This window comes from Panicum virgatum, chromosome 3N, assembly GCF_016808335.1.
Source record: "Panicum virgatum strain AP13 chromosome 3N, P.virgatum_v5, whole genome shotgun sequence".
NCBI lineage: Eukaryota > Viridiplantae > Streptophyta > Magnoliopsida > Poales > Poaceae > Panicum > Panicum virgatum.
Window position 1 is genome coordinate 33,073,246 of NC_053147.1, and position 72,089 is coordinate 33,145,334.

Below are 72,089 nucleotides of genomic sequence, written 5' to 3' on the forward strand. Positions count from 1 at the left end.
CCCATCACGTTGTAGGTAGCCACGCCACGTTCTCATCCAGTTTACTTTTTTTGTGGGCCACATTCTATCCCATTAAAACCGTGGTGGCTATGCATCGCTCGCGCTGCAGATTTCCAATCCATCATCTGAAGCAACACAGAGTTTGCTGGTGGACTATATGTTAGATTATTTGGGCCAATTGCAGCACCACATGAGAGGCCCAATATTATATTGTTCTTTGCATATGGTGGGTTTCCATAGTGTGGTGCATTAACCATCAGCAAGTAATTAGATTGCTGAGATTAGCTGCTACGGCTACTTAAAAAATATTACACACTGCATTTTTCTTCTTCAATGATAGTCCTAATGTTTTTCTAAGTGGGCGTTTTCTAATATCTTTTTTCATTTTTAGCTTTTCTTCATGATATGGGGTCTTTTCCTTTTTAATTTTATTTTCTTTCCTTTTTTATTTCCTCTCGCTCTCTCTCCTCCTTTCCAATATATATTTATTGATTCATAGATTCCTTTCTATTCCAAATAAACTAGAATTCTTTTTCTTTTTTTCCTTCCATGTTTTGTAGAAGGCCACACTTTTTTTACGATATAGATGCATTTTCTTTAATGTAAATTATTTTTCTACATGTAACTAAATTGTTCGCAATACCAAATTATTTATTCATTAAACGTTGTAAGGATTACCGGGGTGTCCGACCCTAGAGGGGAAGGGGGTGAATAGGGTCGCTAATTGCTTTTTAACCTAGGGCTCAATCTACTTGCATAAGATAACCTAACACGTCCTATGCATGCTAGTTATGACTAAGGTTTATCTTTGCTACTCTCTACTTACCCCAAAAACTTGCAACCTATAGTCAATCCTAATCAAACTAATTATGAAAGTAAAGGCACGCAAGAAGAGTAAATGCGGAAACGTAATACGGTAAGTAAAGAGGTAAGTGCAAGAGGGATGCAAACTCCCGAGTAGACACGGTCATGTAACGTGGTTCGGCACTAACGCCTACGTCCACGGGACACCGAGGCTCTTCCGATCACCATCTTGCACTACGCCACCAAGGCGATGCCGGCAAGCTAAGGCAAGTGCCCACAAGACACCGAGTCTCGTGCACCGCCACCGTCTCTCTCGGTCACCCGGCCGAAATCCACTACGGAGCTTCTCCACCAAGGAGGGGGTCTCCTCTCTCCCCCGCACAAAGTGTCATTGCCACTCCACACCAAGTCGGAGGGTCACACGACGGATCACAAGGATTGCTTGCCGCAGCAAAACTTCTCTCAAGGGAGCTCTCGCAAGAACTAATCCCTATTACAAGCACTAAGCACTCTCACAAGTGTGCTTAAGTCTATATGATGTACAATGAAGCTCTATGGTGGTTGGAGATGATCTTGAACTCTTGTATGCTTCCTTAGTCTCCAGCAACATCAAATGAGCCGTGGGGTGGCATATATATAGCCCAACCCTCCAAACTAGCCGTTGGGAAAAAGGCTGACGAAATCCCTTAGCGCCGGTTAAACCGACGCTCCAGTTTTTGTCATCACCGGTTTAACCGGTAAGTGTATTTTCCCAGCAACTAGCCGTTACTGCTCCAACGGCTATTTGATCAATCGACCGACGCTCTCAAAACTATCGTCGGTTTAACCGGTGTATGTAATCTCAGAAACCCCCGAAAATGGAGTCTCTGGACAACTCCACCGACGCTCACTTTGCCTTGATCGTCGGTTTAACCGGCGCCTGTAAAACTTCTGTTGTTTCTTCTGCCTCCAAGTCAATGCACCGATGAGTGTAAAACACCCAACGCCGGTTAATCCGGTGCCAAACCCTAACCCGCAGGCCTTCTCTGTGATTGCACCGGTGAGTTCATTTTGCCCTACGTCGGTTTAACCGATGATAGCAAAATGCCTCTGTTTTGATTTCTTTGACTTGGATTTCTTCACGGTCTCTTCAATTCTTGTCCCTTGGACCGAAGAGCTTTCAGGGCCCCGTAGGGGCGGCCCTTCGGGCCTAGCTACGCCTATCTTCTCTTTGTCATCACTTGAACCTAAAAGCCTGAGAATGGTCATCTTAACAATCATATTAGTCCAAGTGTTGTGTGTGTCAACAATCGCCAAAACATTATATTGAAATATGACATGAGAGGCCATTTTCGCTACAAATGTTCATGATGTGTAATATTTTGTTCGCTGTACATTATTATTTGTTTGTTATGTTTAACTTTTTGTTCGTCAAAAATAATAATTTGTTTGTGTTCTTAAAATATTTATTCCTACCTTTTCAAATTAAGTATTTAGTATTATAAAAAAATATTTTTAAAAAATATTGTGCAAATATAGGCAAGTTATCTTGTTTTGAAGATCTTGGCATAAAAAAGATAATGGTCCAATCTAAATTTAATATGGGTGCTTGGTTTAATAGTTATAATTTTTTTATTTTTTGGATTTGAATGCATGTTAGTGATGTTAACACTTTTTGCCTCTTCGGCATGCATGCAAAAATTTTATCCTATTTAGCAGGCAACATGTGCAACAATTGAATATAAATGGACTGGCTCAATATAATATACTGTAAGAATCCATGTGCTTGGGACGATGGTTTGTGGAACTATCACCTGAAATGATGGGTAACCGTGTCCCACTAAAACTGGGCAAGCAGGGTTTCATGTTTTTTGTGACAATTTAAAATGACGATTTAAGATTTTATATGGCAACTGTGACAGTCCCATATACATTCAACATATTCTTAAACTTAGATTCAATAATATATAAAAGCTAATTCAACATCTTGAGTAGGCTAATTCAACATTTACTTGTAAATGTTGAATTAGTATATTAAAGATGTTAAACTAGTTCATTTAAGGCTATGTCTAGTTCCCAAAATTTTTCTATGCTACCGTAACTTCGAACATTTGATCAATAATTATGATCAATAATTAGAGTAATAAATGTGGATAACTGGCAAAATCTATTTCATAACCCTTAGGCAAAATCGCGAGACGAATCTAATGAAATAATTATACAATGATTGGACAATATCGTGCTACAGTAAACAATCTCTAATGATGGATTAATTAGACTTAATAGATTCGCCTCGCGATTTCTCGTCCATCCGTGTAATTTGTTTTAGTGTTGTAAAAGAGGTTAAAAAATTTTAGGAACTAAAGGCGCCCTAAAATGTTGGTTTTCTAAAAATAGAAAATATATCCTTATCGGATCTTATTATTTATGATTAATTCTCAACAACACGGTGGTTAAAATAGAATCAGAAAATAATTCTGGTTGGAGAGAAAAATGTTTTAAGCTCCAAATCCATGGGCTGTTTTGGGCACCCGCAACAATATAGAGAGCACACTCTATGATACAATCCATGTCATCTATAGAGAGCATTATAGACGGAGTCTCCCAACAACCTTGCTATAACATTTATTTCTAATTTTAGTGGGCCTCATATGTCATAATTTTTTAATCCCATTTTCCCCCTCCCTCCCATCTTCCCCGAGCATTCCAGACCCAGCGGCCGACCCCCTCCCTCCTCCCCTCGCCGCGACCTCCTCCCCGTCGCGCGCCGGCGGTGACGCCCCGCCCTCCTCCCCTCGTCATGCGCCACGGCCGCCTCCTTTTTGAGCATCACCGGCCACGCTCCACCCTCCTCCCCTCGCTGCGCGCTGTGGCCGCCTCCTTGTCGAGCATCGACGGACGAGCACCGCCCTCCTCTCCTCGCGTGCGCGCCTTGCTCCACTCCAGCTACGGCCCTGCTCCGCTCAGGAGGAGTCGCCCCGCGGGCCGCGGCCGCGGCCGCGACCGCCTCCTCGTCGAGCATCGACGGACGAGCTCCACCCTCCTTCCCTCGGACGTGTTGACGCGAAACGATCACACACCAAAGTACGAGAGCCCCGTACGCCAAACTCGGACTGCACTCAATTCAAACCAAGGCGTGCCAGTCAATTTGACTTGTAAATTGACAAGGAAACCGCAAACAGTCAAATTCAAAAGTGTATCAGCTGGATTTTCGAATCACTTTCACACAGCGTATCGGCGAGGCTCAGCCGATACAGAAAACGACAGCGGATCGGGTATAAAGAGCGTGTAATAAAAGCGATCTACAGGGAATCGGCAAAGGCTGCCGATACCGATATGCAACAAGACGGCTAGATCTAGAGCCGACACGTGCCAAATAACAATATACAAACCCACAAATGTATGGATCTGAACAAAGCTAAGCTTGTAACCAATCTAATCAGCTTTACAAGGTTTATCTTGATAAACAAGGAGCTTATAGCAGATTAAACAGATTATCAAGCCGGGTAGTTTGTGAATAGATCTAAACGAGAAAACAGCGATACGTCCGAGATCAAAGCTTAGATAAATTTGGTAAATTTTGAATGGATCTGAACGAAGCCACAACGATATGCCCGGAAGCTAAAGCTCAGATTTACTCGGTAAACGAAGACTTACCAGCAAACCAAGTCGCTCGAATATGAGGCGTCCTTGATCGGCTTGAAAGAACTCGTAGAAAAAAGAAAAAAGATGGCAAAGTCGCCAACGAGAAAGTAAATTGCAAGTAGTAAAGTTTGTTTGTTTGGATGTGTATCAATCTTCTACAATATCTGGGGGCTCATATTTATATCCCACACTAACACAGTCCAAGCCGATTACGGTAAAGTACAATCTAAGAAACTTATTTTAATAAACAAAAACACCACCTTCTAAACCGAGGCCGTCTCGAACCAAATCTGTCCATTAATACCGAGACACCTAATCGGCACCAAATCGCAACCGATTTTCTTCTCCCGGACACCATTGCCGTTCCTTAAATTGACATTTCCTTTCTTCATCATCTTTTTGACGCGTGCCAAAAAAAATAGCGTCAACACATGCCCTCCAGTTTCTGAGTGAAATATCTTTTTGCTCCGAAATTATCTCTCAATCACATTTATTTCCTTCAAACGGTTGCCTAAAAAGCGCTTCATATCGTTTCTCGTATCCGGCTCAAGCAGCTCATTAATCCGGCGTCTTTATCCTAGGGGAATCACTTTATAAATACGTTAGCATACTACTTTCTTCCCCTCTTTATGGACTCTGCACCCAAACCATTTCCCCTTCTGCTCAAGAACTCATCTGCTCCGCCGCTTTCGGATCCACAACTGCGTCCTCCTCAAGCACCGAAAGTTCCTCAAAGATTCCACCAATGGCTTCCATCTCCGAGATCCCCTAGGTACAGCGACCTACCTTTATTCTGCGCTGTCATTTCAATCCGCGGGTTATGATTGTTCTTGATTCTTTTTCCGATATAATTTCTAGGCCATTAGGAACTCAACCAGCATCCCTCTGTCCGAGCAACCCAGCATGATTTGCCTAGGCCCCATGAGTAACCTAGATCCGACTAGCATAATCAACTTGGAAGCTGGCAGAATCCCCCTCAAGGCTTCAAACATGACCGCAGATTGGTCCCTCGCCTTTAGATCTTAGCCAAACATCATTCCAGGGTGGATGAATTGGTTCCGCAGAGTAGCAGGCGTTTATCGGGCAGATTGGGAACAATATGACATTAGCCAATGTCTCAATCTGTCTTTATTTATCGTCAACAATGAGCCGATGCTCATATCGGCTTCTTTCTTCTGGTCTGATGCTATCAATGCTTTTCTGTTCGGCAATGGCCCAATGACTCCGACTCTGCTAGATGTCATGATGCTGATTGGCCTGAATATCACTACCCCTGATCGGTCCTTTGATTTTTTTTGGATAAAGCTTCCATCAAAATAGAGACTAGGACATCGGTGGGTGGAAAAGATATATCACTAAGAACATGAGAACTGGTTCTGTATCACTCAGGGAACACACTGCCTTTCTCAATATGTGGCTAGAAAAATTCATCTTTAGTGGCAAAACAGCGGGCCCAACGAACAACACCCTCAAGATGGCCGAAACTCTAGCCAGTGGAAACCCAATCCCTCTTGGCAAACACTTGCTTGGATCAGTTTATCATCTACTTCACCAAGTATCGGCCAAACTCAGGGCCGATCAACCAATCTCCAATCTTGGAGGTCCCTGGTGGTTCATCCAGTTATGGTTGAACATGCATATGCACAAGACCATGGGGATCAAGCTATCAGAAATGTCCTTCCCATCAGAAGAATTTAATGAGGGAGAAGACCCAACGACCCACCGATGTACCTCCTTTGGCGAAGCAGCTATAATGATTGCCAATGACCCCAATGTCTTTGGCAAAACTGACTTCTTTAGATGTTTCTACAATGGTTTTACTGAGGATCCCACCATCTGGTTCGCATACCATGATGATAACAAGGAGTATGAGAACCCTTTCAAGTTCAATCTTAATTCCTGGAGGAATGACGAAGAAGCCACAAATATTATGAGGGAGGCCATATCTCCAAGAATCATGCCTGCTAATTTCACTTCTGGAAAAAGCGCCATTGGCTACGAGTTCTGCTATCCATCAGTAGTAGCGACAAGTGGGATTTGTTGCTATCCATCAGTAGTAGCCAGACAAGTGGGATTTGTTCAAGTACCACCTTTCCCTTACTTTGCCGATAAAGTTCAGGCCAGGAACCCAAGTGGCAATGCTCTTGCATACAATCGGCTGAAAAGCTTGGAACCCATCATTGACATGACGCAGCTAGCCGATTGGCAAGTAGCACCTCTCACCACCATACCATTCGCACAATGGTGGTCAGAATGGCAAGAACATCTTTTCTATGGATCAATAAGGATCTACTGCATCGCTTTGGATGAAAACTATCAAGGCACTGATGATGAGGTATGCACAAAAATCTCTTTGTTGTATTCCAATCTTATACTACTTTTTTGTATTCTAACAATTGCTTTTAACAGGCTGAGGGTACTTCACCTCCAACCATCAGTAGAAGCGGGCAGCCGATTAAATATTCTCCACCAACAAATTATCCCCTTATCGGCTATGATGCACCATCCCTTGCCGATGTTGCTGCTGGCAGGAAACGCAAGATGACTACCACCAATAGAATAGCCCAGAAGACTAAAAGCTCCTCCAGTCATGCTCTAACCATTGCATCGGCACCAGATGTCGATGTTCCAACAGATACTGTATCTTCTTCATCGGAAGGTAACAAACAATCTTTATCCTTCCTTCTGATTATGATTTCTATCTTATTGATTACATCATCAATCGGGATTTAAAACATAGCTGCCGAAGATATGGATGAAGAGGATATTCCAGAGATTACTTCTCAAACATCTCCAACGGTTCAGGTAACTTACTTGTCTGTCTACCATTCTTCCAACATTACCTAACATTTGCATCTTCAAACCGGATCCAATGCCTGCCCTCCAAAAAGGCTAGAATAACTTCCTCATCCACTCAGGTAAGGCAGTCACCTCCTTTCCTTGATTCTAGCTCACTTCTGATTCAATTCAATTATTTAGCAGGCAACAATCGGCACGCAAGATCTGTCGATCATTTCTCAAGGTGCACCTCTTGATTCTGGTGTTCCAGCACTGCTACCTGCATCTCCCTCCGCGCCGGCTGCTAATGAAACTCTTCTGAAACAAGTAGGATACTCTTTCATCTTTTAGGAATCAAAAGGCAACAATCAGCTGACATTCCTATATTCTTTATCAGGCGCAAGACAGTCCAGACAATAGTCTATTCTCCTTCCAACTGGGAACAATTAGTGCAGAAGATGAAGCCATATCATCGGCAGAATTGGTTCCATTATCAGAAGAGACCAAGGTTAAGCTTCAGGAAATCCTGCAACTTCCGAATCAAGATATTAGTCAGCTGGTCTGAGATGCCGAGCCAATCCGTATCATTTTGAAGTCTTTGAAAGGCGATCTTTTTGAATCTCTTGAAGAAGCACTGCATCCTGCTACATACATTGAGAGTCGCCAGATCCCATCCTCATAGCTCAGAAACGTCTCTCTGATCGGCTTCACCAAGAGCAAACGATCAAACAGAGAGATGATCAGAAAAATCTTGTGAAAGTGACTCGAGGAAAGATCATCTCCTTAACCCAGTCTAAGGCAGACATGGAACAAACCAAAAGAGACTTGGAAGCCAAGCGAGAGCGCCTCACCAAAGAACTGTAGCAAGTAAATCAAGAGATTGCCGATGTGGATGCCAGATTAACCCAACTTCCATCAGCACTTCAGCAACTTGAGGTAGAAAAACAAGAACAAGCTCGTCAGACCTACCAACTCCACAAAAGTCTCAAGCCAATACCAGGTTCTGCTGAAGCTGATAACAAGGAGATCCAAGAACCTGATGACATTCGCCTGCTTGTGATTTTTGTGATCCAAGACGCTCTCGGATCACTTGTTGATGCTGTTTTTTGGCACGCGTCAAAAGGATGATGAAGGAAAGAAGTACCAAGTTGAAAATGGCGATGGTGTACGAAGGAAAGAGATCGATAATAATTTGGTACCGATCAGGTGTCTCAGAGTTTATGGGCAAGTTTTGGTACGAGACGGTGTCGGTTTGGAAGGTGGTGTTTTTTGTTTATTGAAATAGGTTTCTTAATATAGGATCGTGCTTTGCCGTAATCGGCTAGGATTGTGTTAGCGTGGGGGTATGAATATGAGCCTCCCGGCTATTGTAAAGATTGATACACATCCAATGAACACAACTTTACTACTTGCAATTTACTTTCTCATCGGCGACTTCGCCACTTTTTTTTCTTTCTCCAGCGAGTTCTTTCAAGCTGATCAAGGACGCCTCACATTCGAGCGACTTGGTTTGCTGGTAAGTCTTCATTTTCCGAGTAAATCTGAGCTTTAGCTTCCGGGTGTATCGCTGTGGCTTCATTCAGATCTATTCAAAATTTATCGAATTTATCTAAACTTTGATTTCGTGCGCTGTTTTCTCGTTTAGATCTATTCACAAACTATTCGGCTTAGTGATCTGTTTAATCGACTGTAAGCTTCTTGTTTATCACGATAAATCTTGTAAAGCTAATTAGAACAGTTGTAAGTTTAGCTTTGTCCAAATCCACACATTCGTGGGTTTGTACATTATTACCTAGCACGTGTCGGCTCGAGATCTAGCCGTCTAATTGCTTATCGGTATCGGCAGCTCATTGCCGATTCCCTATAGATCGCCTTTATTACACGCTTTTTATACCCGATTTGTTGTCGTTTTCTGTATCGACAGAGCTTTGCCGATACGTTGCGTAAGGGTGATTTGGAAATCTAGCCAATACACTCTCGAATTTGAATGTTTGTTGTTTCCTTGTCAATTTACAGGTCAAATTGACTGGCACGCCTTGGTTTGAATCAAGTGTAGTCCGAGCTTGGCGTACGGGGCTCTCGGGCTTGGTGTGTGATCGTTTCGCGTCAACATCATTGTAAAATGCTACTTGTTCTGCCGTAGTGGAATTAAAACTTCAACTTGATGTATTGTAAACAATGCTAACCATTAACTCCACAACATTTGTCTTCTGCAAACACATCTCTTCCCTTTGTATATTTGAATTTTATTGCCCTAAGGTCGATACAAAACTATATCGGCCATGCAGTAACCAATGCTGCCAAAACACCTTTGGCTTTCTTTTATATTTTTTGCTCTAAAGGTGACATCTAACATGCCGGCAATACCAAACCCAGCCGATGCTTAATTCATCAGTTTTTTACATCATCACTCAAGACTCATCCATAGATCCAATTGTCTGACTCAATGATATTTTATAATCAGCAATCTTCAAAAACTCTGTCTCCCATGCTTGACTAGAAAAACAGCTTATCCTTTCATAGCTCTCTTCACAAGCTTATGCTGATGCAATACTAAATGACGAATCGGCAGCAACGACTTCAACAACATCGCCGATCCATTATATAAGACATTGATGCATAGTAGATGGTATGCAACAATTGGTATGAATCCAATATCTCTCCAACAGCAAACTGTACGAACCCTTTTCATTAATAACAAAGAAAGTAGTGGGAAGAGTCTTACTGCTGATGGTCAGATCAACACATGGTGCTCCAACTGTTGGAGATACGATTCCCTCAAAATCTTTGAGCATCATATCTATCTTAGTCAGATCTTCACTGCCTTTACCAAGCTTGCGCAACATGGCATACGACATTATGTTAACCGCTGCTCCTCTATCTACTAACATCTTCGTGATAGGTTTGCCATCAACAAATCCTTTCAAAAATAAAGTCTTGAGATGTTTACGCTTTTCATCTTCCGGCTTCTCAAAAGTAGCCAGTATAGGTTCCAAATTCAGTTGAGCCACAGCTTCTTCCAAACTTTGCTTTTCATCATCATTATCTGGTGCCATGAACTTGCTGGGCAACATGAAAACCATATTAACCAGTGCAGCTGATGATCTTGATTCTTGCCTATCGTCGGCCCTTTGCTTGACATGCCAAACCTCTGACTTGACTCCTCTTCTGGGAGCCTCCTTCCTCTCTTCTTCCAGCGCCTCTGCCTAACGCAGCCTCTGAACTCGTCTCTTTTGTGATCTGGTCAAATCTGTTGGACACCACCAAGGCCGATCAATATTATCATGAACAGGCTCTCTTCTGGATCCCTACGATGTGGGTACTCATCTGACACCCGGGCATCAGCAGTCTGTTCAACCCGCTCATTGGCAAAAATCCTTCCTCCTGCAGGATCACGTAGCGTGGTCCTGGCCCCCAGTTGATCATGCACTGAAACCCTGCCCCCAGTCGATCGTGTACAGAGATGCATCTGTCATCACCTCTTTCTCTGATGATCGGCCTACGAGGCCTCTGGTCGAACCGTGGATTCTTGTGCGATCGGTCTTCACGGTAGAAACCGTTGCACTCTGGACAATTATCTACTATCGGCAGAGTCAAACCTTCCTCCCAGCAGTACACAAAGAAAGGTCATCTCCAATGCCCCTCATGAAGTCGCGCAGTTTCCTCCCTGTACTGTCGCCTTTCCTGATCACGCTGGAACTTTTTCAGCAACATTCGGGATGTGACCTTCTTCTTTGGTGCCGCAGATTCTTCTTTCTCCTGTGGCTCCTTATCTTTAGCCTCATCTTCCGTTATCTGAGCTTTAGGATCAACAGCTCCAGATTCCTTGGCCGATTGTGACGTGAGCACCTTTGTCTGCAATGCATTCCTCTTCCCTCCAACGTCTACCATGTTAGCAGGGAACATGTGCCCATCAATCTTCATCGGCTTTTTGGGTGTCTCAAACTTGAGCCTCCCTTGTTCTATAGCCGATTGTATCTGTTGATGAAACACTTTGCACTCATTTGTGTCGTGAGATGTTGCATTGTGCCACTTGCAGTACTTGATATTCTTCAACTCTTGATCTGTTGGGATTTTATGATACGGTTTCAGCTTAATCTGACCCTCTGACAGCAATAGATCAAAGATCTTTTCAGCCTTGGTAATATCGAACCCGTACTTCTCGGGTTCTTTGTTGCCAAACGGACATGAGATCGGCTTCTTGTTGTTCTGAACCCACTCAGTCGATCCCACCATCTGGTCATCATCGGAATCGGAAGCATCTGAACAGTCGACAAAATTGACTTTCTTCTGAAAGTTACTTCTCTTCTGCTCATAAGGCTTGACTTCCCTCGTCATCCTGTGGGCTATCTGACTGATGTTGTAGAACTCTTGGGAAGCGTATTTCTCTCTGATGTGTTGCAAGAGTCCTTGGAAAGCAACTTCCGCAAGCTGCTGATCAGACAGAACCAAACTGAAGCACCGGTTCTCTGAACCTCTGAATAAAAGCAGCGACCGATTCATCATTCCTTTGCCTTAAGTTGGTCAAATCAGTCAGCTTCATCTCTTCTATACCAGAGTAGAAGCACTGGTGGAACTGCTTCTCTAAATCGGCCCAGAATATTATAGAGTTGGCTAGCAACGTCGTGAACCATGTAAAGGCCGATCCAGAGAGAGACATGGAGAACAAACGCACTTTCAACGCATCATTCTATGCTGCTTCTCCACACTGCATGATAAATCTGTTGATGTGCTCTACTATGAAGACCTCCCCTGTCCAGAAAACATAGTGAAATCTGGAAACTTGTACTTGTGGGGCAACGGTAGTTGATCATACGCAGCTGGATATGGCCTTAAACCAAACTGATGCCTCATGACCTCAGCAACCTTAGACGCCCAGTCAATCTGTTGACCATCTGTTGATGCTGACTGCGACGTTGGTGAGGCTATCGGCAGGGCTGCCGATGCTGGTTGTGCACTGGGTGTAGCCATCGGCTGAGCAGCCGATGCATTTCGCGCAACTTGCTGAGTGACTTGATTGGATAGCGACTGGTAGAGGACCATCTCATTGCTATGATTAGCTTGTGCTGACCCTTGATTAACTTGCTGCTGTGCCACAGGAGGCACATCGGGCACATTCACGTGACGAACAAAACCAGAGACAGGGTCATGGAATACCCAAGTAACTCCATTAGCATGAGGGAGTCTAGTTACCAGGACTTATGTAGGAGACTTGGGCTGTATCATCATCGCCAGATTTTGTTGTTGAGATGTCGGCCCAGAAGCCGACACATTGTTTGGACTTGTTGGCAATGGTGCTGATGCGGTTGTAACCGACGGCTGTGGAGCCGGTGCGGTGTCTTGAGACTGGGTCGGCTGTGGAGCCGATGCATTAACTTGCTAGTTCATCAGCTACGAGGCCGATGAGCTTGGTTGCCCTGCTGAAGATGACACCGTGTACTCTGGGGGCATACCAAATCCAGTAGCAGGATTCCATCCAACTGGGAACCATGTCATGTAGTTTCCCTGTGCATGTGTAGCCATTGGTGTGGAACTGGTATACACAGGAGGAAACTGAGGACGTTGTAGTACTAATCGGCTATGTATTCCCAACATCCACATCTGCCTGAGCTTGAGGGTCAATCGGTGACGTTTCAATAGCCAATCCAGTAGGGGCGAAGACCATCTGACTAGCCTGCTGATAGGCCGGTCCCACAAAGCCAAGCATTCCCCTATCTTGCAGTTTCTTGAGCACAGCATTGTGAACATAATTTGCCATGATCAGAGCATGATTCATGAAAGCTTGCCCGATTGCTTGATTCATCATATGCACCATCCTGTCCTCCTTCTGTGACTCATCATAGGGTGAAAGAGTGGGAAAATATACTTCTTGATTATCTCTCCACTCCTATTGGTACTGAAGGATAGAAGGCACCGCTGCTCATAAGCTTCAGTGGCTGCCTTGAGTTCTGCTTTTTGCTCTTCCTCCAGTTTGTCCTTGTCGATCGGGATCTGGTTTCCGGTAGAAACCTTATCCTTCCCTTCAGTTGTCATCTTGATGCTTCTTATCCCAATAGGCGTGCCAAAAGATGTGTTGACGTGAAATGATCACACACCAAAGCCCGAGAGCCCCGTACGCCAAGCTCGGACTGCACTTGATTCAAACCAAGGCATGCCAATCAATTTGACCTGTAAATTGACAAGGAAACAGCAAAAATTCAAATTCAAGAGTGTATCGACTGGATTTCCAAATCACTCCCACGCAGCGTATCGGCAAGGCTCTGCCGATACAGAAAACGACAGCAGATCGGATATAAAGAGCGTGTAATAAAAGCGATCTACAGAGAATCGGCAAAGGCTGCCGATACCGATATGCAACAAGACGGCTAGATCTAGAGCCGACACGTGCCAAGTAATAATGTATAAACCCACAAATGTATGGATCTGAACAAAACTAAGCTTGTAACCAATCTAATCAGCTTTATAAGGTTTATCTTGATAAATAAGGAGCTTACAGCCGATTAAACAGATCACCAAGCCGGGTAGTTTGTGAATAGATCTAAACGAGAAAACAGCGATACGCCCGAGATTAAAGCTTAGATAAATTCGGTAAATTTTGAATAGATATGAACGAAGCCACAGTAATGCGCCCGGAAGCTAAAGCTCAGATTTACTCGATAAACGAAGACTTACCAGCAAACCAAGTCGCTCGAATGTGAGGCATCTTTGATCGGCTTGAAAGTACTCGAAGAAAAAAGAAAAAAGATGGCGAAGTCGCCGACGAGAAAGTAAATTGCAAGTAGTAAAGTTTGTTTGTTTGGATGTGTATCAATCTTCTACAATATCCGGGAGCTCATATTTATACCCCACACTAACACAGTCCTAGCCGATTACGGCAAAGTACAATCTAAGAAACTTATTTTAATAAACAACAACACCACCTTCTATACCGATGCCGTCTCGAACCAAATCTGTCCATTAATACCGAGACACCTAATCGGCACCATATCTCGACCGATTTTCTTCTGCCGGACACCATTGCCATTCCTTAAACAGACATTTCCTTTCTTCATCATCTTTTTGATGCATGCCAAAAAAACGGCGTCAACAGCACGCGCGCCTTGCTCCACCCCAGTTGCGGCCCTGCTCCGCCCAGGCGGCGTCGCCCTGCTCTGCCCTGGCAACGTCGCCCTCCGGCGGTGACGTGCGGGCGAGCTCCGCCTCGCCAGGCCCGACTGCCTGCCGCGCCGCGCGGTCTCGCTCGGTGCCGCCGCCAAGGCGCGCGGACCACTGAGCATCGGTGATGGCAGCTCCGTGCGGCCTCGCCCAGCGACGATGCACCCGCCTTGCCATACGCGAGCGGCAGTGGCGGTGGAAGCCCTGCGCGGCGTCGCCCGCCCGGCTGCACGCCTTGCCGCTCCGCCGTGTGTGTCTCCTCTCCCGACTCCCGACGCCAGCCCCGCTCGGCCTTGTGCCTCCTCCGCCGCTGACGAGCCTCCTCTGGGCTGTTGCAGCATGCCATCAGATCGATATGAGCTGCAACGTAGCCACTGCTCACGCGTGCTGGCCGTTGCCGGTTGTGCCCTCCGCCCGCGCGCTAGCCGTTGCCGGTTGTGCCCTCCGCCCGCGCGTCGTTGCTCGACGGCCACAACCACATCCCCGGACCCCAGCAAGTTTTGACAGCCGTAGCGGCAACCATTTCTCTCTCCTTGTTTCTCTTTCCTACGTGGAAGTCTTATAGAGAGTCTGTCGACCCCATTGCGGCTGCCCTTAGAACCTGGCATCAGAATGGCCAACCCATGTGCGACACACCGACACACGTCAATACTCTCGCTGATCCCCAGCAGCAGCGCATGGCGTCCAATCATGGACTAATTTAGCTCAAAAAATTTATCTCATCATTTACAGCTAAACTGTGCAATTAATTATTTTTTAAATTATATTTAATGCTCTATATATGTGTCCAAAAATTTGATGTGACGAGAAATCTTGAAATTTTTTTGGGAACTACTCCCTCCTTCCCCGTTTATAAGGCATGGTGGAATATGACACGGTCTTCTAAACAACACTTTGACCATTTATTTATCATATATTATATCACTTTTGATTATAAGCTTATAATCATTGTAAACTATATTTGATTATGAATCCAATCATATGAAATTTGCATTATAAAAACAAAAATTTAATAGTCAAATTATTGGTCAAAGATGAGAAGGTTTGAATCTTGATATACGTGTATGCCTTATAAACGGGGAAGGAGGGAGTAAACATGAGCTCAGTTGCTGCTCTCATCCAGCCAATAAGATGGTAGCTCGTGTCGGTGCGATATGTAAGTACAAAGCCCGTGTCGGATTGAGGCATCTCTCTAGGAAATGCAGGCCGTAGCCCATTGGCTTTTCCATAGGCTAAGCCCAAAGCCCCAAACACACAACTGAGCGCCTTTTTCATTTTTATATTAAAAAAAACAAAATTTCAAAAATATATATCGAATAGGGAAATTTTCAAAAATGGGTGTCTGTCGGAGCAGAGAAGACCAAATGAATTATTTCAAATTTTTCTAGGTACAAGAACTATTTTTCTTGATTTAGTGTATTTACCTTAGTCATAATTCATTTGGTCTAGTTGTGCTTATCTAAAATTTACCAAACTTTTTTTATAACTCTTAGGAAATAAAATAATGGTACTGTAAAATTTATGGCTTCTAAAACTTAGTATAGCGGCATGGATAAATAACCCATTTAAACTAGACATATTGCAAGATTTAATTTAAAAACTTATTCTAGAAATATTTTCTGGATCTACCAATTTTGTACAATCCTATGCTCACCATATGCAACACTCTAGCCAAAGGTGACCTGCATCCAAAGGATGGATCTTGAGATTTAAATAAAAGTGCATTAAACTAGTATTTAAAATAGAGCAAGATAAATTGATCAAATGAAAAACTTTATATAACAAAAGTTGTAGATCTTGTTTCATAGAATCCAGAACAGTTGAGTTTGTATTTTTCTGATTTTTCTACGATTTTATATCGATTTTAAAAGTTCGCTGTTTAATGCGTCCCGAGTGCCAGGACCTAAATATAAATTTTTTTTACATTTAGGTCCTGTCGCCCAGCCAGAGGGCGACAGGCCCCCTGTCGCCCAGACAAGGGGCGACAGGGATATAGTTTTGAAATTTTTCGAAACCGCCATATATTTTTAAAATTTTAATTTTTTTTTAAATATAAAAATGAAAAAAATCCCCGGTCGTCCGGGGTAAAAAGGCCTGTGAAAAGTGGGGGGTAAAAAGGCCTGTGAAAAGTGGGCCGGAAAGAGACGCCGCTGCCATTGACGAGGAGCGCTCACGGGGACCGCGAGTGGGGTGGGATGTGGGAGCAGCCGAGCAGGAGCACTTGCTGGCTTGCAGCTGCAACGGTCACTTCGCTCGCTGTGTGTAGGGGTGGTAATGGGCCATGGCCCTAATGGCATCTTCACAGCCCAATAAAGCTCTTAAAATTTTTAGTTCAAAAATACATATGTTTAGAGTCCGGCCCTTTTAGAACCCGATCCTTAGATTTTCTAGTTCAAAATGTTAGGCCCTTTACCACCCCTAGCTGTGTGTGGCCGGTGCCGCCTCTGCCCGCGCCCCCGCCCACCACAATCTCTCGCCCATCGAGCTAGCTAGCTTGCCCGGCTCCCCAGGCACGATAAGAACTCCGATCGCGGCGAGTCCTTCCAAGGGAGCGTGCAGCGAGATCGCAGCTTCGGCTGCCTTCTTATATTCGTTTCCCAAATCCCAGTGACACAGAGCCCGTGCAGTTCCTTGTTTTCTACCCTTCTCGTCCCCCCGGGCTCTCGTCCATTTCTCAGTTTCCCTTGGCGACAGAACGCAGACGCCGTCGTGGCTGTGCGCGGAGAGGAAACGGCCGGGGAGGTGTCGCGATGGGGAAGAAGCGGGGGGCGGCCGTGACCGCCGCCGCGGCGCCCGTCTTCCCGTTCCCGGCCGCCGCCGCCGCTGCCGGCGAGCAGGACCACTTCAGCGACTACGGATTCGACCCGCAGCTCGTCGGCCTCTTCGCCCAGGTCGATGCATGGTGCTTTAGCTGCTTGCGCCAGATTCTGAATAACCCCATGTCCGATTCTTGCAAATGTGTTGACGCGCATTGTGGTTTCTCTCGGTCCCAGCCGGAGGCGAAGCGGAGCAGGCGACAACAATCCCACCAGTCGTCGCCGCTAGAGTCCGCGCGGTTCAAGCTCGAGAAGCCCATCTCCAAGAAGCACCACCACCTGCACAAACAGCAGCAACTGCAGCGGCGCCGCCGGTGGTGGAGCTCGGCCGCCTCCGCCGCGCTCCTCCTCTTCAAGCGCCCCTCCTCCTCCTGCTACTGCGGCCCCGCGGCGGCTCCAGCTCCTCCCCACTACGGACCCTCCGCCTCAGCCGCCGTGCCGCTGTACCTCGCCGCCGACGACGACGGCCCGGCCGCGTGCGCGTGCTGGGCGCCGGCCACGCGGTCCGGCCGCCTGGCCGCCGCCGAGCTCGGCGCCGCGGCGGAGGCGGTGCCCTACGTCAGCCTCAGGTCCGCTAGCCTCGGCGGCGGTGGCGCCAGAGCAGGTGGAGGCGCTCCGGCGATGCCCATCTACCTCGTGACCTGAAGCTGGCCCGGCTGCCGCCGCGAACTCTTCCTTTTCCTTTCCCCGGCCGGGGTTCTTCTTGGTGAGAAGCTTGGACCACATGTCAGTGAATGTTTTCACCGGCTGGTTCGATGGCTGACCGAGATGTCGGTCGGTCAAAGTCAATGGTCAAAGAACCAGCGCTTTAGAGTTTACTAGAAAACTTGCTAGCAATTATGTGTTTGGGGATAGACATATTGAACATTTAATGTATTCCTTCATATGATGGAAATTGACGTGGCAGGTGACTAAATGAGGAATGAGCTAATGTCTCCACCGGAAAAGGTTAGGCACAAATTTGAAGAGATAGTATAACCACAAGAAATATGCATTCGGGGTAAACATGTCCTCATAATTTAGTTTGTTCCATCTTGTATATTGATCATGGAGTTATCTAAACATGAGAAGTAGATATTTTGTATTAGAGGGCAGTAGCTCTTTGCCTAAGAATAAAAATATAGAAAAAAAACTTACTTACCCTCTTTTTTCTACTAATGTATTTTAGATAGTGGAAGAAAAGTTTTGGGTTTATCATCTTTTTGCTGATGATGATTCTTGGATAACTGAATAGCTTCATTCAGGGGCGGAGCTCCCCATGGGGGCAGTTGCCCCCACCTACCACCGGAGTGGCACCAGTACCTCTATCTTCCTCACTTCCGGCGAGCAATGGACCGGTGTAGTGGCGGCGTCCGACTCTCCATGACGAGAGGAAACAAGTGGAAAAATGGGGAGAGAAGAAAAGGCCCATAGCCCAGCCGAGTTGACCCAAGTGGAACGAACTCCCCAAACCTCTAATTTCCGAGCTTCCGTCGTCCGGTTGTCAGCTCCTCCCGACCTCCCGCTAACATCCGCGCCTCCGCCTTTGCACTTCGCAGTCCGCTGCCTCTGTGGGGGCGTGGTAGCGTGGGGCTAGTGGCGCGGCGGTGGCAGCGCAGCAGTAGCCGGGGCCCTCCGGGGGCTCCGGGAGCGTGGAACGCGAGTCGGCGCCGCTGCGGCTGCACCTCGGGAGGGCTAGGCGCCGGGCGGGGCCTGGCACGCCGGCGCTCTCGTGGAAGATGGAGGACGAGAGAGCTCAGGAGGATACGACGCCTGCGGGCATTGCGTTGGCCGCGGCGAGGAGGAGCTCGGCATCAGCGTCGGTGCGGCAGCTGGGCGCCAGCCTCTGGGAGATTCACAACATCGCGCGGGAGGGCCGTCGGCACAGGCCGCAAGGGGGGAGGGGCGCAGGGTTTTAAATTTCGGCGAAAAATTTCGTTTTCGCTACTTACCGGGAAAAAAATTTCGGTATTTTTCGGAAAATTTCGTTTGAAAATTCAAAATTCAAAAAATTTCGGCCAAAAGTCACCGAAAATCGCCGAAATTTACCGAAATTTCGTTTCCGCTAAACACCGGGATTTGCAACAAAAACGAAATGGTTAACCCTGGAGGGGCGTAGCCACTATCCTGGAGCATGACAACGGGAACGGGAGGAATTCGACTCCCGTTCGCTCTTCCTTCGTCCGTGTGGCATGGCAAGCAATAAGAGTCAGATGGAACTGCTGCTGATTCCGTGGCTTGCTCGTTTTCTGGTCTTGGCTGTGTGTTAGTCCCCTTGGAAAAAACACTGTAGCGCTAAAACACTGTAGCACAATGCACACTTTCGTTTGTTTGTGGTAAATATTGTCCTACCATGACCTAACTAGGCTCAAAAATTTCGTCTCACAACGTACATCAAAACTATACAATTAGTTTTTTATTTACCTACATTTAGTACTCCATGCATGGGTCATTTACTATATTTAATGTTTCGATGTGATGGAAAGTTTGGAAAATTGGGAGAAATTTGGGGTATCTAAACACACCCTTTGCGGCGAACATGCTCTGCCCTAGCTAAAATTTAGGCCAGCTCTGCCACCGGCTTCATTTATGTTTTACCCGACTCGTTTGAGCTTCAAAGATCTTATTGTTTTCTCTTGTTTGCACCTAGTTAATATGTGAGGCCCTGTTTAGTTCCCAAAATTTTTCCTACAGTACCCGCCATATCGAATCTTCGGACATATGCATGGAGCATTAAATGCAGTTGAAAAAATAATTAATTACACAGTTCAACTGTAAATGACGAGATGAATCTTTTAAGCATAATTAGTCCATAATTAGATATTAATTGTCAAATAACAACGAAAGTGCTACAGTACCCGAACCCAAAAAATTTCATGAACTAAACACAGCCTGAGTTCCCAAGCAAGCCTACTTGCATCCTCACCGGTCCTGTTTGGTAACTTCCTAGAAGTGCCTAGAACGCACTTTGACCGCTAATTAGTCCTATTAAATAAAGGCAGGTTACAAAACCAACTTTAAAACCCCTGAGTTAGGAACCCTGAAGAATATAATGAGGTCTTTGACCGCGTAATTAGAGAATAGTTACTGTAGCATCACTATAGCTAATCATCGATTAATTACCATCATTAGATTTGTCGTGAAAAGTTACACCCATCCCCGGAGAGGTTTTGCAAATAAATTTTATTTAGTATTTCGTGCGGAGTCTAGAATTGGTATTCTAGAATCTCTGGAATGTAACCAAACAAGGCCATTTTAGGACGGGGTTCTGACTTGGCAGTTTGACATCAAAATTGACTTGCTCTTTCCTCTTGCAAAATAGGTGCAACGCAATGATATAATTATTTGGAGCCGAAAATCCCTACATTTGTACCAAAATTAACTTTATCCTTACTTAAATTGAACTTCAACATTTGCATTCACAACACAGAACCAGCAGTCCAGCCTAAATTCTAAAAATGATTCTTGAAGATGGTCTGATGGAAACTTCCCCAAAGCTTGGCCCACACACACCAGACGCCCCGGGCCCCACCACCTACCAGAGTCAAACTATCCAAGCTATAGAAACTTCTCTTCATTTTGCATTCCGATTTCTCTTCCTCCTCGCGTTTCCCGCAGCCCACCAGCGAACCGATCAACCGTCCTGCCGTGCCGTCCCGTCCATAAGAAAAAAAAGAAAAAAAAACTCGGGCAATTCCGCCGGCCAATCAGATCGAGCCCGTCCCAGCTGTCCTTCCTCCCCGCGAAGCATCCGTCCATGAACCTGGAGCGCCTGCCGCCGCCGGCGGGATCGCGCCACGGCCACTACCGCTACGCGCGGATGCCGCCGCCGGCGGGCCCCGAGGGGGAGGCGTCGCCGTCGGACCCGGAGCCCGAGCCCGAGCCCGAGCGGCGGCTGGAGGTCCTCGCGGCCTCGGCCTCGGCGTCGCTCCGGGTGCCCGAAGCGGCGCGGGTGTTCGACGAGCTGCCCCGGGCCTCCATCGTCGCCGTCTCGCGCCCCGACGCCGGGGACATCACGCCCATGCTCCTCTCCTACACCATCGAGGTCCACTACAAGCAGGTCCGCGATCCTTCCCCAATTGTTTTGAGGTTTTGGTGGATTGTTTGACGAAAAAATGAGCCCTGGAAAGTCATGTGAATTCGGTGTGATGCGATCCTGATTACTCTGGAAATCGCGCTCTCTTGGTGGGTGGAATCCACGATAAGATGTGCGTTCAATTACAGCACGTATGGACGGTGGTTGCTAATGATTTAGTTTATCTTTCTGGAAGTGGCATGTGTATTACATATGCGAAGTGGAAGCGAAGCATTGAAATTAGACATCGATTTTGTGCCAATTTTTAGTTGACCACTAACCAGTATCATTCAGGCGACTTCAACAGAATGGCAAGTCCATGACTGTTTGAAGGTCCTTTTTCCCTAGTTTAATGTTGGGAACACGAGGTCTTTGACTACAAAATTTCAATTGGTTGGTCAGACTGACCTGAGTTCTTGACTTCTTTCTCATGAGCAGTTCTTCCATCAAATTTGATGTCTGGATAGATTAGCAATGATGGCTTCATGTTTATTCTATCAACTGGATGTCTAGGTATCTGGTATTTCCCATCTGAATAAATACATGGAAAATTTTGCCCTGTTTGGGTACAACGATGTCTCTGTGTCACCTTTTCCCCTCATACTTCATTGTACATGTTTGCTGACTTGCATGCTTAAAATGTCATGCTACTTATCTTTTGGCTATAAAAAGTTAGACGTATTGGATGGTGGTGTCCTTTGCATTTGAAATTATAGCGATCCGTTTCCGTAAAACTCGTTTTGCACTTTTGGACTGTTTATCAACGTGTTTATCAACGATCTGACAGCGTTGGTTCTTCGTTCCTGGTCACCTTCTCATACACAACATTTCTTCTTTCCAATCTGCTCGTTAGAGAGCTTACCCATCATGTGATGCTCCCAGATCACGCTCTTCCAACTGTCTGCGGTGGTGGTTGATCTGCCACCACAGCACATGGTCACGCTAACCCCCCCTCTCAGGTTGACGCCCCCCCCCCTCCTGTGTCCACAGCCTATTCCACTTTAGATGGCGGTGCCCCTTTCTATTAACTAGTGTAATCTCCTTTTCGTTGTATTTCCCCTTATTTTTCTCGTTGTGAACCACGAGCCCAATCACGAATTTGCAAACCAAGTTCCAACCAAACGAGCCATGCCCTTGGGAACCATACTTATAACAAATATTGAACCACAAACATGTACTGCGAATCCTATGAACACAATTCTAGTAACTTATTGACAATCTTGTTTTTGCCTTTGGAAGGTCTTTGATATTTCATCTTGCAATTGGCTTTGGCTCGTATGTACATTCTTCTCAATTGGCTGTAGACAGTTATTTGATTATGGTAAATCCATTTTTGATGGTGGAAAGGCACATTTAGATAAAAAGTATGGATGTAAGGGTATACTGACATGATATGTAAGCTTGTATCATCTATTTTTTTAGCATGCTTTTGTTGTGAACAGATTGTTGAACGGTCTTTGTTACCCTTTCCTTCTCACCTCTGTATGCAGTTGGGACCTTTGTGGATCATGCGTTGATCTTGACGATCAGTACAATAGAATACACATGAAGAACAACCACGTGTGCAGGCATAAACATAGAACAGATAAAAAAGAACTATCATTAGAAACTCATGAGGGAATACCTTTGTCACATTATGCATATTTTATCATCTTGAATACTTATTTATTTGCTTCTCATGCGCATCCATATTTTTGTCGTTCTATGTTTTATCACAGTAGTTACGAATGTGCCATATCTGCTCTGAATAATGTTCACTACTTCTATCAGTTTAGGTGGCGTCTATATAAGAAAGCTTCACAGGTTTTCTATCTGCACTTTGCATTGAAGAGGCGTGAATTTCTTGAGGAATTCCATGAAAAGCAGGAGCAGGTTAGTTTTTCTGGAAACTGGTTTCCTGATCTACTTTTTTCTTTGAGCCCTTATCATTTCCAGTGAACCCCATGTTAGACCCCAAACAGTTTTCAACGAGTCCAGTGTATGCTAAATTTTCAACAGATTACACGCTTAACTAATCTGGTGTCTCTTCTTAATTTTTAACGAATTAATGTTGCTAAACTAATCTGGTGTGTGCTAAATTTTCAAGCTGTGTAACATTAGGGATATCGGTTCTAGAAATTAGAAAAGATGTTTTTAGTTTGGGCCTCCTCATCTTTTAGGGGTATTGCATTATGTAATTTTTAGTCAACTACACTTCTTTCTCCTCATAATGGGACATACTTCAATTTAAGCCTATGACATCGAATTAATTTTTGTATTCTGCCATTGAAGGTCAAAGAATGGCTCCAAAATTTGGGAATTGGGGAGCACATGCCAGTAGTACATGATGAGGATGAAGCAGATGATGTGAATGTTCCACCACAATATGACGATAACTCCATTAGAAATAGGTAAACATGTTTACAAATTATGGTGGTAGTTTATTATAAGTTACTATAGGTACGCTTTATCACATCGCATATGTTGCTTTAGAGCAGTTAAGTCTCCATATGTTATTCCATGCATGCAGTAAGCAAGACATTGAACCTGTTGTGGCAGAAATGTTCCTTCAAGTGCTGTTTTGCCTGTCATCCGACCAGCTATTGGACGTCAAAACTCTATTTCTGATCGAGCAAAAGTTGCAATGCAAGAATATCTGAACCATTTCTTAGGGAACTTGGATATTGTCAATTCGCAGGAGGTACCAAAAGCATTTTACATTTCACTATCATAGATCCCCTAGTAATTGAGCATAAAAATGTCATGCAGAACAACTCATCTGGTTATCTTTATGTTTTACAACAGGTTTGCAAATTTTTGGAGGTGTCATGTTTGTCATTTTTACCTGAGTATGGGCCTAAGCTAAAAGAAGACTACGTTTCAGTTGGACATTTGCCAAAGATTCAGAAGGATCGAAAAAAGCGATGTTGTTCATGCGGATTATTTAATTGTTGCAAGAGCAATTGGCAAAAGGTAAGCTTTTTGCAGTTGTGCTTTGTTCTCAGATATTTTGCTGTTGTGTTTGAGTTGTTCAATGGGTTATTTGTTCAACAGGTCTGGGTTGTCCTGAAGCCAGGATTCTTGGCTTTGCTTGAAGATCCTTTTGATCCAAAGCTTTTAGATGTCATTATTTTTGATGCATTGCCACATATGGATATAAATGGAGAAGGACAGATTTCTTTAGCAAAAGAGATCAAAGAACGTAACCCACTGCATTTTGGATTCCAGGTACGTATCCCATATGGCCATGTCGGAAATTCTGTGTTCAAATAGGAACTTGTTCTGACTTATAACAAGTAGTTTTAAAGTACATGGAACTCTAAATAATAATGTTTCACAGGTCACAAGCCCAAAAGGACCCTCTCGTACTTTTTATGTTTTAGGAACTGAGTCTAGCTCAATCGGTCAAAGGTGTGGGTGTGCACCCCTGCCACCAAAATTTTGAGTCCTCTTTGGCTCGAATTTGGGTTCCTATTTCTTCTCGTTTACACTAGTTCCTTCCAGCTTATAAACATCGGAGTATCCAATAGCCAAAGGGCTTGTTGAGTCAGGGCTAGTTCCATTTGCAATATTGTGCCTTGTTGCTATTGAAATTTGTTTAGCTACAAAGTTCCTCATTGACTCTAGTAAGATTTGATTGCTATGGATCTCTCAAAATTCCAGAAATAGAAAGCACTGAGCCAAAAAAAGCCTTTCTATGTTGCTGTCCATCTCCATGGTAGAAGAATCTTATGTATCGGTGTCCACATTTTATTTCTAATACCATAGTCACAAGATTGAAGTGAAAAATCATCTGAGACTTACAGTTTGTCAGTTTAACTCTTTTCAATTCGTCATAGTTTTCATAATTGTTTCAATGTTATCTGTGCAACCATTTGGAACATTCGGTATATCAGGTGCATGCATGAGACTGCTGGTCATTGTGTAGAACATAGTATACTGAAACATGTGGTTCATCGCTGTAGGTAGCTTGCATAGATTGTATGTGATAAAATAATAAAAAATCTCCCTGTCTGGTGATGTTGGTTTCACTATATTTCGATCGACTTAGCAGCATAATTCTGTATGCATCACTTTTCCTTTCCTGTTGAGTCTGAACCTCATTGTGCTATTCATTGGAGAAAGGTGTCTTCTGGTGGCCGGACGATAAAGCTACGCACAAGAAGCTCTTCTAAGGTCAAGGACTGGGTTACTGCAATAAATGCTGCTCGACAACCTCCAGAAGGTTGGTGTTATCCTCATCGTTTTGGCTCATTTGCGCCACCGAGGGGTTTGTTGGAAGATGGGAGTATGGCACAATGGTTTATAGATGGGAAAGCTGCCTTCGAAGCTATTGCGTCCTCCATTGAGGAAGCTAAATCAGAGGTTAGCTTTTTATTTTCTTCAACATTTACTGCAGGATAATTATCCTCCAGTTGTCTGAGGCAAACAATTCAATTTTGGAGTAGATATTTATTACTGGCTGGTGGCTCTGCCCAGAGTTGTATCTTCGACGTCCATTCCAAAATCATGGGTCATCTAGGCTTGATGCCCTACTGGAAGCAAGAGCTAAGCAGGGTGTACAGGTACTGTCATGGCTTTTCTTTTTAACTTTAATTTTCATCAGAAAATGTCAAGAGCCAGGTTATGAAGGACTTGGAGTTGGAATTATGAAGCAACCTTTGCCACTTGTTATATGTCCAAATCATGTATGGCTTGCATGTTTGCTGCTTCACATGCCATCCTAAGCACTCACCATAGTATTTCCAAAGTTGCCTCATTAGGCAATATATATTATGTTAAAGGGTGTACCCAGTGCCGTAGGCTTCCCGCACTGCGTGGGGGTCTGTGGAAGGATTGTTTTAAGCACCAAGCCTTTCCCGCACAAATGTGCAGAGTCTGGGGCTCGAACCCGGGACCTTCCGATTATAGACGGTAGGCTCTACCGTTGCACCAGGCCCGCCCTTCATTCATTTTTCTCTCTCGAACACGCAGGAGAACTGCGTATCATTGTATTGATAGAAGAAGAAAAGAGTCATACATAGACCCACAAACACACCACACACCCCCTTCATTCAATATAAATTATGTTATACAAAGAAATTATTTTAAGAAACCATACTATGTTTTTTTACTGTTGAGTAGTGATGAAAAAAACCTCTTCTATATTTCTCTCCTTCGACTTTCAGACATAATCAAACTTTTTGGAACAGCTGATAACGTGTGCAACATATCAGTTACTACCTCCGGTTGGAATAACAAGTTGTTTTCAATCGGGAGGTTGAACCGTTGCTTGATAATTACCTGTTATCTTGGATGACATTGAACTCGATTTTGCAGATTTACATTCTCTTATACAAGGAAGTTGCTCTTGCACTGAAGATTAATAGCTTATACAGTAAGCAAAGGCTACTTAACATTCATGAAAATGTCAAAGTTTTGCGTTACCCTGATCATTTCTCAAGTGGTGTATACTTGTGGTATGAAGGATTCTTTGTTCCCTGTTTCTTATGTTCAATAAAAGTTTATTGTTTTTCTGACAATTTAGCCTTCATATTTTGGCTTCAAGGTCACACCATGAGAAGATTGTGATAGTTGACAATCAAGTATGTTATATTGGAGGTCTTGATCTGTGCTTTGGTCGCTATGATAGTCCTGAGCACAAAGTCACAGATTCTCCTCCTGTGATATGGCCAGGAAAGGACTACTACAATCCCAGGTAATGTGTTGTTATCTTTTACCCTTTACATGTATGGGGCAAAGTTCGTAAATGTCACTTCATCTCTGTAAAGGGAATCTGAGCCCAATTCTTGGGAGGACACCATGAAAGATGAGCTGGACCGTGCTAAATATCCCCGCATGCCTTGGCATGATGTTCAATGTGCTCTCTATGGTCCACCTTGCCGTGATGTAGCGAGGCATTTTGTTCAGCGCTGGAATTATGCAAAGGTTAGTTTGATGCATTGATCTACTTGTTGTAAAGTTTTCTTATAATTATTGTAAATTCACTGTTCCTTTTCTTTTGCTTGGGAAAAAAAGGCTATGTTGTTGTTGTTGTTGTTGTATTGTAAATTCACTGTTCCTTTTCTTTTTTGTTTTCCTTTTCAGAGGAACAAAGCTCTAAATGAGCAAGCAATCCCCTTACTGATGCCTCATCACCATATGGTAATACCACACTACAAGGGTAGAAGCAAAGAAACAAATGATGAGGCTGAGGGTAAACAATATCATGATAGAGATACTGATATTAGAAAGCCAGTCTTGACATCACGCACATCATGTCAGGATGTTCCATTGCTTCTACCTCAAGAACTTGAGCCTCAGGAATTGTCCAGTGCAGATTTAAGGGTGACTGATTTAGACATTATTAACCATTCAGATCGCTTAAACAAAAAGAGTTTTAATCAGCCTTTGCTCAACCGAAAGGCAAAGTTGGAGTCTTCTCATCAGGATTTACCTATGAGAAGTTTTGTGGACAATCTCAGTTCCCATGAGTCATCATCTATTAGACATTTTGATTCATCGAAAGATGATAGGAATCTCATGGACAAGAAATGGTGGGAAAAGCAGGAGCGAGGTGACCAAGTAGCTTCAGTACTTGACATTGGACAAGTTGGTCCAAGGGTAGCTTGTCGTTGTCAGGTCAGTACATGGTTCTCTGCAATAAACTAAACAGTAAACACTGAAGATTAAGGTTCCATAGACAGGAATTCTCTGATGCAAGTTTTCTCTTAATTAGTAGTGTTAAGTATGGTCAGGGCCCATAGGCCCATATGGACTACCTCATATACCACAACTGCAGACACTGTTTATACATTCACTCATTCAAGGTAACATGGTACAGAGCAGGTAGGGTTAGGGATACGTCATCCCACCCGAGATCCACTGTTCCGCCGCCGCCGGCTGTCCGGCGACTGTCCGCCGTCGCGGATCCGCGAGTTGCGGACCCGTTTTGCAGCTGCCCGTCGCGGCTCGCGTGCGGGCGTGGCCCGTCGCCGCCCCGCCTTGTCTCGCGCGGCCGCCCGTCGCGGAGCCGCTGTCACCGCCCGTCGCCTGCCGCCCGTGGCAGCACGTCCTCTGCAGTGCCCGCCCATCCGCCCGCCCGTCGTGGACCCCCTGCGCGGCCTCTTCTCCAGCTGCTGCGCCTCGCTCCTCTGCTGTGAAGGGAATAAGTCTTGTACTCTTGGTCTTTGTGGGGCTGCAGCATCTCCTTTTTGCTGCAGCATGCAGTGGGTTTGTGCTGCCCCTAGAGGACAGCATCTTGGACTGTTTTTTAGTTTGCTAGGACAGCTGCAGTTAGTAGGACAGCAGCAGTTAGCATCTACTTTTCTAGGACAGCAGGAGCATCTTAGACTAGGCAGTTAGCAGCTCCTTGGCTGGCTGTATATATGTGTGGCCACCCCACCTGTTGGAAGGCATGGCATTGTGAGTGTGAATGAAGAAAACCCAGAAAACTTCCCCAACTTGAGTGTCATCCTCTCAGCTCAATGAGAGTGAAAATTGAGCTGCTAACATCTGGTATCCGAGCCGTACTTTTCTGTAGGTTAGACATTTCCTGCACTTCTCCCTCCCAAGCAGCAGCTAGCACAGCAGCTAGCGCAGCAGCAGCGGCAGTTAGCGCAGCAGCAGCGGCTAGCGCAGCAGCACCTGCTGCACCCTCTACTCCACCTTCCTCACCCGAGCAGACGAGCGGCAGCTCGTCTGAGGCTGCGTCTTCTCCACGCAGCAGCCCCCTGGAGGCGCGCCATGTCCGACGCACCGTCTCAGCGCTCGGTCACCTCGAGCGCACGGCGTCAGCGAGATGCCGAGCTCGCCGCGGCAGAGGAGCGCAGGTGAGCGACGGCACAAGCCGCTGCAGCAGCGGCGAGGGCGGCCAGGCTGGCTGCAGCGGAGCTGGCGGCGGCCAGGGCGGAGGTGGAAGCAGAGGCGGCGGAGGATGCAGCGCGTGCGGCGGAGGTCGAGGTTGAGACCTTGCGCGGCAGCCTCAGCGGCTCCATCGCCGGCGACGCCACCGCCGACGAGGACCTTGAGGAGTTGGAGAGGGAGAGAGCGCGGGAGCGGACCGCGCGGTGGGCAGCAGTCCACCCCGGCGGCGGCGGCCTGGACGGCGGCGCGCCCGGCGGCGGTCCAGGGGCCCGCGCGCCCGGCGGCGGCCTAGATGGCGGTGCGCCCGGCGACGGTCCAGGGGCCCGCGCGCCCGGCGGCGGCCCAGGGGGCGGCGCGCCCGGCGACGGCCCAGGGGGCCGCGCGCCCGGCGGCGGAGGCGGCGCCCCTGGCGGCGGCGCGCAGGGCGGTGGCGGAGCTCCTGGCTGGGGTGCACGCGGCGGCGCCCCCGGCTACCACGGCCTCCAGGCGGTGGTCAGGGACGTCGGTCCCGGTGGTGGGTGGCCCACCCTCACCAAGACCAACTACGTTGAGTGGGCCGCAGTCATGGAGGTGAAGCTCCAGGTGCGGCATATGTGGGAGGCAGTCCGGTACGGCGACGTCGACTATGATGAGGATCGACGGGCGCTGGATGCTCTCATCGCAGCAGCCCCGCCCGAGATGCAGTTCACGCTTTCCAAGAAGCGAACTGCCAAGGAGGCCTGGGACTCCATCGCTGCGGCACGTATCGGCAGCGCCCGCGCCCGCAAGACCACTCTCCAGGCACTTTGCAAGGAGTGGGAGAACCTGGCCTTCAAGCCAGGTGAGGATGTTGATGACTTCGCCCTCCGTCTCAACACTCTACTGCAGAAGGTGGTGCAGTTCGGCGACGACACCTACGACGAGGAGAGAGCCGTCGAGAAGCTCTTCCGCTGCGTCCCCGAGAGGTACAGGCAGACCGCTCGCTCGATCGAGTCTCTGCTAGACCTCTCCACCATGACGATCGAGGAGGCGATAGGTCGCCTCAAGGTCGTCGACAGCGACGAGCCACAGCCTGCCTCGGGAGGCATCTCCATCGGTCGGAAGCTCCACCTCACTCAGGAGCAGTGGGAGGCTCGGCGCGGTGACAGGAGGAGGGGGGAGCCCTCTTCCTCGACTGGTGGCCGCAAGCGCGGCAAGCCGCGAAAGGGGCGCGGAGGTGCCCAAGCCGGGGCACGAGGGCGCGCCGAGGGTGGCGCCCGCGGAGATGCTCAGGGCGGCGCCGCTGACAGGCCCAAGGCGGCACGAGACGACGCCTGCCACAACTGTGGCAGGCCCGGCCACTGGGCCAGGGACTGCCCGCAGCGGAGGCGTGGGGGCCAAGCCCACGTCGCGGAGGCCCAGCCGGATGACGAGCCGGCTCTGTTCCTACTCCACGGGGACATGGAGCCGCAGCCGGCGGCACCGCCTGTCACCGCTCTACTCCACCTCGACGAGCCGCGTGCCCGAGTTCTCCTCGGCAACGGCTCCGACGACGACAGGGTCGATGGCCGGTACCTCGACTCCGGCGCCACGCACCACATGACCGGGCGGCGGGAGTTCTTCTCCGACCTGGACGCCGACGTAGGTGGCTCCGTCAGGTTCGGGGACTCCTCCGCCGTGGAGATCAAGGGCGTGGGCTCCGTGATCTTCACCGCCAAGTCCGGAGAGCACCGGATGCACACCGGAGTCTACTACATTCCGGCGCTGCGGAACTCCATCATCAGCCTTGGGCAGCTCGATGAGAGCGGCTCCCGCGTGGTGATCGACAGCGGGGTCCTCCGCATCTGGGACCACCGTCGCCAGCTTCTCGCCAGGGTGGTTCGAGGGAAGAACCGCCTCTACATCCTCCATGTCGGGGTGGCCCAGCCTCTTTGTCTTGCAGCTCGCAGGGACGACGAGGCATGGCAGTGGCACGAGCGCTTTGGGCACCTCCACTTTGAGGCCCTGAAGCGGCTCGGCGCCAAGGAGATGGTGCGAGGCCTCCCGTGCCTCGACCACGTGGAGCAGCTCTGCGACGCCTGCGTGCTGATGAAGCAGAGGCGGCACTCCTTCCCCCAGCAGGCGAGCTTCCGAGCCAAGGAGCGGCTCGAGCTCGTACACGGGGACTTGTGTGGCCCGGTGACACCGGTCACACCAGGAGGACGGCGCTACTTCCTGCTGCTCGTCGACGACCTCTCCCGCTTCATGTGGGTGATGATCCTCGATAGCAAGGGAGAGGCTGCGGACGCCATCAGGCGTGCTCAGGCTGCTGCGGAGGCGGAGAGCGGCCGCAAGTTGCGCGTGCTGCGCACCGACAACGGCGGCGAGTTCACGGCGGCCGAGTTCGCGGCGTACTGCGCGGATGAGGGCATCCAGCGCCACTACTCCGCGCCGTACAGCCCGCAGCAGAACGGCGTCGTCGAGCGGCGCAACCAGACGGTTGTGGGGATGGCCCGGGCCCTCCTCAAGCAGAGGGGGATGCCGACTGTCTTCTGGGGAGAGGCGGTGGTGACAGCCGTCTACATCCTCAACCGCTCGCCCACCAAGGCACTCGACGGCATGACGCCGTATGAGGCTTGGCATGGGCGCAAGCCGGCGGTCTCCCACCTGCGGGTCTTCGGCTGCCTCGCGTTCGCCAAGGAGCTTGGCCACATCGGCAAGCTCGACGACAGGAGCACTCCGGGAGTGTTCATCGGCTACGCGGCGGGTTCGAAGGCCTACCGCATTCTCGACCCGGAGACACAGCGTGTGCGCATAGCGCGCGACGTTGTGTTCGACGAAGGGCGAGGATGGGCGTGGGACAAGGCGGTGGATGACGGCTCGGCTCCGACGTACGACGACTTCACCGTCGAGTACGTCCACTTCGAGGGAGCTGGGGGAGTAGGCAGCTCTTCTTCGCTGAGCGTGCCTACCCCGGTCCCCGAGCCTCCACCGACTACGGCGCCCGCCACACCGGCGGCACCACGCCCTTCAGCTACGACTCCGGCTGCGTCGAGTTCCTCAGCTGTACCACCACAGCCGGCGACGCCGCGCACTCCAGCACCGACAGCCACTCCTCCGGGCACGCCTACTCCAGCACCTGCTCACAGCCCGGTGGAGTTCGCTACTCCGCTCTCTCACGACGAGGAGCGCATCGACGCGTACCACGACGGTGAGCCGCTGCGGTACCGTACGATGGAGGACCTTCTCGGCGATCAGCCGGTGCCGGGACTGGTGCCTCACGACCTGGAGGCGCAGTTGCACCTCGCGTGCGACGACGGCGAGCCTCGGTCTTTTGCAGAGGCCGAGGGACACGCGGCATGGCGTGCCGCGATGCAGTCGGAGATGGACGCGGTTGAGAATAACCGCACTTGGGAGCTTGCTGATCTCCCTCGCGGTCACCGCGCGATCACCCTTAAGTGGGTGTTCAAGCTGAAGAGGGATGAGGCCGGCACCGTCGTCAAGCACAAGGCTCGCCTGATGGCACGAGGTTTCGTGCAGCAGGAGGGAGTCGACTTCGACGATGCCTTCGCTCCCGTGGCACGGATGGAGTCCGTGCGACTCCTCCTTGCGCTAGCTGCCCAGGAGGGCTGGCGTGTCCATCACATGGACGTCAAGTCGGCGTTTCTCAACGGCGACTTGAAGGAGGAGGTCTACGTGCACCAGCCGCCGGGGTTTGCGATCCCCGGCAAGGAGGGTAAGGTGCTACGTCTGCGCAAGGCCCTCTATGGCTTGCGGCAGGCCCCGAGGGCGTGGAACGCCAAGCTGGACTCCACGCTCAAGGGGATGGGCTTCGAGCAAAGCCCGCACGAGGCGGCCATCTACCGGCGGGGCAAAGGAGGCAATGCCCTGCTGGTGGGTGTCTACGTCGACGACTTGGTGATCACCGGCACCAAGGATGCGGAGGTGGCGGTGTTCAAGGAGGAGATGAAGGCCACCTTCCAGATGAGCGACTTGGGGCCTCTCTCCTTCTACCTGGGGATTGAGGTGCACCAGGACGACTCCGGGATCACACTCCGACAGACCGCCTACGCCAAGCGCGTCGTCGAGCTCGCTGGGCTCACCGACTGCAACCCAGCCCTCACTCCGATGGAGGAGAGGCTGAAGCTGAGCCGTGACAGCACGGCGGAGGAGGTGGACGCTACTCAGTACCGACGTCTTGTGGGGAGCCTCCGCTACCTCGCCCATACACGGCCGGACTTGGCGTTCTCCGTCGGCTACGTCAGTCGGTTCATGCAGCGACCGACGACGGAGCACCAGCAGGCCGTGAAGAGGATCATCCGCTATGTTGCGGGGACTCTCGACCACGGTCTCCACTACCCGAGGTGCCCTAGGGCGGCACACTTCGTCGGGTACAGCGACAGCGACCACGCCGGCGACATCGACACCAGCAAGAGTATGAGCGGGATCCTCTTCTTCCTCGGCGAGTGCCTCGTTAGCTGGTAGTCGGTCAAGCAACAGGTGGTGGCCTTGTCCAGCTGCGAGGCCGAGTACATAGCGTCCTCCACCGCGTCGACTCAGGCGCTCTGGCTCGCTCGACTGCTTAGTGATCTACTCGGCAGAGACACTGGAGCAGTGGAGCTCAGGGTGGACAGCAAGTCCGCTCTGGCCTTGGCGAAGAACCCCGTTTTCCACGAACGGAGCAAGCACATCCGGGTGAGGTATCACTTCATCCGAGGCTGCTTGGAGGAAGGGAGCATCAAGGCGAGCTACATCAACACCAAGGATCAGCTTGTGGATCTGCTCACCAAGCCCCTTGGGAGGATCAAGTTCCTTGAGCTTTGCTCCAGGACCGGGATGGTCCAACTTTCCCACAAGACGACGCACAAGGCTTAGGGGGAGAATGAAGGGAATAAGTCTTGTACTCTTGGTCTTTGTGGGGCTGCAGCATCTCCTTTTTGCTGCAGCATGCAGTGGGTTTGTGCTGCCCCTAGAGGACATCATCTTGGACTGTTTTTTAGTTTGCTAGGACAGCTGCAGTTAGTAGGACAGCAGCAGTTAGCATCTACTTTTCTAGGACAGCAGGAGCATCTTAGACTAGGCAGTTAGCAGCTCCTTGGCTGGCTGTATATATGTGTGGCCACCCCTCCTGTTGGAAGGCATGGCATTGTGAGTGTGAATGAAGAAAACCCAGAAAACTTCCCCAACTTGAGTGTCATCCTCTCAGCTCAATGAGAGTGAAAATTGAGCTGCTAACATGCTGCGATTCCTCTGCTGCTGCTGCATCTTCTTCAGGGGGGGTGCGGCTGTGCTGCTGGACTCCTCCACGCCGTCCGCCTCTGCTCTGCTGTGCTGCTCTGTGTTGCTCTGTTCTGGTTGGTTTTTGCCCTCTGCTGGTTGGTCTGTTGCTGTACGGGAGCTCTGCCCAGCCTCTGTTCTCTGGTTTGAGTACAAGTATCAGCATTTCTTCAACATTAAGTATCAGCATTTCTTCAACATATTGCAATCCAGTGTTATGGCTAGTGATATCAAACTTGATGCTGGGGTTCATACTAATGGAACCGTGTCAATCGCTACTGCCTCTCAGAACATTGTTTCGCAGTCTTGGATTCTGGATTCAGGGGCTTTTCATGTGACGTCTGACAAGTCTAAGTTAGTAGCATGTAAACCAGTCACTAATGCTACTTCTGTCCACACTGCTGATGGTACATCATGTCATGTTACTCACCAGGGTTCCCTTCACTCTCCCTATTTTTATATACCTGATGTTTCCTGCGTACCTCAGCTATCTATGAATCTTTTATCAGTGGGTCAAATAGCTGATATGAACTGCTTTGTTGGATTTGATGATTCATCATGTTTTATCCAAGATCGTCATAGTGGAAGTGTGATTGGGACTGGTCATCGCCGTAGAGATTCTTCTAACCTCTATGTTTTGGACACCTTACATCTTCTTCCATTGCTCGTGTGTCATCTGCTGTGTCATCATCAGGGTCATCTTTTGTCAAGTGGCATCATCGTCTTGGCCACCTATGTGGGTCTTGATTGTCTACCCTAATTCATGAGGGTCGTCTTGGTCGTATCCCTATTGATTCTAGTTTCCACTGCAAGGGTTGCAGGCTTGGCAAACAGGTACAGCTCCCATATTCTAGTAGTACTTCTCATTCCACTCGACCTTTTGATCTTATTCACTCAGATGTCTGGGGTCCTTCACCTTTTGCTTCCAAGGGTGGTCACAGTTACTATGTCATTTTCATTGATGACTATTCTCGATACACTTGGATCTATTTTATGAAACATCGATCCCAACTATGTTCTATTTACCAGTCCTTTGCTCGCATGGTGCACACTCAATTTTCCACTGCTGTTAGAGTTTTTCGTTCTGATTCTGGAGGTGAATACTTGGCGCCAGCTTTTCGCCAGTTTCTCACCTCCGAGGGCACCCTTGCTCAGCTCTCATGTGCAGGTGCTCATGCTCAAAATGGTGTTGCTGAACGTAAACATCGCCATCTTATTGAGACTGCTCGCACACTTCTCATTGCATCATTTGTGCCTTCTCATTTTTGGGGAGAAGCTGTCTCTACTGCTGTTTATCTTATTAATCGGCAACCTTCCTCCAAACTTGCTGGTAAATGTCCTGGTGAGGTTCTTTTTGGTATACCTCCTAACTATGACCATCTCCGAGTTTTTGGGTGCACGTGCTATGTCTTGCTTGCACCTCGTGAGCAAACTAAGTTAACTGCCCAGTCTGTTGAATGTGTTTTTCTTGGTTATAGTCTTGAGCATAAGGGTTACCGTTGTTATGATCCTTCCTCTCGTCGCATGCGTATCTCTCGTGATGTGACATTTGTTGAGAATCATCCGTTCTTTTACAACCCTTCTACTCAGCCCTCGTATTCGCCCACAGAGTTCACATCGTTTCTTTTTCTTCCTCCTATTTCATCCAGCGATACTGCTACTACACCACCACCACCACCTGTTACACTTATTCCTGATCCCACTCCTTCCATCACACCCGTTGAGCCTCCACCACCACCTCCACCCTCTAAACCACCTGTCACAAAAGTTTACACTCATCGTCCCAAAGCTCCTACCGAACCTCCATCTAATCCACCTTCCTCAGCCACTCCTGATGCTCCTATTTCTAATGATTCTAATACTCTTCATCAGTCACATGATGTTTCTAATGAGTCACAGATTGGTCAGCACTACAATTTACGTGATCGTACCACTATTGAGCGACCTGACAGGTTTGGTTTCTCACGTGTTGGTGCTGTTATTGATGAGCCATCCACTTATCATGAAGCTGCCAATATTCCAGAGTGGCAGGTTGCTATGACTGAGGAACTGGCTGCACTTGAGCGCACATGTACTTGGGATCTTATTCCATTACCATCTCATGCAGTACCTATCACATGCAAATGGGTATTCAAAATTAAAACCAAATCAGATGGTTCTATTGAGAGATATAAAGCCCGCTTGGTTGCTAGGGGTTTTCAGCAAACTCAAGGTCTTGATTATGATGAGACATTTGCTCCCGTTGCTCACATGACCACTGTTCGCACTCTAATTGCAGTGGCTGCTTCTTGTTCTTGGACTATCTCTCAGATGGATGTTAAGAATGCCTTTCTCCATGGTGATTTACATGAGGAAGTGTATATGCAACCCCCACCAGGTGTCTATGCACCTTCAGGATATGTTTGTCGTCTTCGTCGTGCATTATATGGTCTCAAATAGGCTCCTCGTGCTTGGTTTCAACGCTTCGTTTCTGTAATACGGGCTGCAGGCTTTTCACCAAGTGAACATGATCCAGCCTTATTTATTCATCATTCTCCGCATGGACGTACTTTGCTTCTTCTATATGTTGATGATATGTTGATTACGGGAGATGATATAGAACACATTTCTCATGTGAAGAAGCAACTTGGGGAGCAATTTCAGATGTCTGATTTAGGTCCTCTCAGTTATTTCTTAGGGATTGAGGTTTTGCATTCTCTGCCAAGGGCTATTATCTTTCTCAGTCCAAATATATACAAGATCTTCTTGCCCGCTCTGGCATTACTGATAATCGGACGGCTGCAACACTTATGGATCTTCACTTGCAACTTCGTCCTACTGATGGTGCTCCCTTGGAGGATCCCTCTCGGTATAGGCATATTGTCGGGAGTCTTGTTTATCTCACTGTTACTCGACCTGACATTGCTCATGCTGTGCATATCTTGAGTCAGTTTGTGAGTGCTCCTACATCGGTTCACTTTGGACACTTGCTTCGTGTCCTACGGTACTTAAGGGGGACATCATCGCAGTGCTTACTCTATGCTCATGATAGTCCACTACGTCTTCATGCTTACTCGGACTCCACTTGGGCGAGTGATCCCACAGACCGTCGTTCAGTCACTGGTTATTGTATTTTTCTTGGTTCTTCTCATGTTTGGAAGTCCAAGAAGCAGTCAGCTGTATCTCGATCAAGTACGGAGGCAGAACTTCGAGCACTTGCCACTACCACTTCAGAGATTGTATGGCTTCGATGGTTGCTAGCTGATTTTGGTATTTCCTGTGATACCCCCACACCTCTCCTTTGTGATAGTACCGGAGCCATACAGATTGCAAATGATCCTGTGAAGCATGAACTCACAAAACATATTGGTGTTGATGCCTCTTTTACTCGGTCTCATTGTCAGCAACAGACAATTGCTCTTCAGTATGTGCCATCAGAGTTGCAAGTAGCAGATTTCTTCACCAAAGCACAAACTCGAGAGCAACATCGACTTCATTTGCTCAAACTCAATGCTTCTAATCCTCCACCTCCGCCTTGAGTTTGAAGGGGGGTGTTAAGTATGGTCAGGGCCCATAGGCCCATATGGACTACCTCATATACCACAACTGCAGACACTGTTTATACATTCACTCATTCAAGGTAACAAGTAGTATATATAGTATATACATATGCTTCACTAATAACAAGTTCTTCTGCCATTTGATTGTTTGCAGATATATAATTATGAAACAGTAATTTATTGAGAAACAAACAAGCGAAAGCTTTTTATTTTGTCGCAGATGCAACATGAAATCTGTAGAAATGGGCATAGAATGTCTTGCAAACAGCTTGGTACTAATGTTTATTTTTTGAATGAACAGGCATGAGACTGCCAGTTTCATTTATTAGCGAAGAGTAGCTGACTAGCTGTTCTAGCAATGTTTGGACACACATACTAACATGGTCTAAATGACTGTAATGTAGATCCTACTACAATATCGTTTATGAACTTTGGTTAGTAATACTCAATGTGGTTGATAGTGTCTCCTATTGCTATGCCAGACTTTCTAAAGCTGTTTTGTTGTTTTGATCGAAACTATATTGCGGCTTAATGGGGAGGGGGGGGGGGGACTTAATCGGCTCTCCACCACTCTATTTAGTAGTATTATTTGTTGGATCCTTTTACATAGAGTTTTAATGCTGTTTAAAAGAGTTTCTCACTTTTGCCTTTATGAAAAAAAAATATAATAGTGCCTTGATTTCTTGTTGATGTCAACTTCTTGTAATCTGACAGAGTAATTGTCTACATATTTAACTCATATCCAAATGCATCAGCAGACATAATCAACTTTGAGTGTGGCTACATCTCATCATTACTTTTATTTCGTTAACTTGCCAGATAAAGTTGATATGACATTGCTGTATCCCTACATGCTCATCATTTGTTCAAAATCATCTGAGTGATAATATACAGTCCTGATCTAGTATTTCAGACATGCTTGTATGCTATCATTAGATTGATTCCTTTGCAATAAGGTTTTCCTTCTTAAGTAATTTATATTTTGGCTCAGGTTGTTAGGAGTGTTGGTCAATGGTCTGCTGGAACCACTCAAATTGAAGGGAGCATCCACAATGCCTACTTTTCTCTAATTGAAAAGGCAGAACACTTTATATACATAGAGGTTTGTGCCTTTTCCTTTGACCTTTTAAATTTGAAATCTGAAAGTGGAGTTTGCCATGTATTCTTCTCGCTCACTTATTTTGCATGGTTCTTTTAATATATTTGAGGAAAAATTAAGTGTAAACAAAATTAGCACTTTTTCACTTATCTTAAGCACCTGATTACTTATCTGCGAAGATATACGCCAATTTTATTGCAACATCCTTTTTTCTGGGCTTTTGCAGAATCAATTTTTCATATCAGGCCTGTCAGGAGATGATACAATAAAAAACCGTGTATTAGAAGCATTGTATCGGCGTATACTTCGAGCTGAGAGAGAAAAAAAGCGATTTAAGGCCATCATCATCATACCTCTTTTACCTGGTTTTCAGGTAGTTTTCTGCTAGAAATTAGAAATATGTTCTATCTATGTTTGGTTACTTACATAATCTCATCATAGGGAGGCATTGATGATGGCGGAGCTGCATCAGTGAGGGCAATCATGCACTGGCAATATCGGACTATATGCAGAGGCCCTAATTCGATTCTTCAGAATCTATTTGATGTTATTGGGCCTAAGGCACATGATTACATCTCCTTTTATGGTCTTAGAGCACATGGTAAACTTTATGATGGGGGTCCCTTGGTTACTAGTCAGGTACCATGAGCTTTTTCCCATTTTACAGAGTGCTAGTCACCATTGTGCTTTGTCATTGATCTTTCATAGAACTGGCATTTGAAATATATTCAGGATACCCTTCTAACATGGTCTTTTTTTTGTAGATTTACGTACATAGCAAGCTAATGATAGTTGATGACCGCATTACATTGATTGGCTCTGCAAACATAAATGATAGAAGCTTGCTTGGATCAAGGGATTCTGAGGTATGCACCTTTTCTTTGTTCAACTGTGTTTTGGGATGCTGCTCGCCTGCTCCTATATTGCTACGTCAAATGTAATCACTAAAGCAGTCCTAATTTTCAGTGTACAATAGATGCACAGTGTGAAATAAGAAAAAAAAGAAATACTTAGTTATTGATTACGATTAAGTTTGAAGGAGAACTATCTTGAGAATATAATTTTTTTTCATTCGTGAAATGGATGTTCTATACAGTAACTTAGCAGAAAGTACCTTATAGTGTGCTGAAGTTATGACAAATTTTTATCCCCTTCCACCTTCTAGATTGCTGTGGTCATCGAAGATAAAGAAGTTGTTAATTCTAAAATGGATGGAAGACCTTGGGAAGCTGGGAAATTCTCTCTAAGCCTACGTCTATCTCTGTGGGCGGAGCACCTTGGCCTTCGTCCAGGAGAGGTCTGGCCATTATGCCATTATGTCCTGCCTTATTTTTTATTTGCTGCTGTTAGGTGGTGAAACACCACAACAATTTTGTTAAGAAGTGATGGAACCAGGATTTGCATTTCTCCTGTTTGCAATTTAATATTGATTCTTGCGGTCCTTGTTTCTGTTCTTCTGGTTCATTTGCCTTCTTAATAAACTAAATTGGCGTTTGCTTTTCCAGTTTTTAGACATACTTTTATAGTAATGTTTTTTCCTGCATAAAGAAGAAATTATTTGCAATCAAATCTTTTATAATCAGCGTGACAAAACACATAGTTTTTTTAATAAAGTAATAGCTGAGTCTCAATAGATCTCTCCCAAGAACTTGAGCCTGAGAAATATGATTTAGTGCTTCGCATTCCTGCTCCTTATGTGTTGCCAATAATTCAGTTCTCAGAAGTCTGGATATTAGAACTTGCATTAAAGGAATGGGGAAAGCTCTACTGTTTGCCCCACAAGGCCACAAGAAAGGTATATTGCCATATTGGGGGCATTGGATATGAGAAAAGCTCTGTTCTCAAGGCGGTAAGGCGGACGCCTAGCAAGGTGGGGCGGCTGGACGCCTAGGCGAGCAAGGCGCAAATCGGTGGACGGCGCATGGACGCCTAGGCATCGCCTAGGCGACGCCTTGAGAACAGAGGAGAAAAGTCACATGTTGACATGTTGCTCCATTTAGTGTAACTAACTCCATGGGAACTAACTCCATGGGAAAGGTCTGCATAAATTTTGCTGACTTCTGGCAAGTGATTATTTATAAAGCCACGATTAATTTTCTAACATGAGAACTATTTTGTTATATCATGGCCACAGATCAAAGCTTGGTAGAAAAGTTTTAAACCTATGAATTTTTTTTTTGCTTCAAACAGTTTATCCCCACCAAAAAAATTAGTTGACATTTGTTTCCGAGTCACAATTATATTTGACAATGTTTTTACCCTTACAGAGCAGATTATTGGTTACGTGTACAGTTCTTAAAAAAAATGCATTTTTCACTTTCAGGTTAGCCACATCATGGATCCTATAGATGATTCAACATTCAAAAATATCTGGATGGCCACTGCTAAGGTGAGATAGTGTTTCCTGATTTTTTTGTATAATCAATAGGCACTAAATTATGATGCTACTACTTTCTTCCCGGAAATCCATATCAAACTCACTAATCTGGATCCCTATTTCCCGTTAGGTTGCCTTCAGTTTGTCAAATTGTTTTGAAACTGTATTATGTGCACATATTATATTGAACGCCTATGCAAATGTCAATTCCATTCTTTCTTGAATACATACTCCCTCCTTCCCCGTTTATAAGGCATGGTGGAACATGACACGGTCTTCTAAACAACACTTTGACCATTTATTTATCATATATTATATCACTTTTGATTATAAACTTATAATCATTGTAAACTATATTTGATTATGAATCCAATCATATGAAATTTGCATTATAAAAATAAAAATTTAATAGTCAAATTATTGGTCAAAGATGAGAAGGTTTGAATCTTGATATACGTGTATGCCTTATAAACGGGGAAGGAGGGAGTATTAACTATCATGTATGGCAGGCAAATACTATGATGTACCAAGATGTCTTCTCTTGTGTACCCAACGATCTCATCCACTCAAGGTATGAATTTAAAATTGCATTGTAGTTGCCTTTCGCATCAACTGCTGTGGTCTCTGAAACATATAGTGACCATTTAGGGCCCAATTTCGGCAAAGCTTTGCTCACTTGAGGGACAAAATTGGTCACACTACAATTGATTTGGGTGTCGCCCAAGAGAAAGTAGAAGCTTACCAAGACCATGATCTCAAAGGTACTGACCCTATGGACAGATTACAGTTAGTAAAGGGGCATCTTGTTTCTTTTCCTTTGGATTTCATGTGCCAAGAGGACTTGAGACCATATTTCAGTGAAAGTGAGTATTACACATCACCACAGGTTTTCCATTAGCCTCTATCTCGTGAAGTTACTCACTTGGCTGTACATATTGCAAGGATCAGCTTGTAGATGCTTTACACATTTTGTCAATAGGAAAGAAAAAAAGAAACAAAGATATTACCATACCATTATAGAGATACTACAAGTATAGTTTCCTAGAAAGAATAGTATACAAGTACAGTTCATTCATTTGACACCTGTTCAATTTTTGGGCAAGAAACACTCAAATTTATTATTTGTCAGTGCAAATAATATAGGTCTTCCGTTAGCTGTACACATTGCCTCTGGCATTTTTTTTCCTATCCTGCTGTGTGTGTATGTGCTATAGTTTTTACTGAGGATATTTGACAATTAACATATACTGGATGCACTGTTCGTTTGCCCCGAGTTGGAGGGACAATACATGTACATGTCCTGTGTTGAAGCATCTCTAGTCTGGCGAACATAGGAATTGCTCGGATTTGTGCTTAGTAGAAATGTTCAATGGAAGCTTGTACATCCAAGTCTTTGAAGCACTAAAAGAGGTGTAGATGAGTTACCTGAATTGCCATTATGTGGTGTATTATCTGTATCTATGTAAAAACTGTTGAAGATTAATGTTACTTATTTTGTTTTGAGAGCTTAAAGCTCCAGTCCAATCTGCAAAAAAAGAGGATTTTTTGTTTTGCGGGGAAAAACAAGATGGAATTTCGACTGCATGCTATTACCTTTTTGTGTGGCGAATTGCGTATTTGGTCAAGTCAGATTACTTATTTCTACCAACTCATATGCCTCCCTGGAAAGTTTATTAATAAGATTTTAGAGACGCTCCTAGGGCTTCCAAATACATTAAAATCTTCAACGCCAGAACTATATTTTCTTAAGAAGGTTTTTAGAAAAATTTCATGAGATGGGAATTTGTATTAGAGAGAGAAATGACTTCTCTGGTTGAGAATTGGTTTGAGGCGAAGATCAGGGACCCAGATTTCAGACATTATTATGGTGAAATGAGTAACTATTTCTCTATGTTGGGCAATCGCCCTCTCGCGAAGGTGGCGCGAAGGTGGCGTGACCCGAAGGATCACCGAAGATGACGAAGTTTGGAAGAGCTCGTCGAGGTCCGGCGTCCGAAGGTGATGCCCTGAATCTTCGGAATGCTTCGGGCAGCGCGAAGGTGACGGATGAAAAAGGCGAAGTCCCTCGAAGCTTGTTGAAGGTCGTCACTGAGGATTGCCGCACATCACAGAACCCGAAGGTTCCGAGGATCGCTCGGAGCCATAGTCTCGAAGGTTATGACAAGAACCTTCGAGCGCGGCGGGTGACTCAAGAGTGGCGAATGATGAAGGCGGCGCCACACGAAGCTTGTTGAAGACCACTACCGAAGGTTCCCGAAGGGCAAGAAACATGTGATCCGAGTAGGAGTATCCAAGTCAGACTATCCGACTTAAGGAAATTACCAAATACCCCTAATATAATCTCTTGACCTTCGTGAGGACCAGAGGGGCATTTTTGGTATGATGTAATAAGGTTTGGGGGTATAAATACCCCCCACCCAACATTGTACGGGTTGGAACATTTTGTGCGAACTATAGTGCAATTTCTATTGTGCAACTCGTTTCTTTGTGTTTTAACCCTCGTCCGAAGTCTACTTTCTCTGTCTGGTGATCGAGCCGAAGATCCCAACAGACGCACCCACGCATGTTCTTAGCTCAAAAATCACCTTACGATGGCCCCACAAAGAAAGAAAACCACCAACCAGGGCGCTCCTGACGCTGAAGGTTCAAACCTTCACGAAGTCCCCATCGGACAATCTCCTCCAATCGAACCAACCCCCGCCTAGCTGGCTGAGAAAGAAAAGCGTACCCAAGCAGAACGTGCTATTGAGGCAAAAAAAAATGCCGCGGCAGCAGGCAAAAAAGAAGCGGCGGCGGCAGCAGCAACAACAACCGAGGCTGAAACACTAAACAACCTCTTCCAGCTTAAAGATAACCAGCTCGAACAAAACGTGCACCATGAACTCAACCTTCAGCTTCGCGCCCTAGAAATGAAGCTCACCTGGCCAATCAACTGGCGACCAGAAAGAGAGCAGCCGAGCAAGCTCAGAGGCTGGCTGAAGCAAAACGCAAAGTTGCAGAAATGCAAGCAGAAATCCAGAAAATGCAGGAAGAAGTTGGGCAACCGCAAGAGCCCTCAAACATCCACGCAGTCGCTGGTCATTCCAGACATCACGAAGATCAAGACCTTCGCCAGACAACTCATATATATCAAGATCAACATTTCCAACCAAACCCTCCATTCGACTCAATATCACCGCTGTCAATTGCCTTGCAGCGAACATCCTGGCCATACGGCTACAAGCCTGTCCAACTCCCAAAATATGATGGATCAGTCGATCCTGCACAATTCATAATGACTTATGAAGCTACAATCGCCTCAGCTGGCGGAGATGATCCCATCATGGCAAAGTCTTTTGTCATGGCATGTGAAGGCCCAATTGCAAACTGGTACTCCTACATTCAACCCCTCTCAATTCAAAGTTGGGTGCAACTCAAGGAAAAACTCAAGCAAGACTTGCAAGTCTTCAAAAAATTATCCATCAACACCTTACAACAATTCAGCTGCATACAGATGGACAGAGAGCCACTACCCAAGTACCTTCGGAGATTTGTGCAGAAAAAAGCACAAACTCCAAACTTCTCTGAGAAAGACGCAATAGCCAAATTCATCGAAGGTCTCCTCCCAAGCCAATTGGCATCCCACCTCGACAGAGAGCCACCAAGAAGTCTGTCAGAATTGTATGCGGAGGTAGAGAAATACGCAAAGTTCGAAGCAGACCACAAGCGAAGGGTTGAACAAAGAAAGTTAATGAGGCAACAACTGAGCTGGCAATAAAACAGTCAAACAAACACCAATCAGCAAAATCAGTACATACTCCCTGTTGAACCTTTGCAAGATACGGATCAACCAGAAGAATTCGATCCTTACATAATCCCATCACCCACACAACCTCCGAAGGAGCAAGACAACAACAACTCCAAAGAACACCATCAAAGGGGCAGGTCCAACAGGGGCCGAGGAAAAGGAAGAGGCCGAGGCTGCGGACCTTTGCAGGGCCCGCAGAAATTGTTCTGCCACTTTCATGGGGAAGATGCTGGCCACAGAACTAATCAGTGTCCCGAAAAGAAAAGGACACTTGTAAGAATGGAAGCTGAAAAAAATGCCAAACTCGTAGCGCACACCAGCTAGCCTACCCAGCAAACACTGCAATTCCAACCTCCGCAACTAACTTTTAACCCTCCTTTCCAAACAGTGCCAACCTTCGGCTATAATCCATATCCCATCAACTGGCAACCCCCGCAGCAAAACCAACCAAGGCTGCCTCCCCTGCCCACAGCTCAAGCAACTCAAGAAGAGCTGCCCCCACCTCCGCCAGGCCCCCCCACTCAAGCAAGAAAACCAAATTAACCAAAATGCTCAGCCTGCAGCACTACCAACCTTCGGCATGATAATGCCAATATCCGGAGGGTCATCCCTAGAATTCGAGAACAAAAAACAAAGAAGAAACTACTTTCGACAAGTTCATTCCATCATGGTGGATGGACCCGTCCAGAAAACACAATGGTCTCACATGCCCATAGTGTTTTCTGAAGAAGATGTAAACCTGCTTAGCTTTCCCCCATACAGATGCATTAGTCATCGAAGCCAATATACAAGGCTGGACCATCGGAAAAATTGTGGTCGACACGGGAAGCTCCGCAGACATCATCTTTTCAAGTACCTTCGACCGCATGAACATCAATCGCAACCTTCTGCAGCCAGCGGAAATCCCGCTCATTGGCTTCGGGGGCAAACGAGGGAACGCCCTTGGAAAGATAACCCTTCCGGTATCCTTCGGGGATCTCTCAAACGCAAGGACCGAATCTATCACCTTCGATGTCATGGAAATGAATTACCCATACAATGCAATCTTCGGACGTGGCCTCATCAATAAATTTGAGGCAATCGTCCATCAGCTCTATCTGTGCATGAAAATGCCTGCAATCAAAGTAGTAATCACAGTTCGAGGCAACCAACAATTGGCCAGAGATATCGAGCGGGGTGTCGCTCCCGGACAAAGAAATGTCCATTTGGTCGAAGCTGACAAAAACCCCCGCCACTCAAAGAGCAAAAAAGGGACAAAGAAGAAACATTCCAACAAGAGTGCAAAGTAAAAAAAGTACCACTTGACAAGCTCTTGCCAGACCGGCAAGTAACAATCAGTGCGGCCCTCGAGCCAGAAGAAGAGTGCGAACTCTTGGAGTTCCTAAACAAAAACAAGGATGTCTTCGCTTGGTTAGCAAACGACCTTCGCGGCGTCAGCCGAGACATCATAGAACATAAACTGGACATTCATCTGAAGATAAAGCCCAAAAAGCAGAAGCTTCGCAAGATGTCCGACGACAAAGTCGCAGCAGTGAAAGCAGAAGTCCAAAGGCTTCTTGATGCGAAGGTCATAAGAGAAGTAAAGTATCCCACTTGGCTGGTCAACACTGTGCTAGTAAAGAAGAAAAATGGTAAATGGAGAATGTGCATAGATTTCACTGATCTAAACATAGCCTGTCCGAAGGACGATTTCCCCTTACCAAGGATCGACAAAGTTGTCGATGATGCATCAAACAGCCAACTAATGTCACTCTTAGACTGCTTCTCTGGGTACCATCAAATCTAGATGAAGAGAGAAGACGAAGAAAAAACTAGTTTCACAACCCCTTTTGGAACATACTGTTTCGTCAGGATGCCCGAAGGTTTGAAAAACGCTGGACAGTCATTCTCATGAATGTCCTCAAAAGTTCTGGGCCCTCAACTCAAAAAAATGTGTTGGCCTATGTCGACGACATAGTGGTCACTAGTGCAGAAAGAAAGAAACATGTGGCAGACCTGGCCGAAACCTTCGCAAACCTTCGGAAGGCAAACCTCAGTTTGAATCCTGAAAAATGCGTCTTTGGAATAGACAAAGGCAAAGTCTTCGGATGCCTTGTTTCAACAAAAGGCATAGAGGCAAACCCAGACAAAGTTAGCGCACTCCAAAACATGGAAGAGCCACAATCCGTAAGAGACGTGCAGAAACTTACAGGCAGAATCGCAACATTGAACAGATTTATCCCTCGATCAGCAGACCGAAGCTCTTCATTCTTCAAAACTCTCCAAAACTCCAGTAAGTTTGAGTGGGGAGAAGAACAGAAGAAAGCATTCAGAGAATTAAAGAATTACTTAGAAAACTTGACCAAGATGACCTCACCCAACCCCGAAGAAACTCTTCTGCTCTATACATCCGCTTCACAAACAGCCGTTAGCGCAGCCCTGGTGGTGGAAATGTACAATCGAAGGTCGGCCAAAACAGCTGCCTGTATACTTCGCCTCAGAGACACTCTCCGGTTCAAAGTTATTCTATTCTGAGCTTGAGAAAATTTCCTATGCCGATGTCATGGCATCAAGAAAATTGAGACACTACTTCAAAGGTCATAAAATAGTAGCAATTACTGACCAACCACTGCATGACCTCTTCCATAACAGAGAAGTTTCGGCAAGAATAAGCAAGTGGGCTTCAGAACTTTCGGAGCATTACATTGACTTCGAGAAAAGAACAGCTATTAAATCCCAGGTCCTGACAGACTTCGTGGTGGATTGGACCTCGCCAACCTTCGAGACAGAAGCACCAATTGAACCTTGGACAGTACACTGTGATGGTGCATGGTGTAACGAAGGAGTCGGCGTCGCGGCAATCATTCAGTCACCTTCGGGTGCGAAACTAAGATACGCCGTGCGCCTCGAATTCAGTGATCCAGACCCCTACACAAACAACACCACAGAGTACGAAGCACTGCTGCTAGGCCTCAGGAAAATGAAGGCCTTGGGTCATCCAAACTTCGTCATCAAATCCGACTCAAAGGTCATCACCGACCACGTGGAAAAAGAGTCAGAAGCGAAGAAGCCAGAAATGAAAATGTACCTAGATGCAGTAAGAGCTATGGAAAAATATTTCAAAGGCTTCACTGCCATTCACATACCAAGAAGCTAGAACGACGAAGCTGACAAGCTAGCAAGGGCTGCTGCTCGTAAAGAACTACTACTACCTCCGGACGTTTTTTACGAGAAAATCCCAAAACCCTCCACAAAATAAGAAAAAGCAAAACAAGTCAATGTCATAGCAAGCGAAGATTGGCGATCACCAATCATGGCATACCTTCGGGGACACTTCGAGCCTGCGGATGAAAAGGAAGGAAAAAGAATGTTCCAAAGGGCAAGAAGCTACACCTTGTCCGAAGGTGAACTCTACAAGTTTGGAGTGGTTGCCCCCTGGCTCAAGTGCATAACAACGGCCGAAGGCCAGGAACTATTGAAGGAAATACACTCCGGACTTTGCGGATCACTCATTGGCATAAGACCTCTGGTCGCCAAAGCCTTCAGGCAAGGTTTCTTTTGCCCATCTGCATTGAAAGATGCCGAGCAGATAGTCAAAACCTGCGAAGGATGCCAAATGATGGCACCTAAATCAAACAGACCTTCGCAACCAATACAACTTATACCTCCGGTGTGGCCACTCCAAAGATGGGGCATGGACTTGGTCGGTCCCCTACCAACAGCTCAAGGCAACTACAAATACGCTGTGGTTGCAGTGGAATACTTCACAAAATGGATAGAGGCAAAACCACTAGTGAACATCACTTCCGAAGCCGTCAGAAAATTCTTCTGGCAAAACGTAATCTGCAGGTTTGGAGTGCCAAAAGAACTAACCGTTGATAACGGGAAGCAATTCGATTCTCAACTGTTCAGAGAATTCTGCCACTCGGTAGGAACAAAGGTCATGTTCGCATCAGTTTATCACCCTCAGTCCAATGGTGCCGTGGAAAGAGCCAACGGCTTAGTTTTCAACGCCATCAAAAAATGCCTATTCGGACTGAAAAAGGGCAAATGGGCAGACGAACTACCGAAGGTCGTCTAGTCCCACAACACAACTGAATGCAGAGCAACAAAATTTACCCCATTCAGATTGCTGTATGTAGCCGAGGCCATGAGCCCAGAAGAACTCAAACACAAAAGTGCCAGAGTTCTAAACAACATCGAACCTTTGATAGAAGCAGATCTCACAGAACTCGACATCTTGCAAGTTTCGGAAAATTTAGAAGCATACCAAGAAGAAACAAGGAAATGGCGAAACAAAAAAGTAGTCAACAGAGAAATTGCCGAAGGAGACTGGGTCCTAAGAAGAATGCCAAACGCCGAAACTATTGGCAAGCTTCAATCCAAGTGGGATGGACCCTACATCATGTTATACTCCAACAGGCCAGGATCTTACCACTTGGCGGACATCGAAGGAAACAAGCTGCAGCATTCCTGGAATGCTGACAGTCTCAAAAAGTATCATGTCTAGAGTAAAAGTTGTAAAAGGATGAGCGGCAAATAAGCACGCTCATACCTTCGCGTCATTTTCCCTTTCTTTTGAGTCTAGGACCGTACTCTTTTCCTCACAAAAGGGAACTCCAATTCGGAGGTGAGGTTTTTGATGAGGAGGTTCCTATGTAAATTCCCCAAAATATATGAATAATTCCCTTCAGGAAAATGTCTCATGTCGATGCAACCACAGGGTCGCAAACATCGACCTTCACATTTGCACCAAGGCTGAAAATAACTAAGTCAGTACAACTCGTAACCGTAACAAGCTGTACATACTTATGTTAAAGTGTATTCTATACACTATGAAAGCCAGGGGGCTGTCGTCTCGAAACACGAAGCCAAGAAACCTTCGGCTACAAATTAAAGTGTATGCTATACACTAAGAAAGCCAAGGGGCTGTCGTCTCGAAACACGAAGCCAAGAAACCTTCGGCTACAAATTAAAGTGTATGCTATACACTAAGAAAGCCAAGGGGCTGTCGACTCGAAACACGAGTCGAAGCCAAGAAACCTTCGGCTACAAATTAAAGTGTATGCTATACACTAAGAAAGCCAAGGGGCTGTCGACTCGAAACACGAGTAGAAGCCAAGAAACCTTCGGCTACAAATTAATGTGTATGCTATACACTAAGAAAGCCAAGGGGCTGTCGACTCGAAACACGAGTCAAAGCCAAGAAACCTTCGGCTACAAATTAAAGTGTACGCTATACATTAAGAAAGCCAAGGGGCTGTCGACTCGAAACACGAGTCGAAGCCAAGAAAACCTTCGGCTAAAAATTAAAGTGCATACTAAACAAGCCAAGGGGCTCTCGACTCAAAACATGAGTCGAATCCAGAAAACCTTCAGCCAAAAACGAAAGTGCGTCTCAGACACTAGGATGCCAAGATACCGACGATCCCAAAAATGAGTCAAAGCCAAGAAGCCTTCGGCTAAAACGAAGTATACACTACCAAAGTCTTCAGAGCAAGACTGCAAGGGAGGGGGAGACGCTTTCGCACAATATTGCAGCCTTCCTCCCAAAGACTTCGTCACATCAAAACAATGAAACCCTGGGATAACCTTGCAAAGAAAGGAGGGGGACGCTTTCAAAAAATACCCAACCTCCGGAGAAACAAGATCTTGGGAGGGGGGAGACACTTTTAAAATAAAAAGCTCTTATCCCTCCGGAGATCTACAAAGCCACCTCGAAGGATGGAATAATTCCAAAGCTAAGCCACCTCGAAGGATGGAACAGTTCTAAAACAAAAGCCATCTCGAAGGATGGAACAGTTCCAAAACAAGAGCCACCACGAAGGATGGAACACATATAAACTAAAGCCATCTCAAATGATGAATCAGATTCAATACAAAGTCAGGCATCCACGAATTCAAGTGCTACCCGAGGCTCCCATCAGACCACCTCAAGAATTCAGCGACACTAGCACCTGGATTAGCAAAACTAAAGCGTTCCCAATCCGTCCCGCTCACAATAACACCTCCGCCATGGATACGCAGCGGTCGAGCATAAAGAGCATGGTTGGCAGGCACGATTGCCTAATCAAGAAACAACGAGTGAGTTACTATACAAGGCCGGATCTCCCCCCACCACACAAACCCCCTAACCAAAGTTGTCGCGGCTCTAAAACTGAGAAGCATCACTCTCGGTTGGAGCCCCGGAGCCCCCGCCAGCCACGGACCCTCCCGCGATGTCCTCAAGACGAGCACCCTCATCCACAACACCCTTCGCGGCTTCGCGAGCACGCCTTGCCTGCGAAGAAGGATCAAAACAATCAACAGCATACCCAAGTTTAAAAAACTTATTCCCCAAAGGAAGGCAGAAGGGAAAAGGAAAAGCAAACCTCTTCTAGTCTCCGTCGCGCAGCCTCCTGAACCACTTGCCGACCAGAAAGCTTCCAAAATTTACGAAGGAAAGCCTTTTAACAGTTTGAACCTTCGCAATCTCATCCTCAAGCTCAGCATAATCTGGATGGTCGCGCTCTTGCTTAAGATGTCCTGCGAGGCGGACTCCCACATCGCGCGGTCCTCCTCAACCTCCTTCTCAAGCTCTGAGATCTTGTCATTTTTTCTCTCGACATCGGCTTTGAGTTGGCGAACCTCCGTTTGAAGGTTAATAACCTTCGCAGCATCTTTCTCTACCACACTTCGAAGTTTCTCAAGAGCGCCTTCGTCAAGGCTTATTTTCTCCTGCATCTTCGCAATGGTCTCCTCCTGTTCCGATACCCTCCCCTTCAGGAGCTCATTCTCCGACGTCAAAGAACCGCGAAGGTTCTCCAAGGCTTCATTTTCTTTCTCCAAAGTGCTAACCCGCTCCATCAGGTGAGCCTTCGCAGCAGAGTGAGCCAGAAAATCATGCTCATCCTTCCTCGCACTACCCACAGCTGCACGACTGGCAAGCAAAGCCTGAAAGAAAACCAGGCTCAAAACCAACACCGCCAATCAAAGAAAACTCAACAACACACAGCACAAACCTTCGCGCATAATGACGCCGTGATCCGGCCAAGATTTCTGGTCCCGTAAACTCCCAAACTCTTCATAAAACCTACACAGACCAAAACACATGACAAAACTGCACAAAACACCAGATCTAAAAGAAAACAAGGCCAGAGTGTCGTACCCTCAGCATCAAAATTCTCGACGTCCCCGGGGAGAGCAGGCTGGTTCCTCGACGCGACTCCAGTAGTCTCAGCCTCCGAAGGCTCCAGTCCCAGCAAATCCCCGAGCTCCTTCATCACGCTTGCAACATCTACTTGAAGGGGGTACCGAAGATAAGGGTCAATGTCAGGCCCTTGGAAAGCAAGGCGTCTAGAGATCGAGAAGGTACCTAGTTCAGAAAACCGATCTTTCGCTTCAATCAAATGGCCGTCAACCCCCGCGGTCCCTTGGGCTTTGTCACCTTCGCCGGTCTGTAAAGCAATCGAATCACCCGGGGCTCCCATGAAATCATCCTTCCCGTCAGCACCCTTGGATCCTCCAGTGGGAACCTCCTTCCCCCTCTCCATGTCATCATCCTTCTCTGGGATGACATCTCTTCAAGCAAGAGCTGGGGGCGGGGGTGCTCCACCCCTCTCTTGGGCTGAACCTTCGCGAGAACCAAAGGTGCTTCCTCGTCACTTTCCTCGTCCAGAAGATTCACAACCCGAAGGGAAGATTTGACCCCCTTTTGCACTGCCGTCAAGACATCACCTACAGTGTCTGGCTCTGCACGGAACGAACCAAATTGATCAAGATAAAGGTGAACCCTTTCACCATTGCGCGAGCGCCAGGGAACGCTACTCTCCGTAGCACGAAGCTCCCGCATAAAAGCATGGCTACCCAAATCCTCTCTAGCAATATGAAAAGAGTAACCGCAAGGAAAGATACCTTTCCCCCTTGACTCTTTCGCCGCGCCCGCCGCAGGCTTGATCATGCGCGAAGGTTTCTCAGCGACTACTTTCGGAGCCTTCGCAGACTGAGCAACAACGGCCTCGTCCTTCTTGGCCTTCTTGGCGGTCGGACCTTCGGACAACCTCACGTAGGGCGCAGAAGTATTTGCCCCCCTTTTCCTCTCACGAGGAGCTTCGCGGGGGCCATACACAACGCCCATCTTCAGAAAACTCCGGTTCACCCTGATCTTCTCAAAGCAAATAGCTTCAAATGAATCACGTTCCTTCTTCAGATAAGGACCAGCAATAGCAACTGCCTCTTGCTCGATCTCTTCGACGATCATATCGTCAAAAACATCTTCGGGTTTCTGCAAGCCAAAATCTGGGAAAGGAAGCTTATCCTTCAAGCCAGCAACTCGAACCTTCGAGAAGGCCCCCAGTAACCAATCCCTCGTCAACGGCCAGACCTTCACGGCCAGATATTCTTCGATCAGATCACGACCGCTCACGACATGCGCCGCAGAAGCAAATGCGGAGCAGCACTCCTTGTAGCCGGCTGCTATCCTCCGGAAGTCTGCCTTGGTAATGGGCTTGAACTCCGCAACCTTTGTGGCAAGGGGATAGGAGACTCCTTCCGAAGAATCAACACTAGGAAAACCAATCTTGGCATAAAACCAGTACTGCTCCCAATCATCTTCCCACTTATTCTTCTGGCAATAAGATAGCTCCATCCTGTCGATTCCATGGGTCTTGTTGGTCCTCCTTGGGTGGAACGAACAACACCCACTCTGAGCAGAATATACTTGCGGATCTTCGTCAAAAGAAACCTTCTGCGTCTGTGGATGCATCTTGTAGAGTCTACAGAAAGCATCCACGTTAACTGGCCCCTTGAAGGTTTTGACCGCCCAGAAAAACTTCGACAGCTGCACGATGGCGTTGGGGGTAAGGTGGTGCATCCGAAGACCAAACCGGGCCAGAATCCTTGGAAAGACGGGGTCCAGCGGAAAACGCAGACCAGCAACAAAGAAGTCCCGAAACACCACACACTCTCCATCGCGAGGGACCGGTGTAGTCTCATCATCAGGGGCACGGCAAATTCCGGGGCCAAAGCACCCTTTTTGCTCATAACTCTCGACCAACTCCCGGGTCTCCCACGACTGACCAAAAATGAGAGTAGGAGGAGGCTTCTCCCGGGAACCCATCAGCTCCGAAGGATCAGCGTCCACGTTGAACAAATCCTCATCTCCCTCAGACAACTGCCTTCTCTCCTCTTCTGAAGGTTCGATGTCCTCGGATCCGATGGGCCTGGCAGTAACCTTCAACCGGGCCATCCCTAAACAAACCAAATATTTAGAATCGTAACAAACAAATCTCGAAGATCCCAGCAAAAAGGTTGAAGCGATAACTCACAAAGACTTAGAAGAGCACCCCTTCCCTTTCCACAACTGCCGCGAAGGATGGGTCGGAACGGGTTGCTTTCACGACCCGAAGGATGGGGCGAATCGAAAAGCGTCGCGTGTCAAATTCGACAAGCGAGCGAAAGTTCGTAAAGAATGAGAGCGTGAAAGCGACCATTCCTTCCCGCCCCCTTTTATAGGGGGGTAACTTCGCACTGTTCACTCAACGGAAAAATCGAGGAGAAGTCAGAACGACGGCAAATCATACTGCGACACGTGTAACAAAATACCTTCGGGTCTCGCCCACCTCCGACCTTCGGGGGAGACGCTTTCGCATGGGTGTCTTGACCGATTTTGGTCTTTTCGAGGGTTCGGCCGGCCGGAGTCGGACCTCGCCTGCGAGGGGCTACTGTTGGGCAATCGCCCCCTCGCGAAGGTGGTGTGACCCGAAGGATCCCCGAAGGATCACCGACGATGACGAAGTTTGGAAGAGCTCGTCGAGGTCCGGCGTTCGAAGGTGATGCCCTGAATCTTCGGAATGCTTCGGGCAGCGCGAAGGTGACGGATGAAAAAGGCGAAGTCCCTCGAAGCTTGTCGAAGGTCGTCATTGAGGGTTGCCGCACATCACAGAACCCGAAGGTTCCGAGGACCGCTCGGAGCCATACTCTCTAAGGTTATGACAAGAACCTTCGGGTGCGGCGGGCGACTCAAGAGTGGCGAACGATGAAGGCGGCGCCACACGAAGCTTGTTGAAGACCACTACCGAAGGTTCCCGAAGGGCAAGAAACATGTGATCCGAGTAGGAGTATCCAAGTCGGACTGTCCGACTTAGGGAAATTACCAAATACCCCTAATGTAATCTCTTGACCTTCGTGGGGACCGGAGGGGCATTTTTGGTATGATGTAATAAGGTTTGGGGGTATAAATACCCCCCCCCCCCAACATTGTACGGGTTGGAACATTTTTTGCGAACTATAGTGCAATTTCTATTGTGCAACTCGTTTCTTTGTGTTTTAACCCTCGTCCGAAGTCTACTTTCTCTGTCTGGTGATCGAGCCGAAGATCCCAACACTCTAGCCATAGGACATTACATGTCGAGCGAATATATTGTATTTTCCAAATTAAGGTATACAATTTCACCATATGTTCAGATAATCTCACGAACTTGTCATACTTTTTATAAAATTTGGTCATATGTTGTACAAACTTCGGCCCACTGCAGTTTTTTGATGGAAAACTGATACATTGATCTATCACCATGTCATATCACATAGAGAAATAGTACAAGAATGGGGTCGTACGTCACACTAAACTCTTGGAATCCAGGGTTTGATCTGCCAAGGTTGCATTCTTTAACTACTAAATTTGTTTGTACGAATGTACCCCTACTTTAAACTGCCTGCATCGTCTGTCTGTGGCAGTTGGCACCAAGTTTCGGCCCACTGTTTCCCGCAGCGTTCCCAGTGGGTTTTTTAGAAACGGCTCGGTACTTCAGCAGTTTCTAGCGATACGGGTGCTGGTTTGGTTTTTGGAGAAAATACTAGGGCAGAGCATGGATCTGCTCGTACGTTTCCCTTTTTGTTCTTTGCATTTTAGGATAGACCCAATTAATCTTCGCCTCTCAAAGCTTTTCCTTCTTTGGCTTGCTTGTGTGTTCGACTATCATTGTACACTTTGTAGCTATCAAAAAATGTTATACTGACCGCGGTAGTTGCCGCCCATACACTGATACACACACAGAAGACCCAACGACCCTCCCTACCTACTACCTAGATGACATACTACAATGCATAGCTTGTTAAAATTATGGTGTCTTCCTGAACTCGGTCACTTCAGAAAAAGCTCAGAACTCATGTAAAACCAGCTCCCAGTTTTTTTTTTTTTGGCTTAGGCTGGTTAAAGCTAGCACGGACTCAATACACTCTGACAGTTATTACAAGCTCGTTCGAATAACGTAACCCGTACACCAACACAAGACATTTGCTGCAGACCTGCAGTACAAGTGTTACCAACACAAGAAACCCTACCCTTCCGCGAGGGGAGGATATATTTACACTCTTTTTCCTTTGTCACAAAAAACGTTGGATGTATTTTCATAATAGAAAATGGCTAATTGGGCTTTTGGCTTTTGCTGAGGGCAAAGACCCTCTGATGGACGACAGATGGTGCAACGTCAGAAAGGCAAAGAGTGTTGGCGCTGTCGTCCAAGGAGAAAGTGCAGTTAGCGAATATATTAATTCAGGCTCAGATAGGTGGGCTGGTCTGGTAGAAGTAGAAGTTAGAACCTAACTTTGCTATCCATTAGCTCAAGTTAAATCAGTGCGATTTAAAGTTGAGTTAATACTGCGCTAGCTAGCTTGTCGTACTGAATCCCAAATGGTCATTGAAAGTTGTAGTCGAAAAATTGTATATCTTGCAAGTTGTGCAGTACTGTCAGCAGACAGCACCCTGCCCAAGGATCTGTTGCTACAGTTCTATTCTTCATGCAACGGAACAGAACAGTGACCACGATTGCACTCTCTTCGTATCAAAAGATCAAAGATGACGCAGTATAGCAGCAGTCAGGACGAGGACGCACTATAGTCATACAATATTGCACGAACTAGTGCTCCACTTGGGCGGTGGTACACACAGTACAATCCTAGGACCAGATCATGTACACGAAATTGGCCGAGCTTTTCAACCACTGTACTTCCTTGGTGCATCGATCTTGCTCTCAATGCAAAGAAATTTTCTCTTCCTCCCTCCTTTGGACACATGTTGGCGTTGACAAAAGGTTTTGTCCCTCGTGCTTTAACTTACAGGCTGCTACTCTCTTCGTTCCAAATTATTAGTAGTTTATTTTTTCTAGATAAATTGATTTTAGGTCGGTTAAGTTTGATTTTCAACCTTCACGTACAAAACTAGAAAACAAATGTCATCCAACTATTAAATAATTAAACTAGACAAATTTGGCCCCTTATGTGGTTTCGAAGGTGGTTTTCCATTTTGGAGAATTAAAATATTTAAATTTAAACTAAAAAGAATCATAAGTAATTCATTTTAGATAAAAAATACGAAAGAAGTATCAAAATTTTCTAAAAATGTAACATATCTATTGCTATGATACTTTTCAGTTATTTAGATCAATTTTTTTATTTTCACAATATTTGATTGCGTGTAGTTATGTCTATTATTTTTAAATAATTAGGCTTCAAATAGAGCAATAATAGATAAGTTACTTTTTTAGAAAAATTTTGGTACTAGTTTATATTTTCTAATTTAAAATAAAATAAATTTGATTTTTAAGATCTAATATGAATTTTTTATTTTCTTAAAAAAATACAAAACCATCTTGGAAACCACACAAGGGCCAAATTTGCTCGATTTTGACAGTTAGATGGCCTATGTTATATGGTTTTTATGGTTGAAAGTTGAAAATCAGACTTTTGTGATAGTTTCAGGGTGTAATTCAGATTTTTTTCCTTGATTTTATTATGCACCTAGATATGATATTAATTTAGGATGGAAAGAGTAGATAGATTTTACCATGAATGGTCGGAACCCAACCATATATGAGATCTACTTGTTGCCCTCGCGTAAATACTGTCAGCATGTGTCATGCGTGACTACCTGCGTTGGGCTCGGAAGAAGCTCAATACAAAATAGTACTAGTAGCACCACTATAGCAGTTTGGCTGGTGAACGTAGTTTAGTTTGTAAGCTTTCTTGTGGTGAAACCTATCCATCCGGGTTTGAGTCTCGATACATGTGCTCGTATTTTTCTAGATTTATTTAGGGTTTAATTAGTGTTATTCTTTCAGTGGTGTGTAGTAGGTGACGTGAACAAATTCAATCGTGAAGTCTACTTCTATGACCGAAAAGATGGCTGTACATTTCGATCAAATTGTCCTAATGATGACTAGTAGTTAAAGGTGAAGGGACTTGATTCGCCTACTTGCATTGATAGATCTTTTATACTTTTCCTTCGTAGTACAGTGCAGGACAGTGTGCTGTTGTTTCACTCCATGCATGCATGGTTCCAATCAATAGGCATGGACATTTTACCAGTGGTTGGGTTCCAGTCATGCATGAGCAGCAGCTGATGCCTGAGAGATCAAATTAGTGCGGCCATTGGTGTTCAGCTGTAAAAAGGTCTTGCGTGCTTGCCGTAGGTCGAAGCTTCTAGAGCCTGAGGGTGTGTTTAGTTGGGGGAAAATGGTGTAACTTTTTGTATTGGGAAGCGTGCTCCATGAGAGGGAGCACGGTCTTCAATGCAAAAAAATTTGGGGATTTTGGGGAACTAAACACGGCCTGAGACGGCACGCCTTTCAGAGACAACTTGCAAGGTGGAGATCATACTAATAAATTTTCAAAAGCACACTAGGGTTTGATTTGTAACCATTCACCGCTCTGTATTCTTCAACCTTCTCCGTTCCTTTAGCATTTGTGCGGTCAAGTTATAATAGGCTCGAAATCAATATTATAAGCAACTTTCAAAACAAAATAGAAAAGGCAACATAAAAAAGGAAGCAGATAGAACTTTTGACGTGAGAAGACGAAGCAGGTGCAAACGAAACTATAAGCAGAAAGAACCTTATCCTTTCATGAGAGGAGGATATTTTTGCATTCGATCTAGCTCTTTTGTTTTTCTAAAAGACTTTGGATGTATTTGCAATTTTGCATATAAGAGAAAATGGCAAATTGGGCTTTTGTTGAGGTCAATCAAAGACCCTGAAAAGCATCAGCAGGCATCAGGTGCAACGTCAGAAAGGCAAAGAGTCTTGGCGCTTCCTAAGGAGAAAGTGCGGTTAGCGAATATATTCAGATTCAGATAGGTGGGCTGCATGGTCTGGTAGAACAACACTATCTGCTATCCATCGTCTCCCTAGTGGACGCACACATCTACCATGTAGCTGTTGAACATTGGTCCTTCTCGGTGGCCTGCAAACTCCGATCTGCATCGCGATCTGCAAATTGCATGTTAAATTATGGTTTTTTAATTAAGGTCCGTATGGTATATTCTGAGAATTAACTTGAGTTAATACTACGCTAGCCTGTCTTACTGGATCCCAAATGGTCATTGAAAGTGTGAAAGTTGTAGTAGCCGGCACTGAATCTTGCAAGTTGTGCCGACAGTCGGCAGTTGAGCACCATGCCCATGGATCTGTTTGTAGATCTATATATTAGGGACGTATAGGAATGAATTTACAGTGCTTTTTGTTAGTGTTTGGAGAAGAACTTTTCCAGTCGATACATCCACTAAGGTGTCGGATATGTCGATCAACATCTGTTGCACATCAGCTCTGTAACCTAAAAGGAAAGGCGCCTGCAATCATTCGAATCTGCATCAGAGATGGGAAGCCGACGGGGCCACATTATCATTGTCGGCCGGGTTGGACGATGATTGGTCATGGATGACGACGCATCATCAGACATCAGTCCACTGAATGGAGACACGGTAGCTTGATCACCCATCGTGCCCTGTTTCACCCATGCAAGAAGCAGCATCCAACTCAAGCCGAAATTTTCAGCAGGTGGCTTGATGCCAGCTCTGGCTGGCTGACGGTGCCGGCCATCTTTATGACTCAGACCAGGGTCATTCGCCACCACAGGCTCTCATTGGAATTTCCTCTGCAACTCTCTCTCTCTGCAGTGTTATCCTGTCGAGTCTACAAGCGGAACTGGAGGCAATCTGCATGGACGCACACCGATCAGCTGCACAGGATGATCTAAATCCGTTTCCTCCGCTGGAAGGAGATAGGCCACGATCAGTATTTTTTTGTTATCACTGTTCCACAATCTCGTTCTTGTGGTAACTTATAGATTTGGTGCATATTTTGCTCGGTTCACAAAGTAGGGCTCTGCAGTTACCATTGGACCACACAGTCCACTTAACTGCTGAGTGGTCTTACTCTGAACGATTTAGAGTTTGCGTGTATGTACAGTAGGGGTGCCAAGTTATAATCATTAGGTGCCCCTCCAACCCTCTCTAGTTTAAAATTTTGTACTAATTCTCCAAAACCATATTTCAATTTGGAAAACTAGTACAAAATTTTGAACTAAAATGGTTGGAGGTGCACCTAAGGGTCACCCATTTGCACCCCTAATGTATAGCTAAATTTAATCAATTGCAAGTGGCTGTCAAGCTCAACTTTCACTACTTCACCAATCAGAATAAAATGTGATCTTGAGCTCTTCTCTTTTCGCTACTAGGTTGTCCAGCAATATCTTTTCAAAAAAAAAGCTAAAAAGGTGAAAATATTAATTAAAGAACAGGTCGATAATCCACCTGCTGGAGAGTGCTGCTCTTTGGGCTACATCTACATGTATTGCCGTCCGTGCACTTTTTTCCACAAGAAAGATTTGCGGATAGATTTGGTAGTTCAACATAATGCACCAGATCGATTTATGGTGTGTTTAGTTCATTTTGCAAAAACTTGTAAAGATGTAAAAAGAGCATTTGAAGTACTAAATGAAGTCTATTTGCAAAACTTTTTGCATAGATGTGTTGTAAATCGCGAGACGAATCTAATGATGCTAATTAATCCATGTTTAATCAATAATTAGCGGATGATTACTGTAGCATCACTGTTGCAAATCATGGATTAAGTAGACTCATTAGAATCGTCTCGTGATTTACAGCACATCCATGCAAAAATTTTTGTAAATAGATTTCATTTAGTACTTCAAATTAGCAAGATTCCGTTTCACTTTAATGCGTTTACGGCTTTTTTGCGTTTACATGTAAAGATCTAAACAGGGCCTTAGTGTTATTTGAACAGTGCTATCTCCTTGTTTGATTCATGGCCTTCCATAATTCGAGTTTGTTCCAGACTTGGTCACCTTTTGTCTTGACGAACACACTCCTGAGGAGGACATCTACCATGGTCCCTCCCCATGTATTCACCCCTTGGAATGCCGAGGATTTGATTGTAACTAGACTCACAAGTTTCAATGAATAAGTAGGTGGGGATCTTCCCCGATACGATTCAGAAAAAAAAACATCTGCCATGGTTATGCTTTACTAGAGCTAGAAAATTTTAAATGGCATTTCAATCATGCATCTCCATGCCTCATTATGTTTTATTTCCTTGAGGCCATGCATGAAGGTGCAACCATAATTGGCCTAGTTATAGGCCTTTGACGTGGATCCATGTCACCTTTCTCGGTTCTGTATTTCCAGATACTCCTAGTTGTGGGTCGCTATATGATTGGGTTGATTTTTTGGGGTTTTTTTTTCAAAAAACAGTACAACTACAAACATAGAGGTTCCACTACGAAAACCGGGTATTCGCCGAGTGCAGTAATATTTGCCGAGTGCATAAACACGGGCACTCGGCAAATAGGCTATTTGCCGAGCGCCATAATATAAACACTTGGCGAACATAAAACACTCGGCAAACAGCATATTTGCTGAGTGTCAAGTCCAAAACACTCGGCAAACAACATATTTGCCGAGTGTCACATCCTAGGCACTCGGCAAACCTTGTGACGTGCTAACGGCACCATGACGGCCTTCATTATTTGCCGAGTGTCTAACGTGGGGCACTCGGCAAACAAGAGATTTGCTGAGTGTCTGGGCCACAGCACTCGGCAAACAACCCTCCTTTGTCGAGTGTGCCGTTACGACCCTCAGCAAAGTCCACGTCACCGTTATCCTTCCGTTGCATCTACTTTTTTTTTTGCCGAGGGTCGTCTAGACACTCGGCAAAGTGTTTGTTGAGTGCCCGATGAAAAACACTCGGCAAACACGTCTTTGCCAAGTAAACAGTTGCCGTGTGCTGTATGCCGAGTGCTACACTAGGCAAAACCTTTGCCTAGTGTTTTAAGGCTTTGCCGAGTGTCTCGAGCACTCGGCAAATCAGAGAAATCTGGTAGTGTTCCACACACATTCACACTTACAGCTGAATGGACACACACATGCGTACCCTACCCTGTGAAGACCTTCTAAGGTCATTTTTTGCGAGGAAACCTTCTAAGGTCATTTATTTAGATTGCATACCTTATTAACTATTTTGTGGTCTCTTTGAATGGCATTAAGTATCATATATGTATATACATCCCTGCATCTATCCTGATATTAAAGACATGATCGTTCATGCAGAAAACGGGAAAAAATGGTGCACTTTAATTTATTTGTAGATATCGAAAAAGGTCCAAGATGATGACGCCACACCGAAAGCGGGACCAGCACTACACTTCGTACATGAGATGGTGATTTTGCACGAACCAGTACTGCTCCACTTGGGCATGCTACACACAGTACGATGTGGACCAAACTTAATGTTTCGCACGAGAGATACATTGAGCTTTTCAGCCGTACGCTCCTTCTTGATGAAGCTTTTTGCTTCCAAAGAAACTTGCTCGTGGCGCCGTTGACAAGCTAATAAGTTTTATTGTCCTTGTGTAGTAATTGTGCTGCAATCTATATACCATGCGTCCTTGCACCAAAACTTCGCCTATACCACAGTCTACATGCCGTCCCTTACACGTAGGTACGGCTAGCTAGAGTCCTAATATTCATGGCTCATGAGTCCTGTCATACGTCACCTATACACTATAGCTACCTAACCTATAAACAATGGATGGTAGTACGGATGTCATGTATGTACACAACACGTACGAACTGAACAACTTGCAAAATTGAACGTCAAACAAGTAGTACCAATATTGTATCCGAAACACATTCGGGTATGGTTTGTGACAATTATTCAGTCCTGCCCTGCATCAGGCCATTATTGTCAACCTTTTCTTCTAGAAACTATTGACAATTTTCGTTGTTTGGTTATAGATAGTAGCCGCGATCACAATCCTTTAGGCTGTGTTCAGATGTTTTGGCCAAAAAAAAATTGAAAGGGAATCTTGTTATTTCGGAGTACTAAATGAAGTCTATTTACAAAATTTTTTGCACGGATGGGTTGTAAATCGCGAGACGAATCTAATGAGCCTAATTAATCCATCATTAGAAATTGTTTATTATAACATTACTGTTGCAAATCATGAATTAAGTAGGCTCATTAGATTCGTCTCGCGATTTACAACTCATCTATGTAAAATGTTTTGTAAATAAACTTCATTTAGTACTCCGAAATAGCAAGATTCCCTTTCAAAAAATTTTGAATTTTGAATTTTGAATTTTGAAGGGATCTAAACATGGCCTTAATGTGAAACGAAGCAAAATATATGGGGGAAAACAACAACAAAAGATTTTTGCGTGCTTCAGTTATCAAGTTATCAGTAGTAGCGAACTAGCTATCCAACCAAGATGAAGGGTGCAAAAGAATAGAAAACAGAGAACCTTATCCTTTTATGAGAGTAGGAAACATTTTATATATTAAAAAAGCTGAATATAGTTGCACATGGTCACATGGAGTAGTACGGCTGATTGGTCTTGCATCTTGCTGCAGATCAAGGAGAAAGCACCAGAGGGAGGCAGGGACAGATGGTGCAACGTCAGAAAGGCGAAGAATGTTGGCGCTACCTGATCGAGGAGAAAGAAAGTGCGCCGAGTATCTGCAGATCCTGGTGCGTTGGTTCCCACGGAACCACACTTGCCTTGCTTGCTTGACCCGCAGTTGGTGATCTTTCTCGGCCGCAACACTCTCCGCGGGCATCCATCTGCCACTTGCATGTTGAAAATGAATTTGATTATGAAATGCAACGCATTGGCAGTCTATTCTGTCAGCTAACTTTGAGTTCTTCATACTAGATAGCTATACTCTGATCCCTGAATCCCTTATCCCTCTAGCTAATTGTATAGGTCCTATAACTGAAAAAATGTGCGCAAGAATATATTACTTAAGATATGTAGAGTTACGCATTGTAGAAGCATTTTTTAAGATGAACTAGTGACCCATTGGATACTCTGATGGGATCCATCATCCATCGGATTGATCGATCAGCCTGTCTGTTGCACACTTGCACATCAGCTTTTGATTCTGAAAAGGAAAGCAGCCCTGCAGTCGTTTCATTCTGCGTGCAGATGGAGAGCACTCGGGGCACACTGCAATACAACTTAGCAACCACGGGCGAGGCTCATCCATCTGATTACAGCAACGACCAAAGAACCTGAAGATAGCTATATTGAAAGCATCGCAGGAACGAGAATGACTGCCATTTATCTCGTGGCCGATGATGCATCACCCATGGCGCACTGCTGCGTCTGCCCATGCTCATGTGGCATTGCCACTGGCAGAGCCTGCCTGCTCTCTGCTGGGTGTCTGTCTGGTCCAGCGGACGGCGGTGCCGGCCATCTTTATGACTCATACCATCGTCATTCACCACCAACTTAGCAACCACGGGCGAGGCTCATCCATCTCTCCAGCCGGCATCCACATGATCTTGGAATTTCTGCGGCTCTGCCTTGTCATGGTGTCCTACAAAGGCGAGGCAATTTGCAAGGACGGCACGAGCGAGCAGTCAAGATGCGAACTTATTTTACTTCCGTTCCGTGACCAGATAGGAGGAACCTGCTGGTGTTTGGTGAGTGCCTTTCCAATGGTTTCGATCTGCTGGTTCCATCCATGGAGCGCTAGCGGCGGCCCCTCAGTGGAAACCAGCACAACGGATGCAGTGTACTTCAGATGAGCTGTACTGTACCATAGTGAAAGTAATGTCCTTGCATTGGAGCAAGCCAAATTATTAACATGTGCTAGAAAATTACTCGTATAATTCATAATCTAAAATTTATCGTACATATTAAGGATTTCTTCCTCCTTCAATTTTAGTTTCTTTTGCATTTTTCCCCCAATGTTGTCCAAATTTCGGTCGATTAAATCCCAACCTGATTCAGTATTCCTTTCGTCTCATTCTTTTTTTTTTGGTTGCCCGCATTCATGGACCCGGTAACCTGTAGTTGGGAGTATAAGTTTTTTGTACGCCGCAGGACCCTGGGTCCCTGGCACCTAGTGCAATGCTTGACATTGGACCACGACTTCACTTGACTGTGTGGTCTTTTCTGACTGATTTATCGTGATGATATCATCTATGAGCCACTAATTAAACCTAATCAACTTTCGAAAAGAAAAGTCTAACCAAGTGCAAGTGGCTGTCAAGCTCAACTTCTACCACTTCATGAATTAGAGCAAGATATCATCTAGTGCAGTTTGTGTTACTAGGTTATTTAAAAAATAATTTGTTGAAAATAAGGTCTAAGAACCAGTGTGATATGAAAGCAGCAGAATTTTGTTAAATAAAGGAAAGTGCCACTCTGTGGACTACATATTGGTTGATGCCGCCCGTGCATTGCTAGCCACAAACAAGATTTGCACCAAGATTTGGTAGTTAATTGCTCAACATTTGGTATCGAGTGAAAATTTGTTGGTTAGCTCCTTGTTTGATGCACGGCTGTCAATTCTTCCATGCTTTGTTCAGGCACTTCATGCTCACCTTTTCTTAACCACTTCTTGTGAAAGGGACATGTACTGTGCCGTCCAAAAATCAATGTTTTACTTGGCATCCATGGACTACAACCGGAAAACATCGGATGGCCTTTTTCTTTGACCAAACAATTAGGTATACCAGTATATATCAGATCCACATGAATCACTAGTGTTTGGCTTTGGCCATTATTGATATTTTAAGGTCGCTGTTATGAACTCAAGTGCTGTTTCAATCTTGAGGAATGGGGACCTGTCATCCATTCGGTTTGAAGATTGTGGACGCAGATTATATTGCAGGTGCTCCTGTCACTCTATAGCTGCCATGTTTACCATCACCATTTGCCAACAAACATTGAGCTTGAGAGGTCCTGAGCTCTGAATAATGTAATGCTGACACAGGAAGCAGAGCTAGACTCGTTGCACGTGGCCAACGAAACAAAGTGATGCAATACTCCCGCTATCCTAAAATATTGGTAAATTTAGATTTTTTTTCTAAGTCAAATCTTTTAAATTTTAACTGTGAATAGCAAAAAAATATAAAACAACATAAACATTGTATTAGTTGATTCATCGTGAAACCGACTATCACAATTTGTATTTTTCTATTTAAAGTTAATTATTTTTAGAGATGTTATCGATAAAGATGAAAAATATTTGATTTTGGACAAATCTAAATGTAGCTATATTTTAGGACAGATGAAGTATGTTATGTAAATACATGTGTATACTCTGTCAGCTGCGTGTTCATGTATATGAAATAATAACGGCCCCGATTGATTATGAAAGGAGTTAGGCGGGCACTCTCGTACCTCCACAAGCAAGTGTTTCAACAAGGACGAGCAAGCTAGATGCCTGATGGCCCCACTCATCGTCAGCCGCTGAACCTGTCACAAGCAACACGGACTAGTGACCTATCCAAAGATGGTAGTAATTCCCAACGCACCAGCAGAACATAGGGTACCTTTGGCAGGGTCCATGGGTATCCTGTTTCATGTACCACTACGAGAAAACAGATAATTAATACTAATTAGAAACTCCTATTAGTATTGAATTCCCAACCGGTACTAAGAAATTAAGATAAAAGTCTCAACTTTTAGTACCAGATGCTCACCCGATATTGAAATCACCTTTTATTAAAGCAGACATTTATAAAATTTCAAAAAAAATATTCCAAACCTTTTAGTACCATTTGGTGGCAGTAAAGTCACAAATCGCAAATACGTGCACATGCACTCCATAGAATTTGAATCCGAGATCTCGCCTTATACATATCTTTCTTATCGTCTCACATACACAACTGATCTAACTAAAAAGAGATATTTTCCTTTTAAATTAACTCATAAAGAATCCTTTAGTACCAGGCGGCAACACTAACCGGTGCTAATAAAGTGTTAACATTAGTATTGGTTGTTTTTTTAAGGAAGATTAGTATTGGTTGTTGTTACCAACCGTTAATAATGTGAGTACAGATATTATTAATATCATACGGTAACACCAACCACTGCTAATAATATGGAGCCTTCAATACCTATAAAAGGTTTTATCCTAACCAAGGATAATCTACCTAAGCAAAATTAGCAGGGCAGTAAACAATAATGTTGCTTTTGCCATAAGGTGGGACGATTCAACACTTGTTTTTTGAAAGTCACCTCGCTCGTATGGTATGGGTAATGATTCGGGCATTTCTTGGTCTCTCACAGATACGAAATGTGTCAAATATGTGTGGCTGGTGATTGAGAGGACTTAACAATGAACTAAAATTCGCTATGGTATTTGAAAACAAACGTTCTTCTGTTTTGCAGGTTATCTTAGAGATGACTTAACATTGACTTTGTATTTGGATTAACTTTGTATTTGGGTTAATGTCTAGAAGGCTACTACACAGGAATTAGTTGTAGCAGCATCTAAGCACTCGGTGTAAATGTCCACGGAATGTTTTATCAGGGTATATAGGTGGTGGTCTAGTTTACATATTGATAGTCATAGAGTGCGGCACGTTATTTTTACTTATTTATAAGGTTATGTGTCGTTTAGGTAGAGGTCAGGAGGGTTTTAAGTTAATTTATATCATCTTGATGTAACGTTACTTGAAATTAATAGAAATAAAAAAAAGAAAACCTAGAAAGAGAATTGAGTATGCTTTTCAGAACCAAGAAGAGCAAAGTAGGTGCTTAATAAAAAAATGAAACCCAACACCGTGATGTGCTATAAGGACAACCATCCATTTACTCTCTAACTACTTTCCAAAAACAATATTTTCATTAAATATGCAGCAAGATGCTAAGTATGTCGCAGTTACCGTACAGTTGAACATTATTTCAATACTAAGCTTAAGTTGGAATGATTGACAGGACAATTTTGTAATTAAAATGTAACTGTCTGTTGGCATATCAATGAGATCATTCTCATCTTTCCTTCTTTTAATCTTTTACAATAAGTCAGTAGTTAGAGGTGTGGTGGCGCATATTATTAGATAAGCACTACTAGCCCATCAACGCGTGCTCCCACAAAGACTAGTTAAGACTCATAGCTAATAATCAAACTTTTCTATCTTGCAGCCCCTCTCATTTATTAAATATATATTTTAATGCAATATTCATAAACACACATAGTCGCCTTTATTCTGTGATAATTTTAGTTTGTAAGTACTCTACACTTTTCATCCATACTTATATTTTTTAAAAACTTTTTCACTTTGCAATGCACCTCCGTATGTGTTTATTATGTTTCAATTACACCTTAGTTTGAGCTAAGACTTCAAACATGGAAGCCAGAATTGTCGTATCTTCTACCATACATGTAGAAAAAAAATTTCCCCTCCCCTTGCTACAGTACTACACAGAGGCGGAAAGGCAATCTCGGCTCCTGCTCCGATCCCGTCGCTTCCCCCTCCCCTCTGGTAGCCTCATCGGCGCCGGAGGGGGAGGGGAAGCCGGATCTACAGTAGGGTGTTGTACAGCTGTAGGCCTAGGGTAGTTTAGCTAAGCTAGGTTCTAAATAACTACTCACTTGGCGCCGGCTATGGCGACGGTGACGGCGACGGCGTCTTCTGCGGCGAAGCCTGGTGAGTTCGGTTTCTTCCCCAGCGACGGCGCCTGCTGCGTCGTTGGCTGGGTGAAGCTTTTGTTCCTCTACTTCATCTCCGGTCTTCGTGTGGATGGATGCGCCGTGGGTGGCTGCTTTGCTGCCAATGCTTCCTTCATCAGCAAATCGGACGGCGACAGTGGGAGGTATCTCCTCCTCTTTTGTGAAAGGGTGGGGGTTCTTTGCATCCCTGCTGATGCACTGGTGTTTCGGTCGTTGGTCTCTTGGCCGTCGTCGGTGGATTTCCTGTTCCCTCCCGTTCTTGCCGTGTTGACGGCCGATGCTCTTTCAACGACATCGATTCGTCATGGCAGGTGGTCCTGGCGATGGCTGTTGCGGCTCATCCAAAGTTTGGCGTCTTGCAGTGAGAAGGAAGGTGGACCTGGCCTGGCTCCGATGCTCGGCTGCGGCGGAAGGATGCGAGGTTGCCGGCATCGCCATCTTGGACTATGGAGTTACCTAGTTGTAATTCTCTTTTGTTTCAGGGTGTTCTTTGCAAAGTGTTGGGGATGTACTGTGCTCCATTTTTAATATAACTCCCCCTTTCGCAAAAAAAAATGTATATAATAAGGTCTTGTATAAGATTATTTCCAAAACTCTCTCTAATAGACTCAACAAGGTGCTGCCTGATGTGATCTCTCCATCACAAAGCGCTTTTGTTCCGGGCAGACTTATATCAGATAACATTCTTATCGCCTATTAGATGACGCATTACATGCAACGGAAGAAAAAAAAGGAAAAGAAGGCTATGCAGCAATCAAACTAGATATGAGTAAAGCATACGACCGTGTGGAATGGTCGTTCCTACGAGACATGATGTGCAAGCTGGGTTTCTGTGAGAGGTGGGTGGATCTCGTGATGAAATGCGTCACGTCAGTATCATACAAGATCCGTGTGAATGGGCAGCTGTCTGAAAGTTTCCATCCGGAGAGGGGTTTACGACAGGGTGATCCACTATCGCCGTACCTTTTTCTGATCTGCGCGGAGGGATTCTCAGCCTTGCTGGAGAAGGCAGAACTTGATGGAGGTCTAAAGGGGGTCAAAATTTGCCATGGTGCTCCGAGCATTTCTCATCTCTCATTTGCCGACGATTCGCTGATCCTATGTCGCAGAGGGAGATGACGCGCAGCGGCTACAAAGTATCTTTCATATATATGAGGAGTGTTCCGGGCAAATGATTAATAAGGAGAAATTAGCAGTGATGTTCAGCCCCAATACACGAGTGCAGAAGCGGTTAGAGGTGATGCAGGCGCTAGACATCCAGTATGAGACAAGAAATGAACAGTATTTAGGGCTACCGGTCTTTGTTGGATGATCAAAAACACATGTTTTTGGTTACTTAAAGGAGAGGATCTGGAAAAGGATTCAAGGGTGGAAGGAGAGAATGCTTTCGCGGGCCGGGAAAGAAGTGATGATTAAAGCTGTGGCACAAGCGATTCCTACTTTCGCCATGGGGTGTTTCGACCTGACAAAAAGCATGTGTGATCAGATTAGTACCATGATCGGGAGATTTTGGTGGAGCCAACAAGAGAAAGAGAACAAAATCCACTGGATCAGCTGGGAGAAACTTACCCTCCCAAAATGTAAGGGTGGTTTGGGATTCCGGGACATCCACGTGTTCAATTTAGCCATGTTGGCAAAACAGGGATGGAGACTAATCCAAAACCCAGACTCCCTGTGTGCTAAAATTTTGAGGGCCAAGTATTTTCCACATGGTGATATTATGAAGGCTAAAGCAGGTGGGTCGATCTCATAGACATGGAGAAGTATCATGAAAGGAGTAAAAGGGTTGGCTGAGGGAATAATTTGGCGCGTGGGAAATGGAGAAAAGATAAATATATGGGTAGACCCATGGATCCCAAGAGGAATGACAAGGAGAGTGATCACCCCAAGAGGACAAAATGTTCTGACGCGTGTGAGCGAGCTGATTGATCCTTACTCGGGGAATTGGGACTCTGATCTACAAGAACAAACTTTCTAGGAAGAGGATGTCGAGATTATTAAGGCAATTCCGATCCACCAAGATATGGACGACGTTATCGCTTGGCACTTTGATGGTAGGGGCCTGTTCTCGGTCAGATCAGCATATAAGGTTCATTAAATATGCAGCAAGATGCTAAGTATGTCGCAGTTACCGTACAGTTGAACATTATTTCAATACTAAGCTTAAGTTGGAATGATTGACAGGAGAATTTTGTAATTAAAATGTAACTGTCTGTTGGCATATCAATGAGATCATTCTCATATTTCCTTCTTTTAATCTTTTACAATAAGTCAGTAGTAAGAGATGTGGTGGCGCATTATTAGATAAGCACTACTAGCCCATCAACGCGTGCTCCCACAAAGACTAGTTGAGACTCATAGCTAATAATCAAAATTTTTTATCTTGCACCCCCTCTCATTTATTAAATATATATTTTAACGCAATATTCATAAACACACATAGTCGCCTTTATTCTGTGATAATTTCAGTTTGTAAGTACTCTACACTTTTCATCCATACTTATATTTTTTAAAAACTTTTTCACTTTGCAATGCACCTCCGTATGTGTTTATTATGTTTCAATTACACCCTTAGTTTGAGCTAAGACTTCAAACATGGAAGCCAGAATTGTCGTATCTTCTACCATACATGTATATAATAAGGTCTACACGAAGATGACATACATCATGCATTTCTACCTTATGTTAATATTTCTATATTAACATGAAATAGGTATATTAGAATCAAATGTTGGTGTTATTCGCGGTATTCTTTTAGTATTAACATATGTCGCTAATGTGGATTCAAATTTAATTTATTGAGTTATTTTTTATTATAGTTTATTTAGGTAATTTAGATGTGAATTTAGGAGGTTACTTTATGTTATTTTTTATAGGCACAAGTGGATATTTTAGATGAATATTAGAGGGTTATTTTAGTTTATTTTCATATTTTACAGAGATGGATAATTTAGATATAGATCTAGAGAAATTATTTACATTTGAGTTTAGAATATTTTCATAATGGAAGAGATGGGTATTTTCTAGAAAATATAATAGATGATAATGATTAGAGTCTACCGGATTGATGGTGTGATGTTTCTGATCTTTGTGTGAATTACTAGAACTTTTTTTTTTGTTTATCTCATCTGGTGAGAATTAACGTAGATGTTTCAAATTTAAAGTAGCCTTCAATTAGAATTAGTAATAGTAGCAAGATACATTCTCAAGTGATATTATTATAAGGGAAATAGAGGACAAGAAGTTAGAAGCACTCGCATGCCTACCTGAAAACTTTCAGATAATAATCTACCTGAAA

The 72,089-nt window shown here is 45.5% G+C and overlaps 2 protein-coding genes across 5 annotated transcripts; both read left to right on the forward strand.

Moving 5' to 3' along the window:
- The first annotated feature begins 16,785 nt into the window (after positions 1–16,785).
- Positions 16,786–19,047, forward strand: LOC120665750. The gene is made up of 2 exons (XM_039945411.1): positions 16,786–17,252; positions 17,355–19,047. The coding sequence occupies exons 1-2, from the start codon at positions 17,112–17,114 to the stop codon at positions 17,820–17,822; spliced, it is 609 nt and encodes a 202-aa protein (XP_039801345.1). The 5' UTR covers positions 16,786–17,111; the 3' UTR covers positions 17,823–19,047.
- Positions 19,048–20,818: 1,771 nt separating this feature from the next.
- On the forward strand, positions 20,819–42,796 carry LOC120665751 (phospholipase D zeta 1-like). 4 transcript variants are annotated; one of them, XM_039945413.1, is made up of 20 exons: positions 20,824–21,216; positions 23,002–23,103; positions 23,503–23,621; positions 23,770–23,911; positions 24,016–24,183; positions 24,265–24,438; positions 25,336–25,575; positions 25,659–25,775; positions 26,530–26,669; positions 26,759–26,908; positions 26,982–27,138; positions 27,298–27,831; positions 38,800–38,910; positions 39,134–39,280; positions 39,349–39,546; positions 39,672–39,773; positions 40,073–40,204; positions 41,231–41,296; positions 41,794–41,855; positions 41,933–42,796. In XM_039945413.1, the coding sequence occupies exons 1-20, from the start codon at positions 20,914–20,916 to the stop codon at positions 42,180–42,182; spliced, it is 3,414 nt and encodes a 1,137-aa protein (XP_039801347.1). In that variant the 5' UTR covers positions 20,824–20,913; the 3' UTR covers positions 42,183–42,796. The 4 variants fall into 4 exon arrangements, with proteins under 4 accessions (XP_039801348.1, XP_039801347.1, XP_039801349.1 ...); XM_039945415.1 differs by having other exon boundaries at positions 20,854–21,216; positions 22,722–23,103; XM_039945414.1 differs by lacking the exon at positions 39,134–39,280 and having other exon boundaries at positions 20,819–21,216.
- The last annotated feature ends 29,293 nt before the right edge of the window (positions 42,797–72,089 follow it).

What these genes read in the sequence shown, in the direction of transcription:
- LOC120665751 (XM_039945413.1), top strand. Translation starts at nt 20,914, where the DNA reads ATGAACCTGGAGCGCCTGCCGCCGCCGGCGGGATCGCGCCACGGCCAC. An exon ending in TCCATGAAAAGCAGGAGCAG is followed by an intron (nt 23,104 to 23,502) that starts GTTAGTTTTTCT and finishes CTGCCATTGAAG; the next exon opens with GTCAAAGAATGGCTCCAAAA. An exon ending in TCTGGATGGCCACTGCTAAG is followed by an intron (nt 41,297 to 41,793) that starts GTGAGATAGTGT and finishes CATGTATGGCAG; the next exon opens with GCAAATACTATGATGTACCA.
- LOC120665750 (XM_039945411.1), top strand. Translation starts at nt 17,112, where the DNA reads ATGGGGAAGAAGCGGGGGGCGGCCGTGACCGCCGCCGCGGCGCCCGTC. An exon ending in TCGTCGGCCTCTTCGCCCAG is followed by an intron (nt 17,253 to 17,354) that starts GTCGATGCATGG and finishes TCTCGGTCCCAG; the next exon opens with CCGGAGGCGAAGCGGAGCAG.